Below are 72,089 nucleotides of genomic sequence, written 5' to 3'. Positions count from 1 at the left end.
AATATAATTTTCTAAAATATTAGTCGAAAATAACATAAAACTATAATCTATTCATTAATAATTATGATACAAACAACATTACAGACAACAATATTTGTCCATGACGAGGTTTCATATATTTTGAATGAAAGACCTTGATTTGTAGATGTAAAAGGTTTCATCAGTATACATCTCATCTTGAATATAGGAGGATAATCTTTCATCGGATTTGAACTATCCAAGATTGAAGTGAAACTATCCAGAATAGATTTGTCCAAACTAATCGATGATGATTTTTGTTTCTAATATTGTTCCATATTTTTAATTTCTACATTTCAATTATAATATATATATATATATATATATATATATCAATGAAGTTAAAAAAATTATATATGAACTAAGCAAGACATGATCAAATCAATATAAAAAAAAAAATCAGAAATTACATCCCAATAATCATAGCGTTAATTATAATCTATTTTAAATTCAAAATTTCTATATAAAAAAAAAAAAAAAACACATCAATTTTAATTTGGGAATTGAAGATTAAGTAGTTGTGGAGATAGGTGTACCAGGTGGTGGTGGTGAAGAGGAGTGAGGTGGACCAGTGGTGGTGGTCTGGTGGGGATCCGTGGGGGTTAGGCATAAGTAAATAGTTGAAATTTGGGAATTAGGGCCTGTAAAGAACAATTTGGAGTGAGTGATATTAAGTCTCGTGTAGAGAAAGAGACAGGAGAGCCTTACGTGGAGCTTGGTAAAGAGTTTGTTTTTATTTTTTTACCGACTTGGCTCAAAACAATATCGTTTTGGTCAAGTCATTTTAAACAAAAAGACATCCTCCTCCCCCTCCTCCTCCTCCTCACAGGCAATTCTTCTTCTTTTTCTTCATTAAAAAACATGTTGAATTAGCCTACACACCTCTGCTCCCTCCACCATCCGACTTGCTGCCCAAATCGTTGGGTGGTCCTCCGAGGTCTTCACATGCAATTCTTTGAGTTAAGAGGTCCGGGTTCCTTGAATGGATCCTCCCCTAGATCTAAGCCCAAAACTTTGAGTTGTTGGATTTAGTCCAGTTATCCTGTTTTCAACTTTAATTAAATTTCTTGACTTTTGCACTTTTACTCAAATTTTAATTGAATATTTAAATATGAAAATCTGACCAATTTCATGAAGAAAATTTATATGTCATTATATATGATACTTATATCATAAGTTGATAAAATACATTTAACTTGTGATACAGGTATGTATAAAAATAAATAATAATCTACCGATCATCCATGAAAATAGTACAAAAAAATTGCATCTCCCATACAATTATAAATCCATATCTCCCCCACACATTTATAAATTCATAGATTAGGTAGCACAGTTAACCTAGTGAGATAGAAGAAAAAATTGAGATACGAATTAGAAGGAAGAAAAAAGAGAAATAATATTTAATTTTAACATTTAATTCTAAAATTGAGTAAAAGATATAATTATTATAACTTCTTATTTAAGTGTGATTGTGTAAATCCTAGATTAAATTTGATACTAGTTATTTTTCCCTATTAGGACTTGTATTCCTTGGAGGAGAAGGATTCTTCCCTCCCTTATTACTATAAACAAAGGCATTGTGTAGGGGGAATAACACATCCTCTACACAAGCCTACAAACACATCTATCTCTCTATTCTCTCTCTGTACTGCCGGCCCCTATCTCTTTGTCAGATAAAACAAGCCACAATACGTTATCAGCACGCTCTATCGCTGCACTTAGGAATCTGACGTGTAAGTTTTCTGCATCAAGCTAGCTCATCAATATCATCATGCAATCAGGTTCTTTCAACAATGGTTTTTATCTCGATATTTCCCCGACTAAAACTAACCCAAAACACGGCCGCCAAAAGTGGCGGCGCTGGCCTCAACTCCGGCAACCTTACCCAACAATGTTAGGATATTCTTTGGTCCTTACCCGAGCCCATTTGGGCGTGGCTAACCTTTGGTCCAAACACCAGCCCTTTGGGCTTTGGTGTTTTTTCATCCCACTGGAGAGATTTGTTAATCTAGGCTCGCAAGCTTGCGGTCCGCCGCTTGCCCCAAAAGCGACACCATCCCATATGGCTATGGTGTCCCTGCGCCTGCATTGCACTAGATCTCAGCCCTACACTGGTGCATCCGTGTCCCCGCATGCACGTAATCCCAACCTATAACTGGTGCATCGGTGCATTTGCACCGTGCCGCATCTGATCAACGCCCTGTCCGGGCCTATGTTTTTTTTTTATTTTAACCAAGCGTCCTTTTTGCCCGTCTTCTGCCTTGGGCCTCCGGCCCAAATTTTTTATTTAGGCCTGATCAGTCTATGCCTAACCCCTAGCCTAGTTTCTAGGCTTGGACCTCACGGTTTCAATTTACTTAGCCCACTCGTGGACTTTTGGCCTATTATTTTTGGGCCTTGAGTTTAAATGCCTTTTTTTTTTTTTTTTTAGGCTTTATTGGTTTTATAATTTTTCACCCGCACTTTAATTTGGCCCGAAGTTCAAATAATTAATTCAATTATAATTCTAGACGTGAAAATCTATTTGCATATTTTCTTGTTGCATATTTTTGTATATATATTTTTGTTTGTCTGCAAGAACATATGAACTTGAAGTTCATATTTCTTTGGAAACCTGAAGTTTTCCTTGAAAACATCACCCATGAAAAAAAACACATTATACTAACCACATTCTTGTCCATTTATTTTTTTGACAGGGACATTTCGAATTTGAACAAACTCGACTTCACCACTTTAGAGGTCTTTGGAAGAAACCACCTCAAGTGGGTCCAATATGTGAAGCTCCACCCCACCATAAAGAATTTACGTCTTGCTATTAAAGATGAGACGGACAACCCAGTTGGTGAAGCTAAGAAAGCCACTGCCATGATCTTCATCCGAAGACACATTCATGATGCACTGAAAACCGAGTACCTTGCTGAGGAAGATGCACGAGCACTTTAGGTATTTTTGGCTGATCGCTTTGATCACCAAAAAGACATCTTTTTGCCTGAAGCAAGACATGACTAGCAGCATCTGCGCTTCTAAGACTTTAAGTTTATAAATGAATATAATTCTGAAGTTTGTCGAATTCGATCATTTCTCAAGTTCTGTAATGAGAATTTGATCGAAGATGATCTCCTAGAGAAGACCTATTCGACCTTCTCTACTATTAATATTTTCCTGCAATAACAATATAAGGCTCAAAAGTTCACTAAGTTTTCATATTTGAGCTCTGTTTTACTTCTCGCTGAAAAGCAGAATCAGCTATTGATGAAAAATCATCAAGCTCGATGTACTGGGACGACTGCTATGCCTAAAACACACTATAGCACAAACCAACACCCAAAACGCCAACATATGCGTGGTAGGGGCGGCCAGAAGCCACCCCGTCAAGGTCAACAGAGCCAAGGCCCATCCAAAGGAGGAAACTGAGCCTAGAAGCCCCCTAACCTCGCTCTCAAGGCCCCAAACTTCAAGTATAAGGGCAAAGCACCTAAAACTATGGATGCACACATGTGCTACCGCTGTGGTTCTAAGGATTATTGGTCCCATTTTTGCCGTGCTACCCGGTTGTAGCTAAATATCATTCTCGTCGTAAGAAGTTTGAATCAAATTTTATGCAAGTGGATGAACTAGAGAGTACTAAGATGTTTCTGACTTTCAAGAGGCTATTACCCCTATGGAAGATTAAAATCTTAGACAAACAATTTTAATTAAATTTTAGGACAATGGGGCCGAATTACACATAATGGCAGAACCCTTCTTTGATTTTGGTTTAAGTTTAAACAGTTTCCCTTTATGTTTGGATTATTTGTTGGTGATTTGTTTTTGGATATTAATTTTTTTAATTACCATCCTTGAATACTTAAATTATTTTGAATGGATATTTTGTATTAGAATTTTTATGCATATGACTGATTCAAATTAATTTTTATTTTTAGGTATGACTAGTAGGAAAGTTAGTTGTCTGGCAGATAGTGCAACCACGCACATCGTTTCACGTGTATGCATCTATTTCACTAACTTCATACCTAAGAATGCACCTCTGATAACCCTCTTAGGCCCAACCTGATCGAAGGATACGGTAAGACATGTATAATGTTGTGCAATGGTACAATCTTGACCATTGTTGAAGCACTTTATTCCCCAAGTTCCAGAAGAACGTTTATGAGTTTCAAGCACATTAGAGATAATAATTATCATGCTGAAACCTATGTAGAAAATGGAGTTGAATTTCTATGCAACATTTCCTACAAATATGGCCAGAAGTGTATTCTAGAATAAATGAAGAGTATCCCTAGTGGTGTGTATATTACGACCATATACCCTATAGAAAGCCACTATATGGCTAGCCTAACTCTGGGGCCGCACTCGAAATTCCCCTTTGGCATGATCGTTTGGGACACCCTGGATGAACAGTGATGAGCCGTATCCTTAAATCATCACATGGACATCCACTAACCTGAAGTTTAGGTTCGGTTCAAGGAATCGCATGTCAAACCTACTCCATGATAAAGCTTATTATTAAGCCTTCTTATGACAAGATTTGGTCGAATCCTCCTACTTTTCTACAAAGGATTCAGGGGGACATTTATGGATCGATTCACCCTCCCTGTGGACCATTTAGATATTTTATGGTTTTGGTTGATGCTTCCACACATCACATGTGTTCTTGTTATCCACAAGGAACGTTGCATTATCCAAACTGTTGGCTTAGGTTATCAAGCTCAAGGCTCACCACCTTGATTATCCAATCAAATCTATTTGATTTGATAATGCTGGAAAATTCACATCTAAAACTTTTGATGACTATTGCATGTTGGTTGGGGTTGAAGTTGAACATCCAGTACCTCATGTTCACACCCAGAACGGCCTGGCAGAGACGTTTATCAAGCGCTTACAAATGATTGCTCAATTGTTGGTCATACGTACTAAGCTCCCGATCATTGCTTATGGCCATGCAATATTGCACGCAACCATGTTGGTTCACCTGAGGCCTGTTGTGACTCAACGATATAGCACCCTTTAGTTGGTTAGCAGATACGAACCTGACATATCGCATCTGCACATTTTTGGTTGTGCAATCTATCTGTCGATTTCGCCATCATACGTACAAAAATAAGGCCTCAACTAAATATGGGAATCTTTGTCGGATATGATTCTCCTTCAATCATTCGTTACTTAGAACCTTTGACAGGCGATCTATTTACCGTTTGTTTTGTGAATTATCACTTCTATGAGATAGTATTCCCCTTGTTATAAGGAGATAAGAACGTCAACATTTCTGAAGAACAATGCAAATTATCGTGGACGACTCCTACTTTGTCTTAATTAGATCCCTGTATCGCTCAATGTGAAACTGAAGTGCAACACATATTAGATCTTTAGAGCGTAGCTCAAAGCATGCCAGATGATTTCACCGATTTAGCGCGACGACAAGATTGCATATTCTAGCTACGAATGTGCCTACAAAGATGGACGTACCAAATGTACAACAGACTTCCCTCCTGGAGGCCCAGAACGCCACTTTGGTGGTCGATCCACGTACATTAGCAGCTAGCCTTTGCCCCTACACAAAAGCGTGGCATATCACTTGGTTTAAAGGATTCACATCCCTGGAAAAGGAAACCCATGACACAGGCTCCTCCTGAGCCTACCGTGAATCCGATTGTGGCCTACTTTTTCTATTCAATTCATGAGGAAATTCTAGATTTCATAAGTGTCCTTGAAGAGACGAATCTACCTCCCGAGAATCATGAGATTTTAATCCATTATGCTAGCTTGGATGATGTTTGGTGTAGAAATGAGGTGATCATCGACGATGCATTAACATATACAGTAGCTACTGAGATCATGTTGAGCGATGACATTGAACCCCTTTCCGTTGATAAATGTCAACATAGAACTGATTGGTCAAATTGGAAACAAGCAATCTAAGTCGAACTTGATTTGCTCGCAAAACATAAGGTGTTTGGACCTGTAGCTCCTACTCCTCTACATGTGAACCTCGTTGGCTACAAGTAGGTTTTCGTTTAGAAGTGTAATAAGAATAATGAAATTATGCGTTACAAGGCTCGTCCTGTTGTGCAAGGCTTTTCACAACGCCTTAAGATTGACTACAACGATATGTAACGCCCCGCCCCCAAACATTTGTTTCAGAATATAATTTCCGTGATAGAACTCTTGTTTATTTAACTACCATTAATCACAATTCTTTATTTAAATTTATTAATCACTAACCAAATCTATAACCAAAATTTAATTACCAAAACATAAGATTTAATTTTACAATTAATCACCAAATTTCTTTTCTTTATTCAAATTCCCAACAAAAGATTAATCTCAATTATTTAAGGCTGCATCTAACCCTGTTAGACTGCCTACGTACCCTTGAGTGGGATCAAGTCTTTCATAGTTCACTATTCAACCTTTTATCCATTTCTGAAAATACTCTAATAACGGAAATATTTAACATTAGTTTGCACAATAGAATCACACAAAATGGGTACCAATTAAGGATTTAAAATATCAAAATTTTCATGAAAAGATAGCGTCGGCCCACTGGCCATGTGCCGCCATGGGTGGCGGTCGATTGTCCTGACTCATCGGAAAATTTAACTATTTCCAAAAATTATCAATTTTTTGCAAGAATGTACAACTCAAGGAGAGGAACATTTTTCATACATGGGACGAGGTCCAATTTGGTCGTGAAAAGCCCCAATTTCACTCAAACCTGCTAGAAACCCTAGAAATAGGTGGCTTCGATCCGTCACCTTTGGTGCTCCACCGTCCCAACCAATGCCTGGGCTTTGTTCCTGAGGTTGAGGGGAGTCTATTCATGGTGGTGGTGGTGGTGGATGTTTTATTCAGGTTTGGTGGATTGCCACCACGAACTCCGTCGCACCACCCCCTCCTATTTGCGGTTTCACAATTTCTAAGGCCAAATTCTATCAAAATTTGGGGTGGAATAGGTAGAGAAAAGGCCATGGAGTTTTTTCCCATGGGTTGTTTAACATGGTTCGCCAAAAAACTGACAAAAACAGCTGAAGAAGGCGAAAGGAACCGGGTCGGGTCGCTGGGTTTAGGTGATCTGGTGTTCCCTTCTTATCTCCCTCTCCCTCCCGATTCTCCCCTCCTATTGGTCTACCCCCTCTCTCATTTTCTCTTCTGCAACCTTCTCTTCCTCATAACCACACACGTGGCATCATCCCATTGCTCCAGATTTTCTGGAGCCTTCCAAATTAATGGTAAAATGCCTATTTTGCCCTCCACTTCAATCGTTAATAACTTCTTCGTTATAATTTCGTTTCACGAACGGTTTTCACCCACACGCTCGTGAGATCGAACTCTATCCAAATATGCCAAGAAAAACAATAAAATATGCGAGGATAAATATGTCCTCGTAAATTTCAATTTGGCCAATTAGGGCATTTTTGTCATTTCACTTATAAAATTCCGGGAAATAAAACTTTAAAAATTCTCAATTCAATATTCATAACTATAAATCAATTTATTTTCGATTTTCTCCACATATTCATAATTATGAATATCCAATTCATGTATTTCAATTTTCAGGGTATTACATTCGATCCCATTAAAATAAATCTCGTCCCCGAGATTTCAATCATCAAATAATTGAAAGGAAATTAGAACTCATCCCACCCTTTCATTTATAGTGAATAAAATCATATGATTTTATTCAACTTCAAAATAAATAGATCAACGAAGAATCATCATGATTCACACACATTTTCTTAGATTTCGAACCACATTCATTGGTAAAAATACCAGAACATCTATCCACAATCACTATATAAAAAAATTTGATTTAAAGCCAATCCGCATTACCGTTAACATTGAACAAAATCAAAACCTCATTCTGTGATTTCCTTCATATCCGCAAATAAACTAAATTACCCATAGTAAATATAAAATCTTTTTAAATCTTTCTTTTTTAAATTACTTCTAAGTGTAGCCACATATCACATAAATTAGCGACTCACACTTCTAGAGCATCATTCACATTTCATTAGCCAAAGAAGAGAATTTATATATATGTCACAACTCTATTGGCCAACAAAACTAAACCTTATTAATCACATAGCCATGAGAATATGTGCTCTTCATTGGTTATGTTTGCAATATTAAATTCAATCAAATTTGTAATTACAAGCTTTCCCCATCAATTCTTTTCATCAAACCCAAAAAAAAAAAAAAAAAAAAAAACACAATTGGGAAATCATTTATATTAAACGAACTCAAAATCTCATTCCATAATTTTATTCATATCCACCAATAATAAATGAAGAAATCTTCATGGTCTTTCGACCATTCCAATTATAATGGACAAACCATAACCTCCGTTTATAATTTCATTCTCGTTCAATAAATCATCATGACTTTCATAAATATTAAAATTTCCAACCATTATTATCATTGGCCATAATATTTTAAAATTTCTAGCCATAATTAGCATTGACAAATCAATGATTTCATCACCTTTTTCTTTTATCCCAATCAGTAACTAGTAGACTGGAAAATATCGTAATATACCTGGCCAATACACATCACACATTTTTTTATCACTTCAACAATTCATTCTCACAACCCACACATGGAGCTTCTCCCCGGAAACACTGGGTCTTTGTCCCCATTCCACCATTCCTCCACATTCCATGGTCTTTTCACTCGAATCAACATCCACGGTCCTTTTCAACCTCCACGGGTCTTTTTCCACCATTTTCCACATCCACGAGACTTTTTCGCCCAATTCAACATCCACGGGCCTTTTTTGCCCAATTCAACATTTCTCAATTGCATAGGTACAATATGACTTTTCCCATCTACTTGTCACGATTTCACAATCACCTTATCGTTCAAACTTTTCATAACACATAACATAATATAGATCCAATCCAAGACTAATCTGAGACTTTAGTCAAACGCTCATATTCAAAGCTATACATAAAATATGACATTTTTAAAATTTCCTACTCCAACTCAATTCAATTTACTTCATAATGATTCACAATATAGGCATTGCACATAAATTCATCATTAGTCAAAGAACTTATGAAATAGTGTAATGTCGATACAATTCACAATTCTCTTCCACAACTATCAATAATATCGCATATTGTAAAGTAGGATCATTTGCTCTGATACCATTTGTAAAGCCCCACCCCAAAACATTTGTTTCAGAATATAATTTCCTTGATAGGCCAAATTAAACTCTTGTTTATTTAACTACCATTAATCACAATTCTTTATCTAAATTTATTAACCACTAACCAAATCTATAACCAAAATTTAATTACCAAAACATAAGATTTAATTTTACAATTAATCACCAAATTTATTTTCTTTATTCAAATTCTCAACAAAAGATTAATCTCAATTATTTAAGGTTGCATCTAACCCTGTTAGACTGCCTACGTACCCTTAAGCGGGATCAAGCCTTTCGTAGTTCACCATTCAACCTTTTATCCATTTCCGAAAATACTCTAATAACGGAAATATTTAACATTAGTTTTCACAATTGAATCACACCAAATGGGTACCAATTACGGATTTCAAATATCAAAATCTGCATGAAAAGACAGCGTCGGCCCACTGGCCACGCGCCGCCGCAGGTGGCGGTCGACCGCCCTAACTCGCTGAAAAATTTAACTATTTCCAAAAATTACCAAATTTTGCAGGAATGTACAACTCAAGGAGAGGAACATTTTTCATACCTGGGTTGAGGTCCAATTCGGCCAGGAAAAGCCCCAATTTCACTCAAACCCACCGAAAACCCTAGAAATGGGTGGCTTCAATCTATCCACTTCGGTGCTCCGCCACCCAGACCAATGCCTAGGCTTTGTTCCTAAGATTGAGGGAAGTGCATTCATGGTAGTGGTGGTGGAAGTTTTGTTTAGGTTTAGTGGATCGCCACCACAAACTCGATAATACCCCTCTCCAGGTGCGGTTTCACAATTTATAAGGCCAAATTCCATAAAATTTTGGGGTAGAATGGGTAGAGGGAAGGCCATGAAGTGTTTTCCCAAGGGTTGTTTGATGTGGTTCGCTAGAAAAATCGACGAAAACTGCCAAAGAAGGTGAAAGGAACAGGGTCAGGTCGCTGGGTTTAGGTGATCCGGTGTTCCCTCATTCTCTCCCATTCTATTGGTCCATCCTCTCCCTCATTTTCTCTCTTGTAATATTCTCTTCCTCACAGCCACACATGTGGCATCATCCCATTGCTCCAGATTTTCTGGAGTCTTCCAAATTAATGGTAAAATGCCTATTTTGCCTTCCACTTCAATCGTTAATAACTTTTTCGTTATAATTCCGTTTCACAAACGGTTTTCGCACACACGCTCATGAGATCGAACTCTATCCAAGTCTACCAAGAAAAATATATAATATTTGAGGATAAAAGACGTCCTCATATAGTTCAATTTAGCCAACTAGGGCATTTTCATCATTTCACTTATAAAATTCCCGGAAATAAAACTTTAAAATTTCTCAATTCAATTTTCATAACTATAAATTGATTTATTTTTTATTTTCTCCACATATTCATAATTATGAATATCTAATTCATGTATTTAAATTTTTAGGGTATTACACGAAACTTATTCACCTGTTATGGATGTGATTACTTTTCGTTACCTTATTAGTATGGTAGTTTCCAAAAAACTAAGTATGCAGCTGATGGATGTAGTAACTGCGTATCTCTATAAGGATCTTGATACGAAAATTTATATGAAAGTTTTCGAATGACTTACATTGACTGGATCAAATATTTCCAAACCCTGAAACACGCTCTCAATTCGGTTGAGGCGTATATACGGTTTGAAGCAATCTGGAAGAATGTGATATAACCATCTAAGTGAGCATTTGACTAGTCAAGGATATGTGAACAACGAACTATGCCCTTGCGTGTTCATTAAAAAGTCACATTCTGGTTTTTCGATTGTTGCAGTTTATGTCGACGACATGAACCTCATCGAAATTCCTAAAAAGCTCGAGAGAACTGCTGCACACCTGAAGTTAGAATTTGAGATGAAAGATCTAGGAAAGACTCGATACTGCCTCGGTCTCGAGATAGAGCATTGTTCAGATGGAATCTTAGTACATCAATCGAACTACACCCAGAAGGTGTTTTTCCGTTTTAATAAGGATAAAGCAAAGCCTTCGAGTACTCCTATAGTCACTCGATCACTAGATGCAAAACGAGATCCTTTTCGTCCAAGGGAGGATGGTGAAGAGATTTTGGAGCCTGAAGTTTTATCTAAGTGAGATAGGCACTGTATTGTACTTAGCTTAATGCACTAGACCCAACATCTCCTTCACTATTAATCTTTTGGCAAGATACAATAATGCACCATCATGCAAACACTGGACTTGTGTTAAAAACATCTTCTATTACCTTAAGGGTACTACAGATTTGGGCTTGTTCTATCCCTACGGATCCTCAAGTAATGCCGCACCCCCTTATCTCGAGTCGATTCTTTCCTTGTTGGTTACACTGACACATGATACTTATCTGATCCGTACAAGGCGCGTTCTAAAACGGGTTATGTCTTTACCGTTGAAGGCACCGCAATCTCTTGGAGGTTAACTAAATAGGCCTTTGTTGCCACTTTGTTTAACCATGCTGAAATTTTGGCCTTACACAAAGCAACTCGGGAATGCTTCTGGTTAAGAGCAGTTGTGGGTTATATTCGAAGCTTCTGTGATCTTTACCTCGTTGTTGACGTCTCGACGACGATTTATGAAGACAATGCAGCATGCATCGAACAACTCAAGAAGGGTTATATCAAATGAGACAACACCAAGCATATTGCGTCGAAGTTCTTCTTCTCATATCAACAGCAAGAGCATCAAAAGATTGAAGTCACGCAAATCCATGCACAAGACAATCTAGTCGACCTCTTCACTAAATCACTACCGAATGCGACGTTTCAAAAGCGTGTTCAAGGAATTGGTATGCGTAAGCTTTCTGAGTTATAACATTGTTAGTTCTCTTTTGAATTATGTCAAACTCAGGGGGAATATCCTGAAGTATACTTGCTTGATCTTGATGTATTCATTTCCCCTATGATTAGGAGCATTTTTCCCTTTGGATTTTTGCTACCTAATGAGGTTTTGATGAGGCACCCACCTTGGGTTAATCATATCCCTGATGACGTCCCGTAGACATTTCATTTGAGTTTGCATTTCTTATGCATTTTTCCTTTTACTATGGGTTTTTGTCCTTACTTGGGTTTTACCATAGCCATTGGGTTTTTTTGTGAGACTTAGTTCCTTATGCAAGTTCCTACTTTACTTTGAGACTAACGTGTTCCCAGAATCAGTGCCAACTAGTCGACTTCCTCAACTATACATGATACAGAATCTACTTGAGTATTTACACACTTAAGGGGGAGTGTTATAAACTTCTTATTTAAGTGTGATTGTGTAAATCCTAGGTTAGATTTGATACTAGTTATTCTTCTCTATTAGGACTTGTATTCCTTGGAGAAGAAGGATTATTCCCTCCCTTATTACCATAAATAAAAGCATTGCGTAAGGGGAATAAAAAATCCTCTACACAACCCTACAAACACATCTCTCTGTGCCGCCGGACCCTCTATCTCCCTGTCAGATAAAACAATCTACAACAATAATAAGCGATGATATTTATCACAATTCAATAAATAAATAAAAAAGCTGAATTATGGGACCTAATCCGATAAATTAGACTAAACTGAATAATAATTCACAAAATTAAATTTATATCAAATTAAATTTCATCCACGTTGCTGTTGCATTATATGTGTAAGTCCACATGCGAAAGATTAAAAGGAAAACTAATGAAAAAGGCTTGAAAACTTTGAATTTTAACGATAAGGACAAAATAAAGGGCAAAATGAATAGTACCATGTTGGACTTTTTAGTGTAAAAATGTAATTTTTCGTTAAAATAAACAGTACCACGGCCTTTTTATTAAAACTCCTAAGAATAAAATTAAGGTGTTGTGAGAAGAAAATATTGGGCTAATTTTGTGAAGAGACTTGACAAACCCAGTGGTCAAAGTAAGCTCAATTAAGAGACCAAGTTGGGCCGTATTCCCAAATAACGAGACATGTGGAAAGTGCGGATAGGCTTTTTTGCAATGCAGAAATCGGTTCAACGTTTGCCACGTTATTAATTAAATATACAGAAAAATATAAATTAATACGATTTTAAAGTATTAAAATTTAATGTTTAGAAAATTAAATTCTAGTGATCTTTTTTAATAAGGCAAAAGGCAATCGATTATTAATTCTATAATTAATAGAATAATTTTGCAGATATGCGCTTTAACTATGTTTAGTAAAACAATGCACATTTCTGTTTGTAGTTTAGATGAATTTGATGTAAAATATTGCTTATATCATAAAAAGAATAATGAAATAATTATGTGTTATTTAGTGATTTTCCCCATTGATTTAAGACAATAAAACAACGAAACCTGTAAAAAGTAACTAAGTAATATTGTTTTAGAAACCAATCAGGCATGACATTTACTAACGAAGTCAAACGAATTAACAAGGCAAAATGAGGCATAGTAAACAGTGCTACAATGGTGAGCATATAATTGAGGGTATTTTACAATCAGAGATCAGTACTGTTGAGCCTTGTAATGTGAGTTTGTATTTAAGTATGATATTGAAGTGATAGGTTGTATATATGAGTAATCTAGTTTTATGTTTTATTTTTTTTAATGAATTGAAGATATTTCAAGATAAAACACATTCTATTTTTGTTATAGAAGTTTCAAATATAAGAAATATGAAAATGGATAAAAAAAATCTTCATGTAGCTGATGATCCCAGGAGTTGTTGCCTTAAGCATTTGAATAATGGAGAGCCTTAGTTATGTCAGGATGCATGGCATAATCTGCTGCCAGAATTCCTGTAACTTAAGCATGCAAAGAGAACAACAACTGCGTATATAGTGGCGAGGGGTGTTGGGAATATGAGTAAGGGTAGAGCCAGAAAATTTTTTATTGGTTGGCTAGCTAAAAAATACTCTAAAATTAAATTATATATATTTTTTTCTATATACGTACTGATGCAAAAATTTAAGTTTAACTTTTCTATTTGTATACTTTAAAATTTGTTTGGCATGAACTTAATAAGCTTAGCAACTGCAAACTGAAAAAATTACAATAAATCATGTAGTTTTATATGTTTTTAGATCCAAACACAAGAAGAAGAGAGAAAACTATCGTATATGGACTATCTCAATTACAACCACACAACTAGCACAAAACAAAACAATGAAAGTAGAAGTAAAGGCAATCAAAACAGAATAATCTTGAACAAAATGACATCAAAATTTCCATAGTAATTTTTATATTTTTAGTTGTGCTAAATACTCACTGGGCTTATTTTTATAAAAAAATCATTTTTCTTGCATTTATTTTGTCTATTATACTAGGCTATACACCAAAGTACATACATTGCCGCAAACCCTTTCACGGCTACAGCCTGCCGTAGCCTTGGTGTGGCTCCGCGCCAATATGAGTTAAGATTAGGTTATCAAGGGTTAAACAAGAGCAAAAAGCAATTGCATTTGCACATGTTATTTTTTGTTAAACAAGAACAAAAAGCAATTGCATTTGCACATGTTATTTTTTAATGATATTCTTGAGGCCACATATATTATATATTCATGCAATAACAGCTTGAAATCTGGTTGAAATTCATGTTTACCTAGCTACCTAGCAAACCTAGAAATCTTGCAAAACAGGCCTCCTTAAATAATGCAATGTTTCATCAGTTGCATGTATGTTCTTCGCTTAATTAGTCAGGCAAATAGCAGCAGTACCAGTAAGTCTAATTTACTTCAGCAAGTGATTGCAGACTTATTAATATGAAGGCAGTGAAAACCAGGCTCCACGATGTGGCAAATTAAAGCACAATTTTCATACTGTTTTCAACCTTCTTAATATGGTTAATTATCAGTCTTCTTCAATCGTATGGAGAGGGTGAGAAGCACATAGACAAAGAAACAACCATTATATAACCTACATATAAACATATATATGAATAATATAAGGTGATGATGATCCAATCGACAAAATGCTACTTATCTAAGTAAAGTTGGTTTATGTCTAACATTCAAAGGACATGCAGAATATAAGGAAAAGTTGGTTCCAGGAACAAATTTTCAGTTTCCGCGATAACATTAAGAAACAGAAAAATAATCAAGCTAGGGAGAGATAAGAAAAAGTACGTACGTAATAGTTTATTCAAGTTTTATGATTAAACATAAATTGCGATAACTACACAAGCTATACATGAAGGTTGAAAGCTTTAATCATCGACATGAGATTAACTCAATGTACGTGGAAACGAATAGTATTGTTTCCATGGCCATGAATTAATTAAACAAAAAAAAAACACATCATTGGAAGAATCAATATCAAATGAAATTACTGGAAATCGTAAGCATTAAAGTAATTGGAAAATAAATGAAGGAAAAAAAAAACATATGTGAGAATATAGCATGAGAATACAGAGCCACAACTGGAAGACGTAGAAAGACCAAACCATGAACTAAATTTCCACTAGTTGGTAAGAAAAAATCAATACAGAAGCTAAGGAAAAGAAAAAACGAGTACCAGTTCGATTTAGTGAGAACATAGTCGGCAATCTTCAAAGTTCAAACGAACCCCAAAACGGGGTCATTTTCGAGTTTCCAAATCTGGCAGTGTGTATGATAGACAAACAATTCTACATATAATTGGACCATACATAATTCAAATACCAAAAGAAAACTTAAAATCATATACTCATATATAGCAGTGTAATATTACAAACTTAGCAAACCCCAAATATATATATATATATATATATGCTAACCTAGCTAATAAATTCCATCATAAGGGGAGACATTAAAACGTACATTTTTTATAGTTATATACCCAGTCTTTGATCTTCATCTTCGTGTTCCCAGCCTCCAAATATAAAGCAAACAAATTGAAGTACGTACCCTTGCAAATCTCACACTTATGGGGACTGATAAATCCCTCTTATTATACACAAGTTTTTCTTAATTTCTCCCAAAATCACAATCAAAATATATATTAGCTAGGTAGAATTTGGGAGAAATTAAAGTACTCACTTAGCTCCAAACAAGTACCCAAGTGATGAATCTCCACCAGGAGCTGATTTAACTTTTGTTGTCGGACGATCCTGAATAAATATCATTTGGTAGAAAAATACATTATAAATTTATAATAATTAAGGTGTAGCTGCAGAGTTGAATTCTCAAAATTTAGTTCATATACAAAAAATAAAAAATAAAAAAAATACAAAACAAAAAATAAAAAACAAAAAAATAAGGAGCGCTTACAGTTAAGAAGTTCCCAGAATTTTGGCCCTCAGCTCTGTGATAGTTGTTGGAATTTTTTTGTTTTTCTGAAGAGTTAGTAGGAGTATCTGGAGGCTTAAATTCAGTGCTGGAATCAAATCTATCGATGCCATATGGGGGTATTACTGGCTTAGCTGTTGGAGGTGGACTTTGTTTCTGATCATCTGAGCCAAACAAGTACCCCAATGAGCTTTGTCCCCCACCATAGCTCCCACCTCTACTCATGGCTGCAACTTAATTTGACAATTTCAAGATCTATTTGTCCAAAGTTAGAGGTATAGGAGAAACAAAGAGAACCCTAATATATATAAACAAATTATGCGTGAAATCTATGTGCATATTTTTGGATGGGTTGATGACGATGTATCTTACCTAATTTGTCATTATTTTCTTTATTGATTAATAATATCAACTTTAATCGTATGGTGCATAATAATATAGGTTAGAAAGGGCATCTGATGGATTGAGTAATTGCCCTTGTTGCATGGTGGTGATGTATGTGTATGTGATTGTCTAATAGACTCTACATGTAATACGTTCCATGATCCATGATCCATCCATTGTTGGAATCCCATTCATCCCAGATCGGCTAGAGGGAAAGGAGAGAAGCACTTTGAATAGAATTACCCCACTCTAACTAATATCGAGACCTTTTGTGATAAAACCCCGCACCTGACGGATTGGACAGGTGGTAAAGTGGGGACAATATCAATGTTGTTGGAGTGGGCCCTCGGCCAGTCGACCTGAAAATTTCTACATAGTATCAGAGCCAAGGGACGGGCTCGTACTGCCACGTGATTGGTGGGTCCCCATTTGGCCCCGCGTGTTAGGTGAGCCCCGACTTGGCTCCACGTGGTTGCCGATGTGTGGACCTCCACGTGCGACCCACAAAATAGGGTTTCATGTGCGGTGGCATGTTGGAATCCCATTTATCCCACATCGGCCAGAGGGAAAGGAGAGAAGCACTTTGAATAGAATTACCCCACTCTAACTAACACCGAGGCCTTTTGTGATAAAACCCCACACCTGACGGATTGGGTAGGTGGTAAAGTGGGGACAGTATCAATGTTGTTGGAGTGGGCCCTTGGTTCGTCAACCTGAAAAATTCTACATCCATAGTTAAATCCCTCTTGTTCTTTTATTGAAATGCTCAATCATTAAAAGACAATTGTTCAAGCATTCATGCAATAGGGAATGACTTAACTCCATATAACTTCATGTAATATTTCTTAATTCTTTGATGTGGGACTTTAAACTTTATATTCTGACATGCTCTCTCAAGTGTGATGAATTTTTTAATCTAGCTAGCACGTGGATAGTTTTAATTGAGTGACATACAACATATGTGGATGTTGGTTGTCACATTTACGCAAACTCAACACCATGAATTGCCATGATGAATGAAGTTAATTCCACTCTAAAAACTAATTCATTGACAATAAGGAGAGTAACCATGCCAAATTTCTTCACTCTCCAGTGACGGACTTTGAACTTCATATCCTTACAATTATTAGTATTTGTTTTGTTAAGGGTTGTGGGAAAGAAAATATTTAATTTGAGGGACAATAGTGATGAAGTATGTAATTGTAACTATACTCAAATTGTTACTTTAATTATGAAGGCTTTGGAAAGTAATGTTATTTTATACATCAAATAATGGGGATGAAAGATTCAAATTCACGACAACAAATATAAGGATGAATGTTGTTTAACTAACTGAGTTACAAGCACCCTACAAGTTTTAAAAAACATTTTACTGGCCTAGAAAATGCAAATAAAAAGAAGAATACAAATCAATTATAATTATACAACTACTCACTGATGCAGGTCATTAATACTATTGGAAAACTAATACTGATCTTATATAAATTGATTGGAAATTAAAATCGGTGTCTTTTGATAGAAAGATTTGTCTGTCCACACTTGAATTTAAATCAATAGTTACAATTTTTTACTCTTCATGAATAATCACTACTTTTTAAAAATGTATCTTAACCTTTATAAATAGGCAAGTCCCCCCATAGTCATGAATCATTGTTTGATATTTGCATAGTCTATATATATGGTGCACTAAATGCTAGAATACGAGAGAGTGTTCAACAAATTGTAGTCCATTAAAGCCTTATCTTTGTAGTGTTAACATCGTAAGGATGTGGTCAGTGTATTTTGGGAGAAGGGTACCGATCAACCATGAACAACGTAGAGAGATGTAAATTGTCTTAAGGGTACATAATGTGGAACATTCGCCTTGAGTATTTTTGTTTTTGAGATGAAACGATAGAGGTTTTAGCCAAATTCGTTGCCACCGTACTGGCGATTTGAGAGTAACACATCCAAATCTTGAAATCATCTACACCCAAACTCAAAGGACTAAGATGACATTCCAAAACCAAAGTAACTTAATTCCTCATTTTGGCATTGGTTTTTCTCATGTGTATGCATTAAATTTAATATTTAATTGCATGATTATTTGTTCAAAATTTTATGTGATTAAATATAGCAATTGAACAAATTTTTTATTTGTTTAATTGCATGATTATTTGTTCAATTTTTTATGTGATTAAATTTAATATTTAATTACATGATTATTTGAGGGTAACCCCATTTTCCCACCAATAGAGACATATAATTTAGCATGAAATAAAATGAAATGTTGTGCTTCTAAACCACATTCAACGAAGTTGATATATATGTGCAAGCACGACATAAATTTTGTTGTTTATTTGTAATATTCCTTTAAATAGTAAACTAGTATAACATATTGAAAAGAAAGAAAAATTGCTCTAAAACAGTTGCTTCGCAAGGTAGACAGAATTATAAGTTGGTTGAATGTCAAAATCAAGTGGTCTTGATTAGCCTTTGAAAGCAACCTTAACCATGAACTAGTGGTATATGATTACGTAGAAAGTTGATGACTTACATGTCTAGCAACCATTGTTTAGTTATTAATCAGATTCTTAGCCCGTAGAGATTATCTTAATTTCCCTCTCATTTGATTGAAATTGAGAGATAAGCGTTTACTTAACAGGTTAAAAATGACAATTAGTATTACGATTTAATGATATTACTTTTCACTTATAAGTGAGAGATCTTAAGTTTGAACCTTGTGGATGTTAACATTGTCAAGTTCGAATCCAATTCATTCATCTACCTCTTAGTATAAATATATCGTTGTATACAAAAATACAACAAAAAAAAAAAAAATCAATTTTAATAAAACCAATAAACCATGTATATATGAATCGTACAAGAAGAGCTACATCACTACTACAATAAAGCGACCGATGTGGATCAATGTCCATAGAGCGATATATTAATTAAGAATCTAGTCATGGACTTAGAGATCATATGCAACTCTCAATTAATCTAATAAAACCATGTCTGGAATCGTACAAAAGTGTTATAAGTTACCTCATTACTGTCAAAGCAGGTAAAAATTATATCATAATGGGTTTCAATTTACTGTAGTCCATGATATAATTAACTGTCACCCACTCGACAGGTTCATGTGATTCTTGGGCCTAATTGCAAAAACCCACCTTATTGTACGTACTAAAGAACTGCTTAACTGGGGTAAAATCAGTACGATAGTGCATGGATTAGTCTATCAGCATCTATAAAGCGGGGGGTGTGTGTTACATATCAGTACATTAGAGCTGGAAAAAGGAAAAGCCGGAATAGACATAGAGTAATAGTTGTATTTTCTAGCTCACAGTAGTAATTCAAAGGAAAAGAAGAAAAAATCAGTTAAATTCAGATAAATTATTAAAAGAAAACAAAAAGATAGTGATGGTAGGGTTTTCTTTGAAATGAGCACTTAAGCAGCTAGTGTTAGCACTCTTAGAAGTTACAACAACAGAAAATATTAATTAGGATTATACTTTGATGTTTAATTTATTTAAACTTCAAACAAATTCATCAATAACAAAACTAACTTCTTGTTCTTAAGTATAAGTATATAGTTTGCAAATAAGTTCATTCATGAAAGTTGGCAGATATTTATAGTGGTGATGAATCAATGTGTTGAGGTCTTGTCAACCATCGAGTAGTGTTTGTTTGAACCTTTGACAGGGAGAGTTGATGGAGAAAGATATGACACCCTATGGCCCTCAAAGTGAGCAGTATCTGTCATCTGTTTTAGTCTTGGACATCAATTATTTTGAGTGAAATGTCATCAAGATCATTTCTTCATCAGCTATACTCTCTCTCTCTCTCTCTCTCTCTCCACGCACACACACACACACACATGCTATACATATATATATTCTCCCTCCCTGATAGAACAAATGAGATCAGTTCAGAATTAGGGCAGACAGTTTCCATATTTGATGATAGTTACTGACCTAGCTAGCAAGTGCTTTCAGTACTATAATAAGTATGGACTATTGAGGCATAAATATGCATGAAAACTACAAGTACTTGAGTCAAGGACGGAAGGAGAAATGGAATCAGGTGGTTTACCAGGAATTAATGAACTGAAACTTTTTGTATGTAAGGAGGCGCTGAGTGCATGAATTGAAATGCATGAGTGAAGGACTCGAGATGATTTTGTGCTGTGCTATGCTTCGAAATCAACCAGTGTGAAAATTGCAGATAATAAAAGAAACCTAGTTGATAACTGTTTTATTTTTAATTTTTGGTTTTCACTTCGTACCTGTGATCGAGGGAAATTCAAAAGTGAATGAGAGATGAAAGAAGGATTGTGGTAGAGATCGATGTCGAGGAAATGTACAAGGAAAGACACAAAATCAAAAATTGTCCATTTGATAACCATTTTACTTTTCTGAAAACTGAAACACTTTTTTCTTTGTCGAAACCTAAGATTACACCCCGAAGAGTAAGACTAATCCCTAATAGAGTAGGGATGGAAATTCTAACTTTTAAACCCGATAACCGTGGATAACTATCTGAATGGAATAGATTTAGGTATGAACTTTCGGGTATATTTTGGATATGGGGAAAAACCGTGCATATTATTCGGTTATGGTTTTGGATATGGTTATAGGGGTCCCCGATCTGTGTTCGTACCCGAATCATATATATATATATATATATTTATGTATGTATGTATATTCGTTATTTGCTGAACCCATTACCTTGATAATACAAAAGTTGCATTGTTTTAGTATCAATGAGAATTCAATGGTGCTTAGGGAGATATCAAAGATCAGCCAACATCAATTTTCATTCGCACTCCAAACTTTCTACATTTAGAAAGAAAAATACACTTGTAAGGAGTGCAAAATGAGATTTCTAGCGTACCAATAACAGTTCCCATTTTAAATTCAATGCTTTAATTTTAATACTCCACAAGACTCATTCATTGAATCATTTTATACATCAAATGTTTAATGACTAAATTAATATCTACTACATTATAATGCATCAACTGAACGAGTATATTTTTTGTATTGACGAAGATGGATATAACTGTTAACCTATGGGGAATCCATTTTGGTTATAGATAATTCCCAATGGTAATTTGCGATTATGGATATGGTTAATTTTCATGGTTATAGGATGGATACAATATTTCCATCCCCAAACCGAACCATTTGACAAAGGCTAAATGCTTTAATTCTAGCCCACCACTAGTCATAGTCAAACAACACATGTCTCCTCAAAACTTTTAACCAGAGAAGTGTTTTTGCCAATTTTGTGCCTCAAACCCAGACCAGGGAGCAAACTTGACTTGGAATTCTACCACATTTCCACTGGATCACTACTATGGTTGAAAACTGAAATACTTGTTTGGTAATTTTTTTCCCTACTTTAACTAGGAAAAAAAAATGAAAAAATGTAATCATTTTATGATGGGTCAAGATTGTCAACATTTTCAAAAGCAAAAATGTAGGCTGATGGGTCGAGCTATATGACTTAAAATGTGAATTGACTGAAAATTTAAAGAAAGCAGTAAAAATCTAGCAAGATTCAGGCCATGAAGGACAATTAATGCTAAAGGAGCCCACCGAGACCACTGACATTAGATTGGGCTTAGTACCAAACATATGCTTCTAAGAGGAAATCGTGGTGGTTGGAATGACATATCAACGAAATCATACCATGCACAGGGTGGTAAAGCTGTAAGAGTTTTAGATCTCAGGGATTGTGGGCACTGTTCACTTCAAAGGAAAGCTTTGATTGATTTCACGAAGGTCCTAAGCTTGAAGGCTTCTGACTCTTTTTATAGGTAGTTGAGATGAAGCGCCTCAATCATATAGTTGAGCTGGAGTAAGGGTAGATCAATCATTTTGAATTGTTTTCACTTTCACTCATTCTTCTTTATTCCTTCCCCACACCCCTCCCCCCAACAAAAAACAAAAAAAAATACAAAAGAACACGCTTGTTCATCGTCATTTCTCGTATATACTTTCCTTATATTTCAAACACCAAATGTGAAAACAAAAAACAAGAAACAAAATGCTTATGAAACATATGCCTAAATAACTTGAAAATTTATAGAAGCTTAGAGAGGAAGTTTAGAGAGAAAGCAACCTTACTAAATATACCTCATACTTTCATTAACAATAATCAGAAGTTACATTTGGTATTTATAGCATTGAGCTAAGATAGCAATTCACAGTTTTACCCTTACCTATCCTAGCTTATTACATATACAATTATAACAAACTACACAATTAGAAACTAACTGTGATGACTATACTTGATGCTCTTTACACCCCCTCCAAGGTTAACTTGGTATCAGAGGAACCAAGAGTAGCATCGATCAAATCACGATCAGTAACCAGTGCTTCATCTGCAGTTAAAGAATCATAGATCTCTTTGATTTGCTACAGATACTTAGAAATTGACAGAGAGCCTTTCTGAAGAGATTGAAGGTGAGATCATAGTGGATGAATATGTACATCAGATACACCACCAAATTGTTGTTCAAATTTGAGCCACAGATCTCGAGAGGATGAAACACCAACATTGAATGGAATTACTTCTTCAGATAAGGTAAAGCTTAATCAGATGAGGAGATTATGATATTTTCATATCAAAGCTCAAAAGCTGGATTGAGCGAATGATCTGGAAGCACCGGGAAATACACATTTCAGTTCCATCAATGATACCAATCAACTTGTAGCATCTGAGAATCATAGCAAACAAAGCACGCCATGGAAGATAATTAATTGTATCGCTTGAGCTTTATCGGAACCATGCCGCCAAAATTCTAAATCGTAAGAGAAGTATATGAATTTGAGAAGTTAGGGTTTCACGAAGATGAATTTTGGTGCGGAAGTGACACCGACTCAATTGGAGATGAAGATTTCGATAGAGACACCATGACATTCAAGAATTGAGAGATGAAATTCAAGAACTTAGCAGGACAATTAAAGAGTTGAAGAACAACAATCTTCGAAGATTAGAAAAAGTGAGCGAAAGCTTGAGAGGTCCAAGATGCCTGTAGGCAAAAGGCGAGAGAGAGATACCATATAGAAGCTTAGAGAGGAAGCTTAGAGAGAAAGCATAGAGAGAGAGCAACTTTATTGAATATACCTCATACTTTCATTAACAATAATTAGAAGTTACATTTGGTATTTATAGCATTGAGCTATGATGACAATTGAAAGTTGTACCCTTAGCTATATAAGCTTATTACATACACAGTTATAACAAACTATACAATTAGAAACTAACTTTGATGAATATACTTGATGCTATATAATATTTACTGCCGCTAGTAATGACTTTGGTTATTTCCTTGCAGCATTTATCATGTTATTTTCCATTGTAATATTTTCAAACTAATGCAAGCAAATTGTAGAGATGTCCATTCACAGAAACATTATCTGCATGTTGGCCTCACCACATAACAGGCATTAAGTTGGTTCGTTTCCAAGATCCCATTAGGCGTTAATTAGAATTTAGGAACTGTTTTTTGTTTTCTTTTACGCCTTAAGCATTAAGGAATTGATGCGGTTGGATATGGATACTGTGGAACCTCATGAGTGAGTGATGAAAAGAGATTAAGGTAATGAAATAATGATGAAAATTTGAGTCGACCTAGGAAGTTTATTGGAAGTTTAGAACTGGAAAAAGGAAGTGAAGGTATGACAGAGACCTACTGACCTAGCTGACTGAGAAACAAGGGAGCTCCACCTGTATGCTCTTTACTGAACATTACACGTAAAAGTATGAAGTATTGGGTCCCAAATTGTAAAAAGGCGGAATATCCCTTATTGATAATCACATGATGGGGATACATGAAGATCGCCCAGATATCTATATGCAAAAATATATGTTGGATTCATGTAAAAATGAACAAACCGGTGACATCCTGTTGAGAAAGATATGAAAATGGGGGTGACGTCGGAGAAACTTTTAAGTTCAAGCTAAGATTAACAGATATTGTCGATATTTCTATCACATCTGTTAAATATCTAAAACTCTTATATTCTATCCAAACTAGTGTTTGACAATCTCTAAAGTTTCAATTTAAATTTTCATCATTACCACCTAAAGCAACCGATATCGATATCAATATATCCGTCGATATTTTCACAAATTTGTATATCGGTATTTCCACCGATACTGATATTTTAAACACTGGTCTTAGACTAAATATAATATATGTCCTAAAAATTACATACTCAAACAAACATCTACGGACATAATTGGCACAAGAACCTTTTCAAACAAACAAACATGATATGTATGTATGTATGTATGTATGTATGTATGTATACGTATACATTGAACTACTTACCTGTCATCTGTCAATTACCATTTGATATTTGGAGGATGTTAACTTAAACATCTTATAATATAAGGTTTAGAGTTTTTGATTTAGAGTTTGTGGTGGTAAACCCTAAATCTATATCTCCTTCTTTGATGATAAACACACAACATAGCCAATGTACAACAAAAGTATGGAAATTATCTGATGGGTATAGCCCAACATTTTATTAGACTTTTGCCCATGAGAAACGAAGGCCCATAAAACAGAGATAGTAAAGCCCTAATTCTAACACAAGCCCTGCGGCTGCAACAGTTGTGTGTGTTGCCGATTGATTCACTAAGGTATAAAACAGATATAATTCATGCCACGATATGTATTTAATACAATCTTTATTTGACTGTTTAATATAATTATGTGAATATATGTAATTAATATAATCATTATTTGACCATAGAGATAATAATTGTATTAAATACATGTACGTATTGTAACCAAATCTCAAAAATTAAACCATTTTCTAGATATAAAGAGGGTTTCCTTGACATGATCACTGTGTTTTGCTTACAAACCTCACCTTACTCTCAAATTTACCAAAGGAAAGTTACTTTCACACACCATTTTTAGCTTCTCACACACTCGTCTTTATGTACATTAATTATATTAAATAAATCAAACAAAATCAATGAGCAGGATTAAACAGGGGTGTGTAAGAGAAAAAAAGGATACGTGAAAATCACTTCCCCTTACCAAACTGACAAGGTGGAATGATTTGGGCAGTGACTCAAATTCAGCAAGTCATATTTTTTTGTAGTACCCAAAAATTGGATAGGGATCATGATACAGTTGATCATCAGTGGTTGACTCAAGTGCCTCTTTAATTGTACAAAATAGTTGCCTCCAAAAGACAAAACTAAACAGGAGTGAACAAGTAAACATCACTTCCATTATTAAAGTTGTTATCGGTAACAACTAAGATAAACTTATACCACCAGTACTTCCTTTCATTACCATTCATCATTTCAATAATCCTCAATCAAAAATACTTAGAGTTGTAACATACATGTTTGCTCACTAGATAAATTTTAAAGTTTCCAAAAAGTATGAAAACAAAAAACAGAACGAAACAAAAATGTGTTCGTAACTTCTTGATGTGAATATGTGCTCAATTTGAGAGAGAAACAAAAAAAACCATATTACAAGTGTTTGGGCTCTATGCATACTAGACTAAAAGGGATGTGTAAGGGTACTGGCTGGTGAAAATTCAAGTAGTACCAAATATGTAATCGCAAAAAATTGAATTTAAATAAGAAAAGAAAGTTTTGTACCCAAAGCAACTAGTAACATGCCACCCTAACCCCCATGGTTGCCCAGAAACAGAAAGTCCTCTTATAAGTAAACACTCAACTAATTATAATGGCTGAAGCTGAAAGCCTTAATTATACGCCCCCTCTGCACCTAAAACTACACTCTGTCCCATCCCATCTTTTCCTCAAAAGCACTTTTAATTTCCAGCTTCTACTTCTCTCTCAGTTTCAAGCTGTTTTCTAAAGTCAAAGCTCGAAGCTTTAAGGGCATGGCGGGCGGAGTTTCGGTGTCTTCAGTCACCTTAACTAACAGTTTCGAACGAAAAACTCCGTTTTCTGGAAAACCCATCTCAGAAACGAGCCCCTCTTTGCTTTTAGCTTCTTCATCAATTCACTTCAACAGGAAGAGATGGAAGAGCATGCGCTCAGTCATGGAGAAGAAAGCGGAGAATGATCATGCAAAAGTTAAGGACGACATGACTGTGACTAAAGCCTTGGAAGACACGGAGAAGTTGAATATTATAACACTGCGTGCGTCGGAGAGATTGGAGACGAAGAGATCAGAGAGGTATACTTACCTTGTTGCTGCAATCATGTCAAGCCTTGGAGTCACTTCAGCTGCTGCCATGGCTGTTTACTATAGATTTTATTGGCAAACAGAGGTAAAACTAATTTCATTTTTATAATTAAAATTGGATTAACTTTCATTTTCTTGACATGGGTTTTAAATTTTGATTAATTTTTATGAAACAGGTTGGTGAATATCTTCTTCCTGAAATGTTTGGAACATTTTCTCTCTCTGTGGGATCTGCTGTACGTAATGCAATTAAAAATCATGAAAATTTCATTGATCAAATTCTTTATTTTTGCAATGAAATTAATTTAAACACGTTTTGTGTAATTCCAAAGGTGGGGATGGAGTTTTGGGCAAGGTGGGCTCATAGAGCTCTGTGGCATGCTTCACTGTGGCAGATGCATGAGGTAAGCCCTACACAACTCCCAACTCTAATAATCTAAATTTTTCCCATGCAAGATTTGTTACTGTAGTGACCCCGATTTTAATTTTTAATTTTTAATTTTTTAATTTTTTTTACTACGGCAGTCTCACCACCGGCCCCGGGATGGTCCTTTTGAGTTGAACGATGTATTTGCAATAACCAATGCTGTTCCTGCTATTGCCCTTCTTTCTTATGGTTTGTTTAACAAGGGTCTATTTCCAGGACTCTGTTTTGGTGCTGTAAGTACTTTTTTTTTCTAGTCAAACCCTAATATTAATATTGAAGGGGTTTAAAGGTTATTCAATTTCGGATCTCTACCGGTACTTTGTCCGTATTTGGTCGATAACTTGTAGGTGCTATATATTGATTATCCGATGTTAGATTGGTCAATTAAAGGGGTGACTAATTTTTATTTTTTATATAGGGTTTAGGAATCACAACATTTGGGATGGCCTACATGTTTGTGCACGATGGACTTGTCCACCGTCGATTTCCGGTAGGGCCAATCGCAGATGTTCCTTATTTACGAAAAGTTGCTGCAGCCCACCAGGTAAATTACATTGATTTTGTGGTTCAAATTGTCATTGTGTTTTTTTTTTCCTTAATGTATTTTCCTGTAAATTTTAATAGCTTCATCACTCATGCATCTTCAATGGAGTCCCATATGGGTTGTTCTTGGGACCTAAGGTAATACTCAGCCCTAATGCTTTTAAACAAACTAATTAAGGTTCTTAATTTCTGTTAAATTTCAATTAAATATGCGAATTGTGTTGCAGGAAATAAAGGAAGTTGGGGGCATGGAAGAATTGGAAAAGGAAGTCCAGCGCATGGCTAGGAAATCCAACAGTTGATAATATTGTTTCTTTCTGCTTGCTTATTGCTTCGATTTGTCAAAGTCCTTGAGAAAAATTAAGAGAGGGAAGAGTGAGGGACTTCTTCAAAAATCACAAAGAGCAGACGTGCAAGCAAGTGCTTATGGCTTAAGGACAATGTTGAGGTATTATAGTGAGACAAGCAAAATAGGAATTTAGGAAACTTCACCCCTGCCATCAAATTGTCTACAACTCCTTAAACTGTAATCACTATCCATTTATATGGAACTAGCTTGGTTGGGACTCAAGTGCCTCTTAAACTTCATCTATGCCATCAAATTGGTTACATGCATTGTTTTGACCTTTCTAATGCTCTGCTAGACCTAGCAACAACTTGTTAGCACGAAACGAAAAATTCAACAATGTCTGAATTGCCTTAACGTATTTGGATTGAAACAAAATTAAACCTAGATCTTGCTTAAATATCTATATTTACTGATCACTATATTCCATAGATATCGAGCATCTCCATGGTATTCGTATTGCAACTTGTTCTATCCTGATTTTTTTTTTTTTTTTTTTAAACTCTATACAGACAACAATCTGGTGCTACTCTTTTTAGTTCAATGAAATATATTTTTACTTCAATTTTGGGTAAATATTTTACTTCAATTTGGGTAAATATCTCAAAATCATTCGGACAAACCACAGCATTGACTTTTAAATATCGAAAAAACGAGTTCTAAAGTGCATGGTTAAAAGATTATGACTGGATATTTTGCTCTCGTTTATTGTTGTTCGGCATTGCTCCTTTAAAATGAAGTTTCAGGTAATATTTGCCAAACAAGTGAAACGGATCAGACGGTGCTGCTGCTCAATATTTTAGCAAATCGGATTTGGTTTGGATTTTCCCAGTCAATAATTCAACCGATGTAATTCTCATTCTAATTCATTCTTCTCTTTTTTTAATCCATAACTTTTTCTCATTTATGTAAGCAAGCATGTCAATAATCCAATGAAATTCGAGAAAAATAAAGGAGGCACAAGTACTACTCGTTCTTTAAAATGTGTAAATAAACATGTTGATAGTAAAAAGTAATACTCTATGTAGCTCTCCTTGCAAACCTAAGCACCTGCGCCTATTGTCGGCATCTCCTAGTATCCAAAGTTGTTGGGATCTTTAGGTCTCGTGATCTTTTATTGTAATTTCTCTTTGTTAAGCATTTAGCCTCATTGTTAACTTATAAAATTACCCTTTATTCTATTTTAAATCTCAAAATTTAATGTTTCTAGGTAGTAAGGTCTCACTTTCTAATTGGTTCTGACCTTACTAATATTTTTCTTTTTCAATCAATCCGCTTATTTCACATGTTTTATTTCTTTCGTCTACAGTTTAATTCTCAGTGTACATGTCATTTTTCTAGTTAATTATACAATTTGGTGCCATAGTCACACCATAAACATATGTTATAATATGTGTGTAGATGTGGAGCATATATAGATTTGATATTTCATGGAGTATATTATAGATTTGATATTTCATGAAGTATATTATAGATTTGATAGTTCATGCATGGAGTTTGGAATTATATTAATATTTGCTTTCATGGAAACATATTTGTGGTTGTATCCTATATATGTGCTGGGAAGTTTGCTGCTTTTAATTGGCATTGCCGTTATTTGACCAGCTTAGCTATGCCCTTAACTCTTTCGTCACAATTCATGTTTCCTATTCTCTCTTTGAAATTGGCCACAATACCAGTAAGTGCGCCAGCTCTAGTGACTGATGCATGACTCAACTCTAAATTTAATACATCAATATTTGTATATCGTAGTTAGAAAACAGCGAGCTTGTTCGTGTGCATAGTCACATATGCGAACCTTCTCTAGGGAATTGGTGACCAAGAGCCACAGCTGGTTCATGTACATGGTCACATAAATTAAGCTTCTGTATCTAGGAGATGACCTCAAAAATGATTTTCATCTTGTCATCATTTAATTATTTGTTTGCACTGAGCAAGTGTGACTTAAGTACGTAGTCAAGATCATCAAGAGAAATTCTTACTTACAATCACCCTATATAGTCATTGTGTACAGTTTGATGCAATCCTATACAAAGACTTTGTACATATTGATTAATTAATGGAGTAATATTTTCATAGCTACTCAAGAACATGACGTATAACTCAAAATCAATTTTTCAGTCATCGTCATCTATTTATTTTCTTGTGTAAGCAAGTGAAGACTTAGATATAAAACAAGATTGTCGTGAAAAATTCTTACGTACAATTGCCGTATACAATTTTTTTCATCGTCAACTAGTCACACGAGTCACTCATGAGCATGAGGCATACGGCATACCTCAAAAGTCAAAACCAATTTTCCTGCCATCATCATCTATTTGTAATTTATTTGTGCCGAGCAAGTGACGACTGAAATGCGAAGTCAAAATTTTCAAGAGAACTATTGTATACAGTTTTCTCATCAGCAACTGGTGACATGATGAGGAATTAATACAACGCGGGGTTGAAGGGTAGGTGATGGCCGAGAGCTAATTTTTAAGGGAATTTTCATGAAAATGGCTTGAATTAAGTTTATTTTAATAAAAAAAAATCATGCTATAACTTTATTTAATTTAAAAGACTTAAATTTTAATGAAAAACCCTTAAATTTTAATAAAAATGACAAAAGAACTTAAATTTTAATGAAAAAGACATAATTTTAAAAAAAAAAAATTCCGACGTGCAGACCCACGGGTCCTCACACAAATTGTTTATGAAACTTTCTACACTATATATGGAACTTAACGGTACACTGTTTATGAAACTTACTACACTATTTATAAAACTTACTATATTGTATATGAAAACTTATGACATTGTTTATGAAACTTACTATACTGTTTATGAAACTTATTATTTATTGTACATGCTGACTGTGGCGAATTCACTCCCAATGGAGAAGAGGGCACCATCGAAGCCTTCAAGGGCCTCACCTTTTCGATGGTGGATGTTATATTGTGTTGCACATCCTTTCAACCACTACGGTTATGCACACGTGTTCCTTTCTCTCTTACATTTTAAATGCAAAATCAATTTGAACTCTAAAGAAATCTCTATTTCTTCCCTTTATCAATGTTGGCATTAGGTTTTGTGAAAGCTTTTCAAAAGTATTCCACATATATTGGCACAGATGATGACTCGGTTAATTCAAGTTTTTCCATTACTATAACTTTAGTCACATTTTGCAACCTGGATATCTTCGTGATCTTTTGGGCATTACATCGAACACTTGGTAGGCACGCTAAATGGAGCAGATTTTCTTCAACTTATGGGCCACATAATTGTCCACTGAGTAATGCAATCGCAAGAAACCCAAATTGGGTTCACCAGAAAATCATAGGAAAGCGTCGAAAACAAACACAAAAAAATGACAAATTTGTTTACCTTGTTGAGGACCTAGAGGGAGTGATTGTCGGCCCTGAGGAAGAGCTCATGGAGGGCTTGGTCGTCGTTGGCCTTGACCTCTCTGTAATTGATGAAGTTCTCGCGGGCGTACTTGGCGTAGTAAGGTTGAGAGTCCTTTGGCAACCTCCTCACCAATCTCAGAACTTCCGCGTAGATTTTCAATGCTCTCCATTTCTCAACTTCCGACCCGCCAATCAATGATCACCGCCTCAAAACCCTCCACGAAAACAAAAAAACTCTTGCTTGTCTGAAAAAAGGGGCCCTTGTTCATTGCTTAACAAGATACAATGGGCTAAGTAAGGGCCACACCGAACTTTTGTTAGGTTTTTTTTTTTTCCCCTTTCTCTTGTCCTTATCATTAAATAAAGTTAGTAGGTGGTTTTTGGTTAAAACTCAAAGTTTTGAAGCCTTTTTCATTAGTTTTCCTAAATATTAACTGGGGCATTCGATATCCACATAGATCAACCACCCATTTGCCTTGGAGTTCAGTGTTTGATTAAACTTTACTTACCTTATGCCTACCAGGTGTTTTGCAATAAATTGGCATACAAGGAGGGTTTTTGGGACTACAAAGAGTGGTGAGGAAAGGTGTAAATTTGGAATAGAACTAGGATATCTATGTCGATAATTCACTGTACGTTATAAAAATTTGAAAGTTTTAACGAAACACTCCAGGTACTATTCACTTTTAACGAAAAATCATATTTTACCTTTCATGGTACTATTCATTTACACCTTTATTTGTCCTTTTTCATTAAAACTAAAGTTTTTTAGGACTTTTCGTTAGTTTTCCTTTTATATTTTTACCAATAAAGTTGATTTGGCAGCTATGGAGAAATAGCATAGATCTTTCTTTGCACATTCCCTATCTCCATCGATAATAGGTTGTTTATATAGAACTACCAAATGTAGCTCTTCGTATACACAACAAGAAAAAACCCTCTACCACCGGACTTGTGATTGGGCTTTTAAAGGTAGATTTTCCATCAATTTGTACTTTCATTGATAGTTTCCATCAATCTGTATTTTCATTGATACATTTATCTTCTCTTTTTCTCTCTCTCTCACACACAAACCTAGAATTCCTTCTCACCACTGCCTGCTCCTCCCTTTGATTGGGGTCAGTAGCAACCCCCTTGTTATGGATTTTTGCTCTTTGTTTTTGTCTTCCTTTTCTAGTAGTTATGCCCATGGCCTGCTCTTCAATTGCCTATGGCTATTGGTTTGAGAGGTCACGGCTGGTTTTTCAAGCATTTTTTTGCCGTTCCCTGCATTCATCGCTATTTCCCATCGTTCTTCACCATTTTGGCTTCTTCAACCATTTTCCATGCACTATTGTCTTCCTTTTTCAACCCCAGACACTCTTTCTCTTCCATCTTCTTCATTTACTCCTCTTTTTCATGTATATACCATCCTTTCCACAACCTTTGCCTAAAGCTAGGAGTAGCTCCCCTATTTTGGTCGTCAGATCTAAACATTCTTTTCATGGCTTCACTCCCAACCAAAATGCCAGAAAATCGGGGCCACGCATGATGCGTTTTAGCCCAAAATGAGAGTGTTTTAGATGCCCCTTTAACCCTATCCCCTTCCCTTTTGTTTTGGTTTTGGTTCTACTTGTTTGGGGCTTTTGTTAATGGTTACAATATGATGACTCTTCTTCGGTGTAGTGGTTTTTTGGTGGTAAAGTTTGGTTAGGAAGATCTCTCTGTTGTGGGTTGGAAAATTTTGTGATGCAATGCCTTCATCGAATTTAACTCGGAGTTGGTTTTCTTTGAGCGGCTATGCTTCTAGCCATTGGCGAGGTGGTTGTGTCGAAGGCAGCAACATATTTTTGCCAATGCGGGATACAATTTAAGGTTTTTTTTTTTTTTTTTTTTTTTTAAACTGTTTTGTGCTTTTGTTTTTTAGGATTTGTGGTGAGTCGATTTTATATTATATATTTCACCCTATTCTTAGTATATTTTGGTGAGATTTTGATGCTTTAATTTATATTTTCAATGTAAGACATGCGCATCTATTTTAGCGTAAAGTTATCAAACGATGGAATTTTTTAGTAATTCCAAGTGGAATAGGTTCATGAGTCTGTCAAGAAGGTTGTATCCAAGTTTTAGAATTTTATCTCTAGGTATCTGATCATGGTTAATTACCAGTTGTCCAGATTGCCTAGTTATTTGTGATTTTAAGTTATCCTTTTGTTATTTTGTTTCCGAGTGTTTACAATACCTTATTTAGGTAGGATTATGAATAAGGGGTTGTTTATAAGCACCTAGGTAGCCATTAGGGTTCTCTATGCACTACTTTGAGCATTCGGCTTAAAGAACTTTGGACGATTCAAGTTTATTTACAAGGTGTTTTTAAACCTTTTCTTCTTAATAATATTTTCTTTGGTTTATAATCATGATTATGTGCAACTAGTCCCTTTTTGGCAGGGTGAGGCCACGAGCCTTAGCCATGATTATGTGAAAAGAAACTACATATGGTGGTGACGTCGCAGGTGATAACGTCATTTTTCTGATTTCGAAAAGAGAGTTGTGAGCTCTGGGTTTTTGGAGTTTGGAATATTATTATGAAGTTAGACATGCACACCGTATGCACACCACATGCATATTATGAAATAAATTTCACAAATTTATGCAATTGGACACTTGAACCAGAAATTGTTCCATCCTTGTTTTGTAGCACATCGAAACTTGAAATTTATTCCACAACCCATAGGCCCCAACATGAAACACAATCCCTAATTTAACTTCCAAGTATTAATTCATCTGGATTTTTGGGTTGGCTCAGATCTATGAGTACATCATATGTATGTCGTGTACATACAGTGGGCAAATCCTGAAAAATTTATCAACCAAAACACCAACATTTAATGACTGGGCTTTGTTCCCACCCTTGATGCGAGTCCAGTAGTGGTGGTCTCGAACCTCGGTTGTTTGTCGTGTTACCAGAAAATGGCCGGAAAACTCGCGGTTAGCTTAAGTTTCGATCCCAATGATAGAGAGATAGAGAGATAGAGAAATCAGAAAATGGGAGCAAATAACCCATTTATATACAAGGGCAATTAAGTCATTTCAAGGTGTAGGAAAATCCTATCTCTGTCCGATTTTTGTGCATGTCGTGTGCATATTTGAAATGTCCTATTTATATCCCAAGATTAGGAAACTGTCCTATTTCTGGGTATTTCCCATGATATTATCATGCATGTTTTAAATTATTAATCACCATGTTTGAAACTATCTAATTGTCTTAATGATTCACGACCATTAGGATGTTTAGACAATTAATTTGATGCAATTTCTGGTGAAACATCACCCTGAAATTAAGAAGGGATTCTTGTGATTGTGTAAGACCCCATATTTTAAAAATAAATATTTGTTATTATTATTATATACCACGTGCCTAGCTCCTATCAGTACTAGTCTTAATTATCTTGGGAGAGAGAAATGGGTGATTAGTAAGCACTCTAGTGTGCTGATTTTGCAACAAGGCTATTTACTTGGACGTGTTATCTTTTGCACACATTCAATTGACACCTTGCATAACTAGTGACTAAGATCTTGATACTACAATAGGTGTCACAAGGAAAGTATCACCTTCATACACACGTAGGAGTTTAAGGATAGGACTTCATATATTTTATTGTATATTTTCCTTGGACCTCAAGTCTTGGAGCCGTTCTATTTCACTATAAATATGAGCAAAGGCTCCATTCTTTTAAAACCACAGAAGCATGCAATGCATGCATTACGTAGAGATGATGTATATATAGTATATATCTATGTATATATATGTATGTACGTGTGTGTGTGTATATTATATATGTATAGAGAGAGATAGCGAGTAAGGGTTTGAGGTTTGTGGAGATGTTAGTTGTGTTGTCTTGCCAAAGCTTCAAGTCAAGCATGTTGAATTTGTGGAAATGCTTTCAGAATTATTAATATAGTGATATGTGGGTATTTGGAATTGTTCATGGAGCATGAGAACCTTAGTGTTGCATTAATCCGAGGGATAAATGTAAACTGCGCACGGGGACATTTAGGCAGATGACCATTAGGGGTCACGTCGTGAGTTACAATTTATGAAGGATATAATGAACACGTGAAGGGATGATGTGATATGGCATTATGTGTATAATGATTTGATATTATTATCCTATTTTATAGTGTGATTAAAATGGCAAGCTTGACTGGCATATTATATATTCTACTCACTGAGCGATGACGGTTGTTGCTCACCCCTCACCTATTATTTTACAGATGAGTTATTTGGCAAAACATGTGTTATTTGGCAAGACAAGTGTTGGAAGAGCTGAGGTTGTGATTGAGGAGAAGTTTAACAATTTTTAATTTATTACTTTTGTACACCCTGTAAGGTTTTGGAGTTATAAGAGGAGTTCATTTTCCAACCCATGTCAATTTCCTTTTATTTATTTTTACTTTTATTCGCGTTCCGGGCGCGGGGTCTTATTTTTCCATCGACCCCGAGTTTGGGGTGTGACAGATTGGTAATTGTAATTTCACTTAAGGCAAACATCATGCTTTTAAAGGTTGCATGGTTTTTCAAAAAAAAAAAAAAAAAAAAAAATCATAAAGTTTAATGAGTCTTGCATGTTTATACTTGATTTAAACATCATAGATGGATTGTATGTTAGGTATACGTTCCCGCTTGAAAATCACGAGGACAATATGTATAAGGAAAACTTAACCTTCAAAAAATATGCATGTATAAGTCATAATTAATTTAGAGAACTACATATGATTGTTAAAGTGATAGCAGAATCTATTGCCTTTCACATTTTGACTTTTTCTCCAAAAATTATTTCTTTTGAGAAGTATTATTGGCACTCCAAAAATCTCATTCTACACTCCTCACAAGTGTATTTTTCTTTCCTAATATATAAAATTTGGAGTTTAGAATGAGATTTTTGAAGTGCTAATAACAATTCTCTTTCTTTTTCTACTTTGCTGCTTAGTTTTAGAAAAACCCAACTTCATTTATTTTAGTTTTCTTGCTTTATCTTTTAAATTTCAGAATTTCAAATACCTTTTTTAACTTTTTGTTCAATAATTATTAAGAAATTGTTTAAATATAAATTGTTTTTAATATTCATTTAGTGAACGATTGGCAAATTAAAACCCACATGACACCACCAGAATATGTGCATTATTGTCATTTTCAACTATTTGGCCGATCAAACGCCCTCACGCAATAAGCAAGAACATTGTTTTTTTTTTTTTTTTTTTTTCTTCTTAAGGGAAAAAATCCACAATTAGATTATAATTACATCAACTCCTTAAATAAAAATTCACATTAAGATTAATTTTGTTCTTTGGTACATCAAAACTATGGAATAGCTGTTGGACTTTGTAATTAAGCCACCCTCAAATTCTTTGTGTTGAACAGTGCAAAGAAAATTCATTTCAATATATACTTTCAAATTTTGTTCCATAACGGCTAATTAATTTTTGTTACAATAACAACAAAACTTTATCCTGATTCTATCCTACTTTGTTTCATTTCTCACCAGTTTTCTTAGTCCCCAAAAACCTCATTGTAAGCTAATTTTTTGCAAACCACCAGCAAGTTACAAAAGTGAAAGCAGAGGCCAAAATGATAGTTATTGTGTCGGCCCCGGAAAAGAAAAAACGAGAGTTATTCTGTTGGCCCCAGAAAAGAAAAATGAGATGGCGCAGGCCTACGGTGCAAGGACATGCATAAAAACGTGTCATTTTCGTTCAATGTAATTATGTGACATTCGTTTCCACACGTGTCAACTGGAAACTTGAAAACTCCCAAAGCTTCATTTGGCCCCCCACATCTTCTGGAACTTGAACCACATCCTCAGCGTTTGTGTCGCTGATGCAGGAAGACAAGCACAGCCGTATGAGATCCATCTCTAATCTTAATTAGTATCTCTACTGTATCAGTTTGTTGGGTTACTTTGGTTAACTAATCACAAAAACAAACTTTAATATTTTTCACCGATCAATCCGAAGTTTTCCGTAATTTTCACTCAACTATAAGTTCTTAAAGTCACTGGGACTCGTCTAATTTTATTATGCTTTTAGTGTTTATTGTTCAGTTATTAACTCGTTGAACTGGGTACTTACTATCAAGGTTCACTTTCTTTTAGTTACGCTTTGCTGTCAAAATATTAGGCCAAAAAAAAAAAAAAAAAAATTTGCAGTAAAACTGAACTAGGGGCTGTCAGAATATTTGGCCTATTCCTTTGTTGCAATTGAAGCTTGAATATATATATATATATATATATATATATATATCCTTTTATTTTGTGTTTACATGTTGTGTTAATGCAATCAAGTAGCGATTTTCACTCTCATTTTATCGGTTTGCACTCCCTCCCTTTCGTTATTACGCTTTGATAATTGAATGCATAAAAGGAGAATGGAAGCGTAAAAACGAGGGGAGGAGTGTGAATGAACAAAGGAGTGCGAAAATTGCTAGCCATCTGATTAATTACCAATGAATTTCATGGAAGCATTGTTCTTGTTTCGGTTTATTGAACAAGGGATTGCTATGCATTGTCCTGTGGCGTGCTTTTAAATATGCTTCCAATATGAAGTATTAATTTCAGGGAATCTGAGAACCGTTTCCAACATTTTATTCATATGCTTCCCTGCATTGCGAATGATGATTGTTGATATGATGATGTTATCTACAATCCATTTCTTTTCCAACCCCCTCACATTGAGTGATCATGGAGTGCGTCGCTCCTTGTAGGAGAATTGGGAAGAAAATCGAGAAAGAAAACAGGCTTTTCTAACACATTTTCCATGTTATCACTTTGCTCCAGGATTGTCAGTTTCTAGTGTTAACTACTTCATTGTGAAACGATCAGCAAAAAGAGATCTTACATGTGTAGAATAGCTGCGTTATCACCCGCAAAGATCAAATTCAAACAACTCTACCCTATGAAAGGGTCATGGGGTAATATATGTTCTCTCATTTGAGGCTTTTCTAGTTAGAATTGTATGGTATAACAACTTCTCTGTCTGACTAATGTAGTGGATTATAATTAGGTACTTTGGCCGGTTCAACACCTAAGAAACTAGGGAACAACGATAATGGGGAAGGAGGAATTGTTACGAAAGAGAAAACCCAACCAATGGTCGCCTTCAGCAGGCCGCCGCCACTTCCACCAGTTTTCGGCCCATTGCTTCTTCTCTCGCTGCTAGAAACGTGGTCAAGTCGTGACAGCAATGATGACTGAGAGGTGATTTAGTTGTCCTTCTAATGTTATTCCTCGTTGAAGAAAAACTTTGCAATGTAAAGCAAAATGTAGTATGCATGGCCAAGTATACGAGCTGCGAGGTTCCAAAGCCTTAAGTAGCTTTCTAGAAGTGGTGCGATAAGTAATGCGTATATCTTCCATAACCATCGCAAAACAATACGAGGACTTTTTAGGAACCCTGCATCAGAGATATCTTATGTTAAGTAATATCTGTGACATGTACGATATGCTGAGGTTTTGAAATATATGGTGAAAGCTAACGTACATTCAGCAATTTTTGGGAAACCATCAAATAGTGAAGTCACCGTCCTTAACATACTCTGAATTGTGCCAAAGGAACAAACACATAATGAACAAAATCAAGGGGTCAATAATACGCAATTTACCGTTCTTGTTTTCTTATCATGATGATAGAGGCTAAGGCACTATATATCATGATAATAGTACGCAAAAGGGGAGTGATTTCTGCACACCGTTTTTCACCTTCTGCACGCCCTTTTTAATTATGGCCTTTGATTTGTTCATTCCAATGGCTAAAAAACAAAGGGGTGTGCAAGAGGTGAGAAAGGATGTGAAGAAATAATTTCCGAAGCGAAATTACCAGCACTAGTGTTCCTGGTTTGATTGGTGATTCAATAACTATCTGTGCTTTCCTGCAGACAATTAAAATCAGTAAGGTTTTCTTCATCTTCAATCTCAATTGAATCAGAGGCTAAAGTAGTAAATCTAAAATTCTGTACTTGATTATTATTTTTTCTCCTTCTTTGGAGCATTCGAAGAAGCTACAGCCTCTGGTGAAGGGGATCTGTTTGTTTTTCCATTCTGCAAAGCCAAACATAAGTTATTTCATAGAACTAGATTTATATTTAGGTATTTATGCGGAAGCGATAATCGTTTATAGATATACCCATATGCCAGTTTGCTGCTGCTGTTAGTTCATCTCCTTCGCATACGTGTCGTAAAATGAACTTAACATTTTGGCCCATGCCTGCAGTTAGCTGCTCAAAAAAACTCATAACCTCCTGCATAAATGAAGTTTAGGTTTTGTCAGTAGAAAGGGAAAACTATTGCTTTATTGTCATGAGGAAGAACAAAGAGTATTGACCTTTTTGCCTTGTAATGGTGTGTGGAAAGAGCACTCTTCAATGTAGCAGTCTTCTGAGATGTGATCACGTAGTTGCTTTAAGTTTTTCTGATTGATGCATCTGTAAAATTGCTTGATTGTGTCCGATGGAGAAGGAGATCCCGGAAAAATGTCTGAGTTTCTCGTTGCTGCTAATGCAGGAAACACCCTGTGCTCATTCAATAGTCTATCTTGTGCCTTCCTTGTCATATAGATGCAATGTTGGACGGTATTTGTTCTGCTGAGGGGAAATTGGCATGTTCTTTTGATACCAATGGCTGGCCCTGGTCCTGGTCCTGCCATTGGTTTGAGGCAAATTCTCTGACTCGTGGTTTTGCCAGAGAAATTGACAACGGTAGCCATTGTGTTGTGAAGAAATTGGAACAAGATAGTGGAAAGTTGGAGAAAGAATGATGTAGCATGTAGGGGTAGAGAATTTGACACAAGGGACTAGTGTGACAGAATAGAGGAAAGAATAAGGGCACATTTGCACCATTGCTTTAGTTAAGGAATCCAGATGCTTATAGTTCCATTTGATTGTGCCTTGCTATGAAATCCAAGTATCACCACATCAAGGAAAATAATGAGATATGTTACAAATGGACGGTCTTCCCCATTCTCTACGTTATCGGAATTGGAAACATGTATGTAGGAAACTTGTAGGACAAGGCAACCGATGCAGCTTGCGAGTTGCATATCCATGTTTCTTCTCTGTGATATTTTCTCGACAACACATGATCAATTGATTTGTGCAGCGTGCAAGTTTTGCACCACAAATAATGAATAACTTCCGACACAGATTTTCTTGCTTCAAAACGATGGAATTTGGTTTGCTATATGGGTGTCCTCAACTCCATGTTTATACGTTTCAAAATGTTGAAGGAATTTGGATTTAAATATGGAACTTTGCTTCTTGAATGGAAACATTTTTTATACAACAATTCTAAGGGTGATGGATGTCAAGCATATTTAGGTAAGGAATACTGTCTTTCCGAGGATCTTTCAAAGAAAAGTTCATGTTTTGGTTAGGAATTTGTTAGTACGAAGAGATTTTTTTTCTTTCAATTAAAGAGAAGTACAATTATCTCGCAAGATGTCACAATTAAATTGGTTCATCCAATCAACAGGAATCCTAATCGAAAAGCAAAGCCATTAGAGCAACTTCACCTTACTAAGACAACTATTGTTTGAGTTATTGAGTTAAGGCAATTACTGCATTAATGAACAATAACTGCCCGAGTGCGTTTTCACACCTAAAAATAAAGAAAGGTTTACGAAATGAACACCCCACAATGCGACAATATCCACATCCACCAAACAATTAAACTTGTTGTAGAGAGAAGCATCAAAATTTCATCAGCTTACGAAATGAACAGCAAGGTCTTTGATGTTCCGGCCACTCAAATCTCCAAAGCAGAAGGCCTCTTCCAAAGAGGGGGCAGACCAAATCAAGAACAGCTGCAAATGCCATCCATTCCATGGTCTCCAGGCTCTCCAAAGCCTTTTCAGATCGCAAACACCGCTGCAGGAAAGCCCATTTTTAGTTAAGAGTCAGAGCTATAGAAACTAAAGTTTGATGATAAACTAAAATGTAATTAGCATCCCTTAAGGGATACAGAAATCTGTCATCATCTCAAGGCATTCCAATTTTACTCGACCTTATAATTAGAGAAATGATTTCCAGATGCTACTTTGATTCCAATTTGATTAAATTCATCTAAAGGCCAAAAATAACTTGTAGATAACCCTCACGTATTCGTGTTAAGACAAACTCAAAGCAATCATTACTCATTAGCAGTAAACTATGGATTAGCAGATTCATTAGTCACCAAATCATCACAAATATTCAAATGTCTCAAGTTAAGCTGAAAGGAATCTTGTACAGCAGGACATTCTAGCTGGCATGCCCCTAACAAACACCAGTCTCTGAAAAGGCTTGTTTCTAGCTTTCTCTTATCTTCCCGGATCAATCCTCCCCTGTCCTAGGCTTAATGGGTTGGTTGAGCTGCATAAACTCCCAGCCAATCCACTATATCCACACCCATCAAACAAGAAAACCGCATAAGAAAAGAACGGATATTTCCTCAGCTTACAAAATGATCAGCAAGATCTCTGTTGCTTCTACCACTGAAACTTGCAACAACTTCAGAAGCCGGAAGCCTCTGCCAAAGCGGGGACAGATAAAAATCAAGAATAGCTGCAAATGCCATTCATTCAATAGTCTCTTTCCTCTCCAAAACCTCTTCAGATCGCAAACGTCACTGCAGGAAGACCCACTTGTAGTGAGAGCTAGAAGAGTAGAAGTTTATAGATTAATTTTTTTATAAAATGTATGACCGTTACCTTCTTAATATATTTAGCTCTTCTTCTATCATATCGTTTTTCTTTTTCCTTTCAAACTCAATTGATAGTTTCTAGTCACACATAGCAGTTGACTTGGAAAAGGAAAAAACCCCAGAACGTCAAAAATAAAAATAACAAGGAAATTTTCAACTTCATGAGTTCGCAGATGATTCAATAGAAACCAACATACATTCTTTCTGTCATAGCTTTAAACATAACTCACAATGTTAGCACTTAGCAGAACAAAACGATATTATCAGTTATATTGTCGGTCATGCTCATAGCTACTGGACCATGGAAGATAACCTTGTAAAGCAGGTAAATAATTATCTAAACAGTCCATAAACCAAAATAAAAAGTTGATGACCAATGTCATATTATAGTAGAACTTCCAAATGCAATATGGTATAATACTGATGCAAGAGCATATGTGACTGGACTTCATAAATAGAACACGAACCTCATCTGATGACTAGGTCTTCACTCAATGGCAAGGATGCCACTTCTGTTCCTAGACAGTAGCCAAGTAAACAATGTGAATGGTTCAATATGTACAATGATGTGGTCATATGTCAAAGATCATTAAACTCGGACCATCATTTTCCAATTTTGTTGTCACCGACATCTGCAGGTACAACCTTATTAGTTCAGTATGTATTTCTGTATTCCCAGAATATAATTTGTCATCAGCAAAAAAGTAATGAAGCGATCCTCCAACTTGAAACCAACTAGAACCAGGTTCCTTGTAGACGATTTTTTCCTTCATTTCCTTTCTCACTTTTCCAACAGCACTCCACGTGCCAGCTGAGGTATACAGATTTGAAAGCAAAATATATGCAGTTTCGTTTTCAGGCTCCAGTTCAAGAAGCTTCCTTGCTGCGACTTTCCTCATATCAATGTTTCTATGGATGTTACAGGCCGATAGAAGAATCTGCCATATATGAGCATCATCTTCTAAGAGTCCAAGTCGGCCAAGTAGGTCAACCAAGCAAGCATAGTGTTCGATATGTGGCTTTAGCTCATGAAGCTCAATCATTGAGTTTAAGTAAAAGCTTCTTTAACAAGACCTGCATGGCAACATGAAGTAAGAAGTCCCAGATCAGTTATCTGATCTGGTTTTATTCCAAATTTAGACATCTTGTTGAATAGTTCCGACAGTTCATGTTGAAAACCATGTTGAGCGTATCCCATCACCATAGCATTCCAAGAAGCCAAATTACTTGTGGAAGCATTCTTAAATGCCTTTTCTGCATCACCTATGCTTCCGCACTTGCAATAAACGTCAACAATAGCACTTTCAACAAAAAAACTCCCTTGATCCAATCCAGTTTTGAGAGCTAGGGAGTGAATCACTAGTCCCTGTTCTAACTCAGTTATAGCACCACAAGCTTTAAGGACAGTACTGAAAGTTGAAGAGTCCACTTCAAGTTTCAAGCCCCTTGCAGTATAGAACAAATTGATAGCATCAGCATGACAACCGGCACAAACAAAACTAGCTACCATTGAATTAAGAAGTACCGAATTTATCTTGTCAGTATTAGAAAATGCCCTTTTTGCTTCTTCAATCCAATTGCATCTTCCATACGTTGTTATCAAGCAAGACACCACAAGATCATCCAACAGGAACCCCAAGTTTGATTACATGTGAATGGATTTGCATTGCCAGCTTTGGAGAATTCAAGTTGGACACAACTTCAAGAAGGCTAGACAGAGTATACCCATTAGGTGGTAATGAGACATCACGCATGCACCAAAAAACCTCAAAAGCCTGTGTGACAAATCCGTTCTCAGAATATCCAGCAAGCAAAGAATTCCAAGAAACAGAATCTCAGCAAAGCATATCATCAAACACACGCCTAACATCACCAATTTGCCCACATTTCCCATACATGAATATCAACAGATTGCCAACAGAAACCACCTGCAAGCACCCCAGTTTCTGACAGAGGGCTTGGATTTGTTTACCGGGTGTCAATATTCCCGGCCATCCAATAGCCGACAAAACATTAATAATCTATACTCATTCACCTCCAAACCCCGAGAGTGCAAAACTCTAAACAATTCCCAAGCTTCCACATCATCATAAGCAGCTCATATCCTCTCAGTCCAAGAAACAACATCTGGTTCAATAATTTCATCAAACACCTTAACCGCACTCCGCGTACTCCCACACCCAGAGTACATATTCAAAATTGCATTACTCAAATGAACCGAAAACCCGCATAAAAAACCCATCTTTACAGCAACCCCATGAATCTGTTCCCCTTCCTTCTCATCACACAATCCACCCAGCACAGCAGTCAAGCTAAACTCATTCAACTCCAAACCCAACCTCCTCATCTCCCCAAACACCTCCTTACTCTTCTCCAACTCGCCGCTCCAAACATACCCAGAAATCATAGCAGCAGTCCAAGCCACATTGTCCGCAACCAAACAATCCCCAAAGCAATTCTCTGCCGACCCAACATCCCCATTCCTCATATAATTCTCCACCAACCCACTAACCACAGAACCCCCATAACCAAACCCCAATCTCAAACAAACCCCATGGGCAACCTCATTCTCCTCCAACCCATCACACGCTTTCACCAGAGCACTCACTGTAAACCCATCAGGCCTTAAGCCCACGTGCCTCAACCAATCGAATAGCCCAAAAATGGGTCCGGGTGGTCCAAACTGGGCCAATCCAGCAATGAGAGCGTTGTAGGAGACTGTATCGGGTTATGGAGCGTCGTTTAGGAACCGGAGGACGTGGGAGAAGTAACCCGACTTGGAAATTTTCGAAATGAGAACGGAGGCGAGGAAGGGGTCCAGGCGGTGGCCGGACCTGAGAAAAAGGGCGTAGGTTTGGTCTGTGAGGTTGGGGCTGAGAGAGGAGGTTGATGTGGAGGCTTTTAGGGTTTCTGGTAGAGACATATACGCCCTAAGGCTTTGATAGGTTGTTGTGCTAACCTCTTCATTCATGGTTTGCTGTAAACGGAGCCAGCTTTTGGTTTTGCGGCCAAACTTTGGCGCGAAAAAGTGTTCGTAAGATCGTCAGTCGTTGCTGGCATTTTTCTCTAGTGCTGCTTAAATACGGAAAAGAATCATCGTCAGATCCTGTTCCTAGATCCTAAGGATTCGTAACTGTTCATCGTACATCGTGCAATAAAAAATTATTTTAAATTTTTAAATTTTAAATTAAATATAAATAGTACCTAATGAAATTAATCGCACAAATGTACCGTAAACGGTCATGATCACAGAATCCCTCATCTCTAGAAAAAAGAGCAATCATTTTCCCTTAAATACAAATAAATAATAAAAAAAAAACAATATTATTCAGATATTTATATAGATAATGTTAGAAAAATTTGTAAATTAAATAATGTGTCGTTAATCAGAATGAACACATTTATTAATGCTTAAGTATTAATTCAATCATCAACTTCCATGTCATTTAGTTTACAAAATTATTCTCCTAGCATTACCATATTTATATATCTAAATAAGAACCGTCATATTGAATGACTGGACGTGATAAAAATTATGTTAAAATCGGGCCAAAGAAACACCCAAATATAGAACTCTAGAAAATTTTAATTTTCCAAGAATACAGGTGGTACATCAAATGCTATAATATAAAGGGTGAAATGTCGATTTAGTTCCTGAACTACCTTAGTGAAAATTAGGTCCCTGAATTATTTTTTCGATGAAATAGGTCCCTCAATTCATTAAAAAGTGTTAATTTCGTCTGTACTATTATATTCATAGTTATTTTATTCAATTTTAATTTCGTCTATACTATTATAAAAGTTATTTTATTCAATTTTTCATTATCTTAAATTACTTGACATACTTTATAGTGTAATATCATCATTTTTTTTTTTTTTTGCCTATAAGCCCCTAACGTCTAATTTATCCTCCAAAATTAACTCTATACACTATTTTTTTAATAAAAATTACTAATCTACTCTCTAATGTGTATCAAATGCAAGTTACATGATCTAAATTGACAGAAATTGAATACAGTAGCTTCGAATCTAACATTAGGGATGTAATTGGCAAAATTTTATAATTCAATGATTGTTTTTTTTTGAAAAAATAGTTTAGAGACCTAATTTTCGTTCAGGTGATAATTGAAAGTCTAAATTGGCAATTCACACCCTAATATAAATAGATAAAAAAATTCAATTTTTCAACTGTCACTCCATTTAAATAATGACACATGATGACAAGCTCCAATGTCCTCTCCTCAAATGGACCGCCTTCTTAGCAATGGCTTTGCTAGAAATCCAATCTTCTCCGACATTTTTTTTTCACCGAATTAATCAAATGAATCCCCATCATCTCTAGACTTTACCATTAAATCAAATTAATCAAATCAATCATGGCTTTTGTCGGCAATTCGAGCTTCATCGTTTCATCGTGTTGGGGTTGCAACATATTTCCACAATACAAATGATAGTATTGTGGCTTATTTTAATCTAACAAGGAGAGTGAGGGGGCACTGTAGAGAGAGATGTGTTTGTAAGGTTGTGTAGAAGATGTGTTATTCCTCTTATGCAATGCCTTTATTTATAGTAATAAGGGAGGGAAGAATCCTTCTCCTCCAAGGAATTCAAATCCTAATAGAGAACAATAACTAGAATCAAATCAAATTTAGGATTTATACAATCATACTTAAATACAAAGTTTATAACACTCCCCTTTGAGTGTGTACATACCGTTAAGCAAAAATTGTACATAATATGTAAACAAATAATTTTACTCGACACAATTTCACCCTCGTTCATTTTTCAAAGAGAGTTTTATTAACTTGAGTTCGACCCATTCTAGGCTACGCGCCTATTAATTACAACCCTTCTTTTGGGAAATGAATACTCCAATATGAATAAATCGTAACATGGGGATTTGAGTGTTTATTTGATTTTGTGACTGCACCTAGGTAGAGCCCTCGGTTGCCTACATACCCTTGTTGAGGGATCAAGTCACTCGAAATTCCTTATGTATTTGTTGGGGTTTGATGCCTTGTGCAATTTCAACTCATGCAGACAAGGAGCATTTGATGCCTTGTGCAGTTTTAACTCCTGCGGGCGAGGACTTTGAGCTGTTGGAGCATTTGATGCCTTCTGCAGTTTTAGCTCATGCAGACGAGGACTTTAAGCCGTTGGAGCAATATGTGGCTTCATGCCATTTGATATTCGATATGGCTTCGTGCCATTTGAAGCGGCTTTGTGCTGTTTGAATTTTGACATGACTTCATGCTATTTGAGACTTTTCTTCGGCTTCATGCCATTTGGTATTTGATACGGCTTCGTGTCATTTGAAATTTGATGCGGCTTTGTGCCATTTGATTTTTTTGTATACGGCTTCATGCCTTTTGAATCTTGATGTGGCTTCATGCCGTTAAATAAAATTTGATGGACATTTTTGATAAATAACCAATCAAAACTTGAAGAGTGAGTTTGGATCAATGCGTTGAGCCTCTCTTTTTGTAGAGCCATTTTCCATGGTTGGATTTTAATTCACCATTTTTTTTTTTTTTGTCTATACCTTCCTTCCTCTAGTATGCTTGTAATTGGGCACAAGTAAGTGATCATGCCTGTTGATTTAGTGACGGGCATGTTTTAAGAGTTTTTCATGTGGCGAGACTCATCCTACACAGTTTAGGAAAGGTTGATCAACACAACTTCTTCTGATGCATTTTCCACGAGGGTCCCACACGAGCGACATTCCCAATTAATTTGAGAACTTTGTTTACGGCAAACTTATTTCTTTCCTTTGTACACTTGAATTTTCCAAGTCCAAATAGGACGTTACGTGGCGTCGAAGTCCTGGCACAAAAGGCTTTTGATGGAATTCCAAAGAAGCAGCTCCCCTTTTTTTATAATTTTCTTTTGAACTTTCAAACCCATTTGACGTGGGACTTTGAACCCGTTTGACCCAAGACCCAAGCTTCGTTCTAATCTGACAGTAAGCTTCATTATCTCCTCTCTTTTTTATCTCAAACATGGTTTTTGTGAGATTAGGGTCCCGTGTTCAAATAGGACTTTGGCTTCCAAATTCCTCTTACCGTCAGCAACCTCTCTCCTTCTCCACGTGAGATGCATACTTCTCTTTTACTTTTTGTAGAATTTGTAATTACTTGGTCAAAATGGCAGGAGTGAATTTAGTTTATATAAATCAAGGATTCATTCTGGCATCATGGTTGTGTCTAAAATTTAATATCAGACTGCCTAGGTATCTTTAACGAAATCAAATCAGCGTAGTTCGTGAAATATTTGATTTGAATTTGTGTTCAGTACTTTGGCAAAATGAGAAGCCATTTGGATTTATTTAAAGCCCATATATGACCTTTGGTAATTGCCTAATAGGCTTTGTGAAATAGGAGTTTTGATTTTGTCTTTTCCTTAAGGGGCTTAGGAAGACATAAAGTGGGACTCTCAGCCCCACGTGAGATGCACAATTCAATCTTTTCCTTCAGTAGCCGAGACTTGAAGACAAAACGGGACTCCAAGTCCCACATGAGATGCACAGCTCAAAAACCCATTTAGAGATCTTCCCTGCTCCAGTATTCATTCCTCCAAATAGCGATGTCGATATACTCGAGCTCCCCGTTGATTTCGCAATTCCTTTTGGGTTTATTAGCCGTTGAATTCCAAACGAAGATGGGTAAGATTGGTGGAGTTCAAACTCTTTTGAATTGCTCCCACTTATCCTTTTTTCCTCCTAAATCGCAGAGGTTTTTTTTTATTATTTGTTTTTTCTTTTCCTTATGCAGGTCACGAATGCCCTTTTTTTCTGCTGCCTTGTTCTTTTGCTCGTGTGCTTCCTTTGTGGATCGAAAGCTCAAAACGAAGAGAGGGGGAAATCAAACAGGTTACCGATTTTCGTTTTCTTTATGTTCCGGGTTTGCTTATGTATTTGGAGTGGAATGAAACTCTAACTGCGATGAACTTATCAATTCTTTCGTGCAGGAGTTTCTGGCAACAATATCTCTTCGATTGGTTGTTGAACAAACTATTTTGCAGTACTTTGAAAACAAGTGTTGATTCATGGCTCCAAAGGTGAGAATTGCCCTCCTGAATTTTGTAGTGATGCACTCTTCATGTCTGCCATACTTGATTGAGTTTTTGGTGCGTTAGTGTGTAATTATCACTCTGGCATTTCTGTTTTCACATAAAGATTTATTTGATTGGCCTTGACAGTGGGCATTTGGACACCCATTTTGTGTTCCCATTCATGTTTTGTCTTCAATATTTCCCATCCTTTCTCATTAACACTTGTACAAAGTGATACTTCTTTTAGTTCTTTGGGTGTTAATACCAAGGTTGCCATGTGAATGAGTTTCCCAATCAGTTTGGGAAGTTTGACAGCAAGATTTTCCTTCTCTGTGAACTTGTGACAACTTGTACTCTTTTAAGTCCAAATAGAACTTCACATGGCAGAGAAACATATATCTTCTAGCTATTTATTGGCAAATTTCCTTTCTTTCTTCTTGTCTTGTAGCATCTATCAATCCAATGTCTTTTGGTCAATATTTTTGACCCATGCTTTAACTTTCTTTTTTGGTAAAGTCCCATGCTTTGATTTTGGTCCTTCTTCGAAATACTTGTACAAACATCATCAACTTTGCTGGAGCTTTACGAGTATAAAGGGAGACTTCCTCTTTTCCAATTTCTCCTTTTCCTTGGACTCTTATCCCCAATAGGTTTTCGTAGAATTTTTAGCCAAAGGCATCCTCCATATCTTGTACCCGTGAGTAGCAATGAAAACACCAAACAGAATAATTTATTTCCTCTTGAGTTGCATCTTTGTATATATTGCTTCCTTGCTGTCTTACTTCTCAGAGACTTAAGCTTAGAACTTTAAAACTGCACTTGACAATCTAGCGAGGGGGTATAGACCATTTAGACTTGGTTGGAACTTCACGGGGTGGTCTAAGCTCTGGAGATTATTTCTGCTGCAGTTAGTGGGGAGTCGGTGGATTGTTTAGAGTCTCCACCTCAATTTGTTTGGTGCAGGAGAATGCCAAGCAAAGAGATAAAAGCCAAAAAGGCTAAAAGAAAGATTAGAGAAAAATTTGTCGTGGACCTTTGCTTGTGTTCCCTTTTCTTTACTTTTTTTTTTTTATTTGTTTCTCTGCGGTGGTCTCTGCTGCCATGCTTTTTGTGTTGCTCTCCTTTTGTTCTTTCTGCAACATAACATCAAACAAGAGAAAAAGAATAATTTAAACAGAACCTGTTTCATACCTGGTGATGGATATTCTTCTTTGGTTCTTGACTTGAAAGCACGAATGGTTGAATTCTTTGTTCTCTTTTCTGGCAGCACTTCGTTGCTTTTGGTATTTTCTCTCAAAGTTTCTCTTATTTTCTGCAGAGTATCCCCTTTTTTTTGTCTTTCTCTCTTGCTGTAGCTGACGCCTATTTATAGGCATCCTAGGAAGGCTCTAGAGTTTGTTACGTTGGGGAGATGGAGGCCATGACCTCCTATCACTTTCTCTTAACCTCTCCCACCAACTGTGCAGTTTTTTCCCACGCTTGCAGAAAAATAGGAGACCCTGTTTTGCACGTTTCTTCCCCCTTTTTGTAGGAAGAAATTCACATTTATTTTTTTATTTTATTTATTTATGGATGTTGATTTGTATGTAAAAGCCCATCCTCATCTTTTGGGCTGGATTACATTTTTGTTTTGCCTTGTAGTTTGACCCAATTTGTATGGACTCTATTTTTTTATGTTGTATATTTTTGTTGTTCAACACATACTCAAGTAAATTCGGTGTCATGTAGAATTGAGAAAGTCGACTTGTCGGCATTAATTCTGGGGACACACTAGTTTCAAAGTAAAGTAAGAACTTGCATATGGAACTGAGTCTCACAAAAGAAAGCCAATGGCTATGGTAAAACATGAGTAGGGACAATATCCATAGTCTAAGGAAAAATATGTGAGAAACGCAAAGTCAAATGAAACGTCTACAGGACGTCATCAAAGATATGATCAACCCAAGGTGGGTGCCTCATCAAAGCCTCGTTAGGTAGCAAAAACCCAGTGGAAAAAATACTCCTAATCATAGGGAAAAAGAGTACATTAAGATCAAGCAAGTATACTTCAAGATACTTCTCCTGAGTTTGACGTATTTCCAAGGATAACTAACTATGTTACAACTCAGAAAGTTTACACATACTTATTCCTTGAACAAGCTTTTGAAACGTCGCCTTTGGTAGTGATTTGGTGAAGAGATTGGCCAGATTTTCTTGTGAACGGATTTGTGTGACTTCAATCTTATGATGTTTTTGTTGTTGATGTGAAAAGAAAAACTTCGGCGCAATGTGTTAGGTGTTGTCTCCTTTGATGTAACCCTTCTTGAGCTGTTCAATACATTCTGCGTTGTCTTCATAGATCATCGTTAGGACGTCAACGAAGGGGTAAAGATCACATGAGCTTTAAATATGGCCCACAACTGCTCTCAACCAGAAGCATTCTCGAGTTGCTTTGTGTAAGCTAAGAATTTCGGCATGGTTAGACGAAGTGGCAACTAAGGTCTGTTTAGTTGACCTCTAAGAGATTGCGGTGCCTCCAACGGTATAGACATAATCCATTTAAGAGCGCGCCCTATGTGGATCAGATAAGTATCATGCGTCATCATAACCAATAAGGCGAAAGTCGACTCGAAACAAGGGGGTGTGGGATCACTCGAGGATCCATAAGGATAGGACAAGCCCAGATCCGTAGTACTCTTAAGGTAATGAAAGATGTCATTAACACCAGTCCAGTGTTTACATGTTGGTGCATTATTGTATCTTGCCAAAAGATTAACAGCTAAGTACAATAAAGCGCATATCACAAACTTCTGGTTTCAAAATCTCTTCATCATCCTCATTCAGACGGAAGGGATCTCATTTTGCATGTAGCGATTGAACGACCATGGGAGTACTCGAAGGTTTCGCTTTATCCTCACTAAAACAGCGCAACACCTTCTGGGTGTAGTTTGATTGATGTACTAAGATTACATCTAAACGATGCTCTATCTCGAGACCAAGACAATATCGAGTCTTTCCTAGATCTTTCATCTTAAATTCCGACTTCGGGTGTGCAATAGTTTTCTCGATCTCTTCAAGAGTTGCGATGAGGTTCATGTCGTCGACATAAACTGCAATAATCACAAAACCGAAATATGACTTCTTAATGAACACGCAAGGGCATAGTTCTTTGTTCACATATCCTTGACTAGTAAAATACTTACTCAAATGATTATACCACATTCTTCCAGATTACTTCAAACTGTAGAGTGAACACCTCAGCCAAATTAAGAGCATGTTCGGGGGTTTGGAAATATTTGATCAGTTTTTCGAAAACTACCAAACTGATAAGGTAGTGAAAAGTAATCATAACCATAACGAGTGAATAAGTTTCATTATAGTCAATCTCAGGGCATTGAGAGAAGCCTTGCGTAATAAAACGATCTTTCTAACGCACAATTTCATTGTTCTCATTACGCTTCCGAATGAAAACCCACTTGTAGCCAACGGGCTTCACATGTGGAGGAGTAGGAGCTACAGGTCCAAACACCTTACGTTTCGCAAGCGAATCGAGTTCGACTTGGATTACTTGTTTGCAGTTTGACCAATCGGTTCTACATTAACATTCATCAACGGAACATGGTTCAATGTCATCGCTCAACATGATCTTAGTAGCTATTGCATATGTTGATGCATCATCGATGATCATCTCATTTCGACACCAAATATCATCCAAGTTAGCATAACGGACTGAAATTTCTTGATTCTCAGGAAGTGGATTCGTCTCTTCAAGGACACTTCAGTAATCTAGAATTTTCTCATGAGTTAGATAGAATGAGTAAGCGACAGTCGGATTCATGATAGGCTCAACAAGAGCCTGTGTTGTGGGTTTCCTCTCCGAGGGTGTGAATCATTTGAACCAAATGGTATGCCACACTTATGTGTAGGGGCAAAAGATTGGCTAGCCTTTACGTGGATCGGCTAAAGTGGGGTCCCAAATCTCCAAGAGGGAAGTCCATCGTACATTTAGTACATCCATCTTTATAGGCACATTTGCATCTAGAATATGTGATATTGTCACTCGTGCTAAATCGATGAAAGCATTTGGCATGTTCTGAGCTACACTCTGAAGATGTAATATCGCTGCACTTCAATTTCAAACTGAGCTGTATATGAATCTAAATGAGACAAAGTGGGAGTCGTCCATGATAATTCGCATTGTTCCTTAGGAATGGTGACGTTCTTATCTCCCTTTAACGACAAGATGACTATCTCATAGAAGTGACAATTCGCGAAACGAGCGATGAAAAGATTGCCTATCAAAGGTTCTAAGTAATGAATAATTGAAGGAGAATCATATCCGACATAGATTCTTATCCTTCACTGAGGCCCTATTTTTGTACATAAGTGCAGCAAAATCGGAACATAAACAACACAACCAAAAATGCACAAATGCGATATGTTGGGTTCGTATCCGGTAACCAACTGAAGGGAGCTTTATTGTGATACCCTGAAATTTTAAAATATATGAATATGCGAAGAAAATCGATAATAGATCAATTTATGGTTATGAACATTTAATCGAGAAATTTTAAAATTTTGTTAATGGAAATTATTATAATTTATGTCGTAAAATTTAACGATGAGTGAAAAAGATGAAAATGGCCTTATTGTATTAAGCGAGATTCTTCATGGACATATTTGATCCTTTCATGGTTTTTCAGATTTCTTTATATAATTGGGTAGTACTTGTCGATACAAACGAGTGGGCGCAAACAGAATGTAATTTGGAGTTATAATGAATAAGTTAGAGACGTTTTAGTTGAAAAAAAGGAAAAAAAAAAAAAAAAAAAGAAGAAGAAGCTGCCATATGGCAGCAGGAGAGAGGGGAAAAGAGAGTTGCGGGAGAGAAAAGGAGAGGGGATGGCCAATTAGGAAGGGAGTAAAGGAGGGGAAATGAGGGAGAAGAGGAATAGGGAACCGGATTTCCTTTTGAACTTCCGACTTGACTCGGCCCTATCTCTCTCATCCAGCTTCCATTTTGGGTGATCTTGGTGTCCATAGAAAGCTCTCGGTGAGCCCAATGTCCTTCTAGTGTTAGATTTCTAAATTTTTAACCCAATTTTACAAATTGAAGCCACAAAGTTCCGATTTGTCAAGCTGGTTTCACCCTTTTCTAATGATTCCGACAATGATTACTATCAATCCCCACCACCAATAGACTCCCCTCAATCCCAGGAGAAAGGCCCAAGCATTGGTTGTAGCATCAAAGTTCGTTTTGGCGTTGAATCAAGAACACCCATTTCTAAGGTTTTTGATGGTGGGAGGCCAATTTTGGGTACTTCCCGGCCGAATTGAACTTTGGCCTAGGTATGAAAGTTGTTCCCTTCATTGAGCTCTAATTTCTGTAAAATTTGGTAATTTTAGAGTTAGTCCGAAAAACTGGATTTCTGATAAGTCAAGGCAATTTCCGATGTCTTCCCGGCCGAATTGGACTTCAGCTCAGGTATGAAAGTTGTTCCATTGTTGTGTTCTACAAGTCTGTAATATTTTGTGATTTTTGGGTATCCATTTGATGTGTTTCAATTGCTAAATATGGTATTGAATATTTCCTCCACTTGAATTTTTTAGGAAATGGATTAAAAATGAAGGGTGAACTACGAATAGCTTGATCCCTATTGAGTGTACGCATGTAGTCTAACGAGAAGTTAGATGCAGCCATAAAATAACTGATATTAATCTTTTATTGAAAATTTGTCTAAGAAAAGAAATTGGGTGATTAATTTAAAAATAAATCTTAGGGTTTAATTTCTTTGGGTTTACCATAGTAATTATCTTCCGAATTAATAAATTGGGTCGTTACAAATGGTATCAGATCAAATGATCCTACCTTACAATGCGATATTATTGAGTTGTGGATGTAAATTATGAATTGCATTAATATTGCATTATTTTATAAGTTCTATGACTAATGAAGAATTTATGTGGAATACCTATATTGTGATTCACCATGAAGTAAATTGAATTGAGTAGACGTATTTAGTAGACTTGAACTGTGAGAAGGAGTTATCAAATAAGGTATTCCACATAAGGTATTTAATACACATATTTAGTAGACGTAGAAATTTTAAAATGTCATATTTTATGTATAGCTCTAAGAATGAGCATTTGATTTAAAGTTTCGGAATAATCTTGATTTGAGTTGATATTATGATATGCATTATGAAAATGTTGAATATTAAGATAATTGTGAAATTGTGACAAGTAGATGGAAAAGTCGTATTATACCTATGCAATTGAGAAATGTTGAATTGGGCGAAAATGCCCGTGGATGTTGATTTGGGCGAAAAGGCCCGGTGGATGTCGATTTAGGCGTGATGGCCTGTGGAATGAGGGGAATGCTTGATTAGGCAAAATGGCATGTGGATATTTGATTTGGCAAAGTGGCTCGTGAATGTTGATTTGGGCGAAATGATCCGTAAAATGTGGAGAAATAATTGAATGGGCAGAAAGACCCAGTGTTTCCGGGATAAAAGCTTCGGTTGTGAGAAGGAGTTATCAATCTGATAAATATGTGTGATATGAATATTGGCCAGGTATATTACTATTCTTTTCCAGTTGCTAGTTACTTATTGGGATAAAAGAAAAAGGTGATGAAATCGTTGTTTTGAATATTTATGGCTGAAAATTTTAATATTTACAAAATCAAGATTAAATTTATCGAACGGGAAAGCAATCATAAATCGAAGTTATGAATTGGTCATTATAATTGGGATGATGGAAAAAGCATGGAGATTTCTTCATTTATTGGATTATTGGTGGACATGAATAATAGAATGAAAATTTGAGTTTGTTTAATATAAACAGAAATTGCGGGTTGGTTTTAAATTCCTCATTTTTATACAGTAATTGTGGTTAGAAGTTCCAATGATTTTCGCTGGAATTTCTAACATTTAGGTTGCCAATTCTGTTGGTTTAACTTGAAATTGTAATATTTACTTAGCCACTGATGATAATGGCTTGAAATTCTGATATTTATTTGGCTGATGATGGCTACGATGGGAATATATGATAATTGTTTTGCCAAAAGTGAATATGGAAAAAATTTTCTAATGTCTGGTATCGCCAGTGATTGTGGCTAGAGATTTTAAGAAAAAAATCAAGGTAACGGCTATGTAAAGCCAATGATGGTAAGTAGTTTTACCCATGATTATGGTTCTTATGCTAGTATTTAATTAGCCAATGCTAGTGATTGTGGCCAGAGATTTTAAGAAAGAATCAAGGTAACGGTTATGTAAAGCCGATGATGGTAAGTAGCTTTACCCATGATTGTGGTTCTTATGCTAGTATTTAATTAGCAAATGGTACATGTGGCTTGATATTATGGTATTTATTCAGCCAATGAGAATTATGGCTTGAGATTTTGATATTTATTTTGCCAAAGTATGGCTAAAATTCTACCAATGAGGGTGGTAGGAAATCTGAGTATAGATGATTGCTTCGTTGAATTATTTATTTTTGGAGGTTGAATAAAATCGTAGATTGAGGTAATGATTTTATTCACTATAAATGGAATGGTAGGATTAGCTTTAAATTCCTTTTCGTTATTCGATGGTAGAAATCTCGAGGACGAGATTTATTTTAATGGGGGTTGAATGTAATACCTGAAAATTTAAAATATATGAATATGTGGAGAGAATAAAAAATAGATCGATTTATGGTTATGAAAATTTAATCGAGAAATTTTAAAATTTTGTTACTGGAAATTACTATAATTTATGTCGTAAAATTTATCAATAAGTGAAAAAGACAAAAAATGACCCTATTGTATTACGCGGGATTCTTCGTGGACATATTTTAATCCTTTCATGGTTTTTCAAATTTCTTTACATATTTGGGTAGTACTCGTCAATACAAATGTGTGGAACAAACATAATGTAATTTGGAGTTATAATGCATAAGTTAGAGACGTTTTAGCTACCAGATGGCAGCAGGAGAATGGGGAAAAGAGAGTTGAGGGAGAGAAAATGAGAGAGGATGGCCAATCAGGAAGGGAGGAAATGAGGGGATGGCCACAAAGTTTCGGTTTGTCTGACGGGTTTCACCCTTTTTCGTTGATTCCGACAACAATTACCATCAATTCCTTCCACCAATAAACTCCCCTCAATCCCAGGAGAAAGGCCCAAGCATTGGTTGTAGTGTCGGAGTTCATTTTGGCGTTGAATCATGAACACCCATTTCTAGGGTTTACGATGGTGCGAGGCCAATTTCAGGTGCTTTCCGACCAAATTGAACTTCGGCCTTGGTATGAAAGTTGTTCTCTTCATTGAGCTCTAACACCCTATAAAATTTGGTAATTTTTCAAGTTAGTCCGAAAAACTTGATTTCCGGCAGGTTGAGGCGATTTCCGACGTCTTCCCAGCCGCATTGGACTTCGGCCCAAGTATGAAAGTTGTTCCCCTTGTTGTGTTCTACAAGTCTATAAAATTTGGTGATTTTTGGAGTTCATAAAAAAATTGGGTTTCTGTTCGCTGGAAACAACCACCTGCAGCGATGTGTGGCCAGTGGGCCGATCTGTCTTTTTATGCAAATTTCTGAATTACTTTTTGGGTATCCATTTGATGTGTTTCAATTGCTAAATATGGTATTGAATATTTCCTCCACTTGAATAATTTAGGAAATGGATTAAAAATGAAAGGTGAATTACGAATGACTTGATCTATGTTGATGGTACATAGGCAGTCTAACGAGAAGTTAGATGCAGCCATAAAGTAACTGAGATTAATCTTTTATTGAAAATTTGTCTAAGAAAAGGAATTGGGTGATTAATTTAAAAATAAATCTTAGGGTTTAATTTCTTTAGGCCTATTATAGTAATTATCTTCCGAATTAAGAAATTAGGTCGTTACATATATGGTTAGGTCGCAACAGGCCTCAGGCAGACCAACATGGATGCGTGCAATATTGCATAGCCCTAAGCAGTGATCGGGAGCTTGGTACATATGACCAACGATCGAGCAATCATTTGCTAGACCATTCTGGGTGTGAAAATAGGGTACTGGATGCTTAATTTCAACCCCAACTGACATGCAATAGTCATGAAAAGTTTTACATGTGGATTCTCCAGCATTACCTATTCAAATATATTTGATCGAATAATCAGGGTGGTAAGCCCTGAGCTTGATAAGCTGAGCTAACAGTTTGGAGAATGCAGCATTACTTGTGGACAACAAGAACATGTGTTCGAGTATGACACGATGTAGGTGCACCGATACACCAGCTGTAAGTTGGGATCATGTGCGTATGGGTACATGGATGCACCAACCAAAGGTTAGGATCCAATGTGACGCGGTGCATGTGCACAGATGCACCAGTTGTAGGTTGGGATCTGGTGCAGCGTCATGCACAAGGACACCAAAACCAGATGGGCTGGTGTCACATGGGCTTAGGGTGAGTAGCAGTAGGCCTGGGTTTGGAGGCCCATGAAAAAAAACTTTATTGCTGCAGGCTAAGATGAGTCTAGGCCCAAAGGATGGTCGATCAGACCAAACACGAATCTCAACTGTGCTGGGTGTACGCATCGAAGGAGATGACTAGTGCCGCCGCTTCTGGCGGTTGTGTCTTGGTTAAAAGAACTTGGGGAGAGTCACGTGGGTCAACGACGACTACGTTGGTGAACGAAGAAGGTTAATTTTGACATTCAATAACCAAACCCTAGAATTTTTAAATTGGATTTTCAAGAAATTCCAATGAGATTCAAGTGAATCTCGATCTAATTTTCGTCAGGGACGACTTTTGGTCGTCGGTGAAGGTGACTAAAGGCTCAGAGCGGTTGCTGCAGGCCATGCTCGTGGTGGTCATAGACAAGGATGCCATTAATGGCGTTGGGTTTTTCTAGGTTGCAAAGCCTGGGACTTCTGGCTCCGTGGCTTGGTCCACTCAGCTCAGCTTGGGGAGCTCGACGACTTGGCCTCCAGCCGTCACACTCGAGGTTTCCAATGAAACCTTAATATATTTTTTCAAGTTGTTTTCAAATTTCCATATTATAATTCAATGCATGTTCAACATATAATTTAATGCATTAGCAGATATATAATGCAATTCTTGACAATATCAATTCACATAATTCAACAATTATAGATATAATGCATACACAATTTATGTAGAATCTAAAATTCAAAAAACGTAAAGTTGGGTCATGCATTATGGTGAATGTTCATGCTATCAAGGCTGCAAAATATCGAGATAAAAATCATTTTTTTGGAAGAACCTGAATGTGTGATGATATTGATGAACTGGTTTGATGCATAAAAGTTCCACGTTAGACTACTAAGCGCAACAGTAGGAGCGCGCTGATAACGTGTTGTGGCTTATTTTAATCTGACAAGGAGAAAGAATGGACACGACAGAGAGAGAGTAGGGAGAGAGATGTGTTTGTAGGGTTGTGTAAATGTGTTATTCCCCATACGCCGTGCCTTTATTTATAGTAAAAAAGGAGGAAAAAATCCTTCTCCTCCAAGGAATATAAGTCCTATAGGAAAGAATAACTAGAATCAAATCTAATCTAGAATTTACACAATCATACTTAAATACAGAGTTTATAACAAATAGTTATATAGTACTGGTGGTTCTAATCACACACTGATTTTTACTCTCACATTCCTCGCAATTTAATTTTGACCGTCCAATAAATTGTAAAATATTGATTGACAAAAATTAACAAAGGTGGATAGCACTATTCTATATTACAATCTAATACAAACAATACCCAATTTGTTGGATACCCAAATTCCCCAACAAATGCCCAGAATGCACATCCCCAATGAGAATTCACAGTGCAATCACACAGTCACCTCACCGGTTGTTCAAACTAAGGATTATACCAAAGCTTCAGATCTATTTAACCCAACAACATTAAAAAAATGAAGATGGACCTGAAGCATGAAAAATGGAGGCAGAGAGAGAAATGAAGTTGTGGGGGCTGGGTATTAAGGAAAAAGATAATGAGATTGATACCAGTGCGGGTGAGGGGTGGCTATGTTTGACCGATAAAGAGAGAAAGACAGAGAAAGATCAATCTGATGGGTCATAATATTTCATGGCATAGATTCAAATTTAAAGGTCTTCGCCTAAATAGGTCAATAACATAGTATATTGAGTGTAAGTTCAATGGGAACAAAGGTTCAAATGAGTTAGGGGTAAGGATTGGAGATCAAAAAGTATCAATGAGCGAACACTTTTGCTATCTTGGATCTATTTTGCAAAAGAACAGAGAATTGGATGGAGATCTCAATCATATAATACACGTTGGATGGATGAAGTCGAAGAGTGGATTGGGTGTATTGTGCGACTGTCGTACGCCACTAAAGGTGAAGGGAATTTTTTATAGAACGGCGATAAGGCCATCAATGCTTTATATCACATAATGTTGGACAGGGAAGTATTAACACGTACAGAAAATGAGTGTAGTAGAAATGAGAATGCTTAGTTGGATGTGTGGGTACACAAGAAATATTAAGATTAGGGACAAGGATATTTGAGGTAAACTAGGGGTAGCCGAAATTGAAGATAAGATAAGAGAAAACGGTGAAGGTGGTTTGAACATATGAAACGAAGACCCCCAAGTTAGAAAATGTAATTATGAGACAAAGACTTAGGGCCAAAGTGGTAGAGAAAGACCTAGGAAGACTTGGAAAGAGACTCTAAGAAATGATTTAGACTACTTAGATTTAACAAAAGGTATGGCCAAAAAAAAAAAAAAAAGCAGTGGTGTTCTAAGATTCATATAGCCGACCTCATTTAGTGGGATAAGGTTTTATTGTTGTATTGATTCAAATAAAAAAAAAATCTATGGCTATGAAAAACATGCAAATAATATGTATAATTAAAAAGGATAATTCTCAATTTATAGTTTCTTGGTTTTCAATATTTCATACATCTAAGTTTTTTTTCATCTTAGTCTGGTAGCTAAAATGATAATCTTGGATACTTTCGTACATCCGTAAGCTTTCTCTTAACCTGTGATGTGGCATCTCCGTGGACATTGATTGGGCACCATGTTGTCAATCTGGCCCTACTTAAACATTAAAAGAAATTAAAAATTCAAAAAAAAAATAAAATAATAAAGAATAATATAATCTCCTTCTTCTGCACATCCTCATCATACTTCGATGTTTTCGAACCCAGACATTGAATATCGCCAGTCATCTATTCTTTTAGAGCACTTTCAGTGTGTGCTCTTCCTCGAGAGACAGGCCCACGAACAGTGGCAAAGAGCCCGAGCAACCAAGCCCAGCGTGTGCTGGCAATAGAGCCCGAGCGGGCCCGAAGGAGAGGCTCGGCACGAGTTGCCAGCCCGAAGGCAACGTGACTTGGGCTGACGTCAGGGCGACGAACTCAACGGCTCTCGTCGGAGTTCGTCATCGGGGTTGATAAACACCCACAAACAAATGGCAGATATTTAATCCCTCATCCGTCGCAGCTGCCGCCACACCCCACATCGCATTCGCCCCCTCGCGATCCTCCTCCTTCCACTAGCACGACCAGATCGCACGATTTGGGATTTGTTTTTGGGGGAAAGAGGAGAGAGAGAGAGTTTGGTTAGGGAGCGGGGAAGATTGGGACCGTTGATGGAGGCTGAGGTGGGTTAGATGGTGAAGATAGAGGAAGAAAGACGGCGGTGGGGTGGTGAAGATGGAGGAAGAGAGGAGGAGGGTTAGGGTGCGTTGGGGGTGGGGGGGGACACAGGTTGAAAAGAATGAGTACTCTGATTTTGGAATGGTGCGTTGGCACCATGTGAAAGAGTAGAAGAAAAAAATAATAATAATAAAAAAAAGGTTTTGGATTGGGATCTACTGCACCATGTGAAAAGAAAAAAATAAAAATAATTTTTTAATAGAAAATGGTACAACAAGACCAATTAAAAATCTTATCCGAAATTACAAATAAAATTATTTTGTATTATTTAAAAAAAAAAAAAACTAATATTTTATTGCCTATTGCCAAGGCTATTCAGGTGCAACGGTGGAGATGCAAAAAGTAGTTACTGTTCATTAAGAGCAGTTACTGTTCATTAGGTGGATTAAATAGTGAATAACCTAGGGGAGGGTTTCCCATGGTGGAATTGCTCTCATATTAGAGCTGTCAAAACCATCTCTATATGTAGTCACCATTCCTTATTGATCCAACGGCTCCTCTGTCCCTGTCTATTCGTAAGCTCATCATTCCTATCGAATTGCCGACCCACCCCTTCTCCCTCGTCAAATCATCGCTGAGAACATCGACTCAGCCGGACCCACATTTCCTTATCAACTCGTCAACTCTTCTCCCCACCTTTGCCTCTTATCCCCCATTCATCGACTCTAACACAAACGTTTTCTCAAAAGATTTGTAAGCTCTAATTCTCGAAAACCCTAAATCAAAATCAAAATTCGAAATTCTCGACCATGAAATTCGTTCAATTTTCAATTCCAATTCTGTTAGGTCAACGTCGGGGGACTAAAGAACGTGCTGCAAGCAGTCCTGGAGACAAAGATCGTACAAAAAGTGATTTATACATCGTCGTTTTTCGCACTCAGCTCCGCCGATGGTGACATCGCCCTATAGACATAGGCCCAGCACGAAAAGTTCTTCTGCACGGAGAAGAAAGAAAGGGTGAAAAGTGTGAGGAGAGAGGCAAGGACTTCCAATTGGAAAATGACCTGGGAAGAAGCTTGAGGCATTCGTTGGAGACGACCATCCTCTTAAGGCTTCTCCAGCGAACCCAGTTGTCAATGAGAGCTTTAATCCACGACTACAAGAAGTCACCCCACTCATGAGGGACCAAATTGAAGTTGGTGAAGTGAGGCTTTCCCTTCAAAGCCAAACACTTGAGCTCCGGAAGCCTCTTGATCACTCTCTCCAAACTGAGGGACCAAATTGAAGTTGGTGAAGTGAGGCTTTCCCTTCAAAGCCAAACACTTGAGCTCCGGAAGCCTCTTGATCACTTTCTCCAAACTGATCGTATAGGTTGGATCCAAAGATCCCATCACTTGGTCCCTCTTCAAATTCTTATCACTATGGGCTCTAGGATTGGGTTTTGGGATGAGGAGGATGGGTTTGGATTTTGGGATGAGGAGGATGAAGGTTTAAAGCAGGAGTAGCGATGAAGAAGAGGACGAAGACAATGGTGAAGAAAGGAGAAATGAGAGATGTTGATTTCATTGTTCGTCCTGGGAAGAAGAGTATCGAGGAGAAAGAAGAAGGCGAGAGTTTTATTTAATTTTTAATTTTTAATTTTTTTTATTGTTCAAGTGGAGTCAGATTAACACATGGTGCTCAATCATTATCTACGTAAGCGCCACATCACAGGTTAACGATTATTTTAATAAAAACTTAACGAATGTATGAAAGTATTCCAGAACTATCACTTTAAGTACTAGACTAGGATGTGAAAAACTTAAAATATTGAAAACTAAGAAACTTCAAAGGAGTAAACTTGATAATTACATGGTTGAAAATGTGCACCAGGGAAGCCCTCGTGGTTGCAAGTCGCTCACTGATTCAAAAGCTTGGGTACAATGGCCCAACTCTATGGGCCTCCTTTATCTACCAAGCCCTTTTGTTTGGGCCATGGCTTTATCATGTTACTTGGTACTATTAAACAAATGAAAAAGATATTATGTTGAAGGTTGTTCTCTGCGGAATTTTTTTAAAACTTCGACAGTACGAAATTTTTTTATTGAATATAAAAAAGCTACACCTGGTCTTGGGAAGACATAAACATTACTCATCATAACACAAGAAGAAATAATAAAGGAAAAAATACAAGAAAAGAGGGATCTTTAAACTATACAAATCAAAGTTAATCCAACCACTCTGTATTACAGTCTAATGGTATTCCTCTTCATTTGTTAGTGAGAGGTATTAAGTTTGAATCTCATTGATGGTGAATTCGATACCAAATTAGGTTACCCATTGTGTGGCTTAACTGAACTCCCCCTCTCCTTAGTGTACTGAAAAAGAAAAAAAAATTAAAAGTTTATCCTTGGTATAATTTCCTTGAAATTTCATAAGTAAACTATAAATGCGATCACATCTATGTTCTAAGTTTGGGAGATTGTCTGCTGTCATGTTTGCTTCCCTATAAGCTTGTTGAAGTTGTATGTTGGGAATTTGTTTAGATAAGTGTCAAATAATTTGGTTTGTAAGGAAAACCAAGAAGAACGATGGTTTAGATAAGTTTAGATAAGTAAAGTCCCCTTTCAAACAATTATAGAAAACCAAGAACGATGGTTTGTAAGGAAAAATGTTAAGTATGTGCGTCATTATATATGTTACCTATCGGACATTGGTGAGACGTAAAGCATTAAACTTTTGTCTGCCCATTTGAGGGTGTTAATAACATACCTCACTCTTGTCGCTCTTCATGTTTCTTTACCTACCAAATGAAAGGATGATTATCAAGTGCGCAACAAGGGTGAATAATCTTCTCAAATTTCTTATTCCACGCAAATTTCAACCAATAACTAAATCTCAAATTTCAGCATTTAGAAATTCGTCTTGACCAAAGTTGACAGAAATGCTCGCAATCTTTGCTCATGTAGAATTTCTAAGGACACAGCCAGCACCAATGAAATGGCCACCCCTTTACGACACCTACCGAAATTAAGTTTAAATTAGTTCTCTAGAGGAGGCTCTCAAGGAACGGCATACGTTCATTAGCAATTTGTTGTTAATATGTTTCATGTGACTAATTTTTCTTGTTGTTGCCTTTATTCGATGTTTTGCGATTGTTTTGGTACCTCCACTGTAATTGCCACATTTTCATCGGGGAGATTTTGTCCTAATTAAACAAATAAATTGAAGATGGAAAAGCAAGTTTTCTTTTACAATATTTATATTTTATGTAGGAAAATATTAGGGAAACCATATTTTGTAAATCACATGATATAGTGACTGATGATTGGATTCTATTTTTAATGATTTAAAGGTTGACTCTAACCATCAATGGGCACATCATGTGATCTATAAAATATGTTATATAAAAATAGTCTCTCTAACATTAATACTCTTTTCTAAAGGGAATTGTTATTAGCATTCCAAAAATCTCATTTGGTAGTTCAAACTTTTTATAATTAGAAAGAAAAATACACTTATGAAGAGTGTAGAATAAGATTTTTGAAATACTAATAACAGTTCTCTTTCTAAAATAGCACATATGCTATTATACTAAATAATTATGTCACACCGTCCACTTTATCAGATTAATGATAACTTGACACATTTTTTGGTGCTGATTAGTATGGTTGATGCTCAATGTCCAGATATCAACCACTTTCCCCACTAACCACACCAACCATATGTATCCTTATCGTTTGATGAGAAATTGAGAAGCTGCCATGGTTTCTTCACTGGCACTATCATCGGAGTTCAGAATCCGGGCCCGGCCAGAGTCCGTATGCCTACAATAGTTTTTATGTGCAAATATCCAAAGATCCAAAGATCCTATTTGTTAATTCTCCATCTATCTTTTGTTTTGGATTCAAGTTGTGGTCCTTTTAGGGTAAAAGTGAAATGCAAGTAGTAGTGCTACTACAAGAAAATGCAGGAAACAGATATATTTGAATGCAGATGGAAAAAACAACATAAATATGTAAGACTCTAGAAACGTATACTGTCGATTTGCCCTAGCAAACAATGGAATTCGGTCTTGTAAGATTTAGGGTTTAGAGTTTAGGATCTCGGTTTTGCCGTTCTTTTTAAACAAGGTATTAATTTTGAAGCTAAGTCAAAGTTGAGGGTTCAAATCCACAAAAGTTGGATTTTGTTATCTATCATGTTGTTCCTGTACCATTCGTTCTACACCATTGCCACCTGAAATCAACAAAATGAGCACTATGTTATGGACGGAGTCACTGAGTTGGTTTAGGTTTAGGTTTAGGAAAACGACAACCATTTGATTTAACTGAGTTAAGTAGTACTTACCCCTTCTTGTCCGTCTTTCCCTACTAGCTAGTCTATTTTATAATTAAAAATCAATAATCTCAATGACATACACGGTAAGCTTTAGTTAACTAGTTTTATATTGTAAATGGCGTTTTACTGTAGTAATGTAAATCAATCATACTTATATCTTGGTATAGATTCAATCTCCATGAAATTTTCTTCTTTTTAATAACTAACTTTTTAATTAAGTAACGCTATCGTTCTATTACTCTTACTTTTCAAACGTTACTTCCAATAACCTCTACTAATACAAACAGTTTGTGCGCTAAACTCAATGAAAGGTGATGGCTGATTTACCCAAGAGGTAAGGGGAGAAGACTTAAGATGTTCCGCACATCCCCACAGGCAGCAAATCTTAAACCTTTTTTATTCTTCTTTTATTTTATAACTTTTTATAGAAATATAGTTAGCGTTTTGAAACCCTTTTAAAAGAAGTATCAAACAATTAAGAAGTTAATCCTAAATTGAAGTTCACTTACTTCAAGTATTAAAATTAGAATTTAGATGAACCTAGCAACTCTCTACAGTTCATAGATTCTAATGTCCGATACAAGCAACCCCAACAATTGCTTTTATTTTACACCATCTACCTGTTTTAATAATCCAGATCCTACTGGATTTGGTATTCAAAAATAATTGAGTCAACCATTAATGTTTCATTATATATAAAAATATACATTGTCCATGAAATTATGACATTGAAGTTTAAGGGAAAATTTTCTATGACAAGAATATAGTCAGCGATGCTCTATGGCATAGAATATTGGACGATCAAAAAGCAACATGTGCAAAAAATGAGTGTAGCAAAGATGAGAATGCTTTTTTGGATGCGTGGGCACACGAAAAATGATAGGATTAAGAACAAGAATATCCAAGGTAAAGTGAGAGTGACCACAATTGAAGATAAGATAAGAGAAAATCGATTAAGATGGTTTGGACACGTGAACCAAAGACTTAGCGATGCTCTAGTTAGAAGATGCGACTATGATACGGAGACTCCGATCAAAAGAAGTAGAGGAATACCTAGGGAAAACTTTGAAAGAGACTATAAGAAAAGATATAGGGTACTTGGAGCTAATGAAGATTTGGCGCAAAGCCGAACACAATGATGTTCTAAGATTCTTAAAGCCGACCCCACTTAGCAAGATAAAGCTTAATAGTTGTTGTTATACATGAAATTATGAAAAAAAATATAAATTTAAATCACATAAAAAGATGTCACTAAACTATAGAGATGCAATAAACTTTTAGTTTTCATTTGGGTAAACAAAATTGTAAGTTTTCATTTGTATTTGATGAATTTAAGAAAATGGTCAAATACAAGGTTTAGTATAAATCGTAAAAGTATTAGTTATTCTTGACAGGGTAAAAGTATTAGTTGCAATGTATTTGATGATGAGATACACTACAAATTATGGACTCAAATTAATTAAACTAACTACAAATCATTTGAACTCTATGCATCCCTCTTTTTACTTATTTTATAAATAAATAAAAACCTGGCACCTTTTGATATATGTGTCTTTTTTTTAACAAACGATAGAACATTTGCAATAAATGGTAAGAAGGGAGTTTTGAACATGAGATCTCAGATATAATGATGAATAATCTTAATCAACTGAGCTACAAACCACCACTTGCTTTTACAAGTCATTTCTCGTTCCAACTCGAATATCAAGGTTTTCTTATATATTTTATCTCCTTTTTGTACTTTTAATGAGTTAAAGTGTAAATTTGTAATGATTGAATTCTATCTTTAATGATTTAAAGAATGATTCTAACCATCAACGAGCACATCATGTGATCTACAAAATATAGTCTATAAAAATAATCTCTCTAACATTAATACTCATTTCTAAAATAGCACACATGCTATTATACTAAATAATTATGTCATACCGTCCACTTTATCAGATTAATGATAACTTGACACATTTTTTTTCAGTGCCGACTAGCATGGTTGATGCTCAATGTCCAGATATCAACAATTTTCCCCACTAACCACACCAACCATATGTATCCCTATCGTTTGATGAGAAACTGAGAAGCTGCCATGGTTTCTTCACGGGCATTGTCTTCGGAGTTCAGAATCCGGGGTCGGCCAGCTTCCGTATGCCTGCAATAGTTTTAATGTGCACCGGATGTTAGCCTGCGCAATTTTGGTGTTATTATTTTTTGGTTTTGGGTTTTGGTTTCTGACCATTTATGGTCCAGACTCGAGACAGAAATCACGGCTAGCTATTTTGCTAGCCAACAGATACATAGCTTTCCTTTGTCCCAACTGATACAACACAGTAGCCTTCAATTAACCGTATGGGAATATATAACTAGCCCGACTGACAATATTCCTAGCAAATATCACACGCAAAGGGCAAGATCCAAAGATCCTATTTGTTAATTCTCATCTCTCTTTTGTTTTGGATTCAAGTTGTGGAATAGAATGTGGTCCTTGTAGCTGAAAAATCACTGTCATGTTTTCACAATCTTTAGGGTAAAAGTCAAATGTAAGTAGTAGTGCTACTACAAGAAAATGCAGGAAACAGATATATTTGAATGCAGATGGAATTCAAGCGGTTGGTGGGAGGTATATATTAAATGAAGGAATCAAAATAGAAAAAGCAACATATATATGTAAGACTCTAGAAACGTATACTGTCGATTTGGCCTAGCAAACAATGGAATTCTGCCTTGTAATATTTAGGGTTTAGAATTTAGGGTTTCGGTTTTGCCGTTCTTTTTAAACAACGTATTAATTATGAAGCTAAATCAAAGTTGAGAGTTCAAATCCACAAATGTTGGATGTTATTCTATCATGTTGTTCCTGTATCATTCGTTCTACATCATTGCCACCTGAAATCAACAAAATGTGCACTATGTTATGGACTGAGTCACTGAGTTGGTTTAGGTTTAGGAAAACAACAACCATATGATTTACCATAGCCATTTGATTTGACTGAGTTAAGTAGTGCTTGCCCCTTCTGGTCGGAAAGGGATCCTCTCCGGATTCCTTTCACCAAATCCTCCAATTCGGGTCCTTGAAATTTGATCCAATAGCTAAAAATAAGGGCCCCCTTTAAAAGTTATAATAATTTTAGCCGTTGAATAAAATTTTAAGAGCCCGGATTGGTGGATTTGGTGGAAAGGATCCAGAGTGGATCCCTTTCCCTTTTGGTCTTTCCCTAGTAGCTAGTCTATTTTATAATTAAAAAATGGTAAATAATCTCAATGACATACACGGTAAGCTTTAATTAAATAGTTTTATATTGTAAGTAGCATTTTACCGCGATAATGAAAATTAATTATGTTTGTATTTTGGTGCGGATTCAATCTCTGTCGACTTTCTCTCATTCTAACAACTAATTATTTAACTAATCAACGCTATCATTCTACTAGTTTTATCTTTCAAACGTTACTTCTAATAACCTCTACTAATACAAATAGTTTGTGAGCTAAACTCAATGAAGGGTGATAGTTGGTTTACCCAAGAGGTTAAGGGGGAAGACTTAAGGCCATCTCCAACCGAAGGAGGGCTAGAGGGCTGTCTTTAGCCCTATAGCCCTCCAAGAAATTAATATTTTAATGAACAATGTCAGGCTATATTTCTTACCATCTCCAATCGAGGGGGCCAAAGGGCCATAGACCAAACATAACTATGTGATAAAAAACCATCTTCAACTGAGGAGGCCAAAGGGCCATAGGCCAAACATAATTTATTATTTTAATTGAGTTAATATGGTTACTTAAATTAAACTACCTCAATAATTTTTTAGATAGGATTTCGAGTGACACGTGTCACTAAAGTGAGTAACTCTCCAGATTTCTTGTCAATATGTAGTCTCAATAATTTTTCAGATAGGATTTTGAGTGTCACGTGTTGATATGTGAGTAATTTTTTAGATTTCTTAATGATATGTAATCTCAATTTTGAGTGCCATGTGTTGATATGTGAGTAACTTTGTAGATTTCTTATTGATATGTAATCTCAATAATTTTTCGGATAGGATTTCGAGTGTCATGTGTCGAGATGTAATTGGTTGTGCAGATTTTAGATAGGATTCTTATTTGTGTGGTACTTCTTATCTTCAACTTCCACTGTCCATAAATAAGGTGGATATTGGGGTATAATTCACACACCCATCTTTGCCATTTCCAATATCTCTTTCAATTCAAGTTTGCAATGAATTCCAACTTTGGATCCTCTTCGCATTCCAACTAGGAGTCCTTATCCAATTCCGAATTGGAAGATAAATGGGCGTAGATGAGACGAGAAGATGAGGAGTTTGATGAAGAAGATTAAGCATGGTGCAACACAACATATATGGCAACAATGGCTAGGGTCATGGCGTGTGAGGCAACTGAAGAACAACCTCAATGAGGTGGCTCTATTGCTAGTCGCTCTTACAAACCACGAAATAGAGAGATGGCACATGATACTCTGATGAACAACTACTTTAACCCTAACTCGATGTACACCGAAGAGGATTTCAGACATTGCTTCTGGATGAGGCGTCATGTCTTCGAGCATTTACTTCATGATGTCTAACACGTCAATCCATACTTTCGAGAGAAGTTGGACAGAGCAGGCTGTCCTGGTTTCTTACCTCATCAAAAGGTTACTATTGTACTCTGAATGTTGGCATATGCCTCCACAGCTGATGTGATAGATAATACATATGATATGTCTGAGTCTACATGCCTTGATAATCTTGTTGAATTATGTCACACAGTTGTTCAGATTTATAAAGAGGAGTACCTCCGTAAACCAAATCAAGCAGATCTGGATCGGTTCTTTCGCAAAGCTAAAGACCATGGCTTTCCGGGCAAGATAGGGTCATTAGATTGCATGCATTGGCAATGGAAGAATTGTTCCACTGGATGGCAATGAGGCTTTAGCGAAAGATCGAGAAAGACAACTATTGTGTTATAGGTGGTTGTCTTGTTTGACACATGGATCTGACATGCTTTCTTTGGAGTCCCAGGATCCCAAACTAACATCATAGTACTTGGGCATTCACCCTTCTTTAATGCTGTTTAATGGCTTAGGTAGTTATAGCAAAAAAAAAATTAGAATTTTTTTTTAATTTTGTCAAAAAAAAAAACAAAAAATTCAAATCCAACGGTAACCTGGTGTCAACAAGCCATTGCTAGCTGGCGTCGTGTTGACGCCAAGTAACCGTTGGCATTTGAATTTTGGGCCGGCCCGGGGTTGGCTGGATTGGGCTAGCCGATTGGCCTAATTTCCCATTTTTGGCTTGGTGGGGCACACGAGCCCTTTAGCCTAGCCTTCTGTTGGAGAAGGTTTTTGTGTCATTTTGAGCTATTTTTAGCCCCATAACCCTTTGGCTGGGTCAGTTGGAGATGGCCTAAGATCTTCCTCACATACCCACAGCCAGCAAATCTTAAACCTTTTTCCATTCTTTTTTCTTTAACTTTTTATAGAAATATAGTCAGGGCAACCCCAACAATTTCTTTTATTTTACATCATCTACTTGTTTCAACAATCCATATCCTGGAAGGGATCCTCTCCCCCAAATCCACCAATCCAGACCCTTGAAAATTCATCCAATGGCTAAAGTTATTATAACTTTTAAAGGGGGGGCCTGTTTTTAGCCGTTTGATCAAATTTCAAGGGTCTGGATTCGTGGATTTGGTATTAAAAAATAATTGAGTCAACCATTAATATTTCATTATACATAATAATCTGCATTGTCCATGAAATTATGAT

At 36.3% G+C, this 72,089-nt stretch overlaps 5 protein-coding genes across 7 annotated transcripts; 1 reads left to right on the top strand and 4 right to left on the bottom strand.

The window, feature by feature from the left end:
- Positions 1–16,057: 16,057 nt before the first annotated feature.
- On the bottom strand, positions 16,058–16,695 carry LOC103953391 (protein SPIRAL1-like 5). Its single transcript, XM_009365126.3, has 2 exons — positions 16,375–16,695; positions 16,058–16,214 (listed from the first exon to the last, which is right to left on the bottom strand). The coding sequence occupies exons 1-2, from the start codon at positions 16,615–16,617 to the stop codon at positions 16,140–16,142; spliced, it is 318 nt and encodes a 105-aa protein (XP_009363401.1). The 5' UTR covers positions 16,618–16,695; the 3' UTR covers positions 16,058–16,139.
- Positions 16,696–26,500: 9,805 nt separating this feature from the next.
- LOC103953392 (beta-carotene hydroxylase 2, chloroplastic) lies at positions 26,501–28,544 on the top strand. Its single transcript, XM_009365127.2, has 7 exons — positions 26,501–27,044; positions 27,136–27,195; positions 27,292–27,363; positions 27,485–27,619; positions 27,805–27,930; positions 28,011–28,067; positions 28,157–28,544. Exons 1-7 carry the CDS (start codon positions 26,652–26,654, stop codon positions 28,229–28,231), a joined length of 918 nt encoding a protein of 305 aa, XP_009363402.2. The 5' UTR covers positions 26,501–26,651; the 3' UTR covers positions 28,232–28,544.
- Positions 28,545–38,909: 10,365 nt separating this feature from the next.
- LOC103953394 lies at positions 38,910–45,449 on the bottom strand. Of its 3 annotated transcripts, none has more exons than XM_048589067.1 (8): positions 42,378–45,449; positions 42,128–42,295; positions 40,017–41,556; positions 39,819–39,933; positions 39,652–39,733; positions 39,513–39,564; positions 39,177–39,231; positions 38,910–39,089 (listed from the first exon to the last, which is right to left on the bottom strand). In XM_048589067.1, exons 3-8 carry the CDS (start codon positions 40,395–40,397, stop codon positions 38,917–38,919), a joined length of 858 nt encoding a protein of 285 aa, XP_048445024.1. In that variant the 5' UTR covers positions 40,398–41,556; positions 42,128–42,295; positions 42,378–45,449; the 3' UTR covers positions 38,910–38,916. The 3 variants fall into 3 exon arrangements, with proteins under 3 accessions (XP_048445024.1, XP_048445023.1, XP_048445025.1); XM_048589066.1 differs by having other exon boundaries at positions 42,838–45,449; XM_048589068.1 differs by lacking the exon at positions 42,128–42,295 and having other exon boundaries at positions 42,838–45,449.
- LOC108867664 (pentatricopeptide repeat-containing protein At4g16470-like) lies at positions 43,419–43,880 on the bottom strand. Its single transcript, XM_018648949.2, has one exon. The coding sequence runs from the start codon at positions 43,878–43,880 to the stop codon at positions 43,419–43,421; it is 462 nt and encodes a 153-aa protein (XP_018504465.2).
- LOC108867665 (putative pentatricopeptide repeat-containing protein At3g15130) lies at positions 44,469–45,341 on the bottom strand. Its single transcript, XM_048589272.1, has 2 exons — positions 45,171–45,341; positions 44,469–45,053 (listed from the first exon to the last, which is right to left on the bottom strand). The coding sequence occupies exons 1-2, from the start codon at positions 45,339–45,341 to the stop codon at positions 44,469–44,471; spliced, it is 756 nt and encodes a 251-aa protein (XP_048445229.1).
- Positions 45,450–72,089: the final 26,640 nt, after the last annotated feature.

The sequence above is a fragment of a genome, unplaced genomic scaffold (assembly GCF_019419815.1).
Source record: "Pyrus x bretschneideri cultivar Hongxiangsu unplaced genomic scaffold, Pyrus_bretschneideri_v1 Contig3, whole genome shotgun sequence".
Taxonomy (NCBI): domain Eukaryota; kingdom Viridiplantae; phylum Streptophyta; class Magnoliopsida; order Rosales; family Rosaceae; genus Pyrus; species Pyrus x bretschneideri.
This window is presented reverse-complemented; position numbering and strand designations above follow the sequence as displayed.

Bases quoted from the DNA above. Each gene is read 5' to 3' on its own strand.
- LOC103953394 (XM_048589067.1), bottom strand. From the start codon at position 40,397: ATGGCTACCGTTGTCAATTTCTCTGGCAAAACCACGAGTCAGAGAATT. The intron at 39,934-40,016 runs GTCAATACTCTT...TCATTTATGCAG, and splicing joins CACCATTACAAGGCAAAAAG to GAGGTTATGAGTTTTTTTGA. The intron at 39,232-39,512 runs GTAATTTCGCTT...GGCACAATTCAG, and splicing joins AACCAGGAACACTAGTGCTG to AGTATGTTAAGGACGGTGAC.
- LOC108867665 (XM_048589272.1), bottom strand. From the start codon at position 45,341: ATGAATGAAGAGGTTAGCACAACAACCTATCAAAGCCTTAGGGCGTAT. The intron at 45,054-45,170 runs GTTCTCATTTCG...GGATTGGCCCAG, and splicing joins TGGACCCCTTCCTCGCCTCC to TTTGGACCACCCGGACCCAT.
- LOC103953391 (XM_009365126.3), bottom strand. From the start codon at position 16,617: ATGAGTAGAGGTGGGAGCTATGGTGGGGGACAAAGCTCATTGGGGTAC. The intron at 16,215-16,374 runs GTAAGCGCTCCT...ATATTTATTCAG, and splicing joins ATTCTGGGAACTTCTTAACT to GATCGTCCGACAACAAAAGT.
- LOC103953392 (XM_009365127.2), top strand. From the start codon at position 26,652: ATGGCGGGCGGAGTTTCGGTGTCTTCAGTCACCTTAACTAACAGTTTC. The intron at 27,364-27,484 runs GTAAGCCCTACA...TTACTACGGCAG, and splicing joins CACTGTGGCAGATGCATGAG to TCTCACCACCGGCCCCGGGA. The intron at 28,068-28,156 runs GTAATACTCAGC...ATTGTGTTGCAG, and splicing joins GGTTGTTCTTGGGACCTAAG to GAAATAAAGGAAGTTGGGGG.
- LOC108867664 (XM_018648949.2), bottom strand. From the start codon at position 43,880: ATGGTAGCTAGTTTTGTTTGTGCCGGTTGTCATGCTGATGCTATCAAT.